Source organism: Cnephaeus nilssonii (assembly GCF_951640355.1).
Source record: "Cnephaeus nilssonii genome assembly, chromosome: 5".
Classification (NCBI taxonomy): Eukaryota; Metazoa; Chordata; class Mammalia; order Chiroptera; family Vespertilionidae; genus Cnephaeus; species Cnephaeus nilssonii.
The window spans coordinates 19,879,702-19,946,569 of NC_137076.1; the positions used below are offsets into that span (position 1 = coordinate 19,879,702).

A 66,868-nucleotide genomic window follows, 5' to 3' on the forward strand; every position below is an offset into this window, starting at 1 on the left:
CAGGAGGCGCCTGCTCGCTCCATGGCCTTGTAGGGCAGACCCTGGTCCCGCACCGGCCTCTTGCTCAGGGAGCTCCCCGAGGTGGAATCCGATGCCTGGGAGGGGAGAGGGGACCTAGGCATGCCCGCCGTGGAGCCCAGCGGTGCCATCCCTCTCCTGCCCTGCAGCCTTGGGACTGGAGTTACGTCCTCTCCATGTACCTGCCTCATGGACATCCCAGGAGCCCTGGCCAGACCTGAAGGGTCATCTGGGGTTCCTGGCCCCTGGGGGCGCTGGTCCAGCTGTCCAGGCTGTGTGGCCTGGGGCACGAGGCAGTGGAGGCTGCCTTTTATAGCTCGGGAGGAGTAAGTGCCCCTCCTGCATGTAACTCTCCAGCTGGGGGCTTCTGAGGACCCGAGTGGGGGCAGGGCTCCCCGATACCACCTGGCCCCCAGAGCTGGGAGACTTGGGGTCATTTATGGAGCATCTACTACATGCCAGGCCCTGGGCAGGTTCTGAAGACACAGGGTGGACATAACTCAGGCCAGTGGGGAGAGACGCCCAATGCCTGCAAACCATTATGACCTTCATAGGGATTGGGGCGAACTGCTGCCTGAGCTTGGGCTCCCCCAGAAGCCGACCCCGAGACAAGAATTCCGGGGCAAGTAATTTATTTGGGAGGTAGCCCAAGGAGACACGGATGGGGGTCGGGGGTCGGGGGGCATGAGGGAGACAGAGAAGGGAAGGCGCCAGTAACTGCAGTAATGAAACCAGCTGTTACCAGTCTGGACAACTGGGGCGCAGTGCCGCCGGGACCTCTGGGAGGCAGCAGAGAGCACCCTCTTCGGAGCCGGCAGAGCTGAAGGGTGTGGGAGCTGGGCTATTTATCCACCAATCCCCATCCTCGTTCCTTAAAGGCTGCTCCCTGGTTGGGTGGCCGAAGGGGAGGTTGCTGATTCGCTAGCACTTCTGGCCAGCCTTGGCTCGGGCCACGCCAGCTTCAGCAGCTGGCGAAAGACCAGCACTCCAAAACATGCAGCTGCTGGAAGAAGGAATCCCTGGGTAGGAGTGCGGTGGGGTGGGGAGAGTGGGAGAGCGTCCAATAAAAATGGTAATGGAGCCTGGCCGGTATTGCTCAGCGGTTAGAGCCTTGGCCCACGCACCGAAGGGCCACGGGTTTGATTCCCCATCAAGGGCATGTACCTGGGTTGAAGGTTTGATTCCAGATCCGGTTGGGGTGTGTGCAGGAGGCAACCAATAGATATGTCTCCTCTCTCTCTCTCTCTCTCTCTCTCTCTCTCTCTCAATCTCTCCCCCACCCTCCCTTCCACTCTCTAAAAATCAATGGGAAAAATTACCCTTGGATGAGGATTAATAACAACAAAACAGTTAATGGAAAATCTAACAGGGAGACCTGATGAGCCTTGGGGGGAAGTCAGGGAGGTCTTCCCTGAGGAGGGAGCCATTGCGGTGAGGTCCGGAGGAGAACTGAAAGGTGAGATGGGGCGGTGGACATGGGTGTTGCATATTCGAAGACCACAGGTGGGAGGGCTGGGTGTACCTTGGATGAGAGGACAGAGGACAGTATGGGGGTGCCCCCCCACATGTCTCTCCTGGAGTTTGAGGCATGCAGAGAGACGGTGGGGCCAGAGTGCATGCACTGAGCTGGAGGAAAAGAGCCAAGATGTTCTCAGCTTGCACCTACGAAGTCTTGCTCATTGAAGAATAATATGACGATGATAATCAAAATGGCACTGGCTAAGGATGGCCCGGAGTGTGTGCTGGACAGGTCACTTGGGGCGAGTGTGGGTGGGGGTGGCTCACTCCCCCTTCACCCAGACCTTGTGCAGTAAGCACTTAGAGGTCCCCAGCTGGGAAGCTGCTCGCCAAGGTCACACAGCTGGCGCGTGGCAAAGGCAGGGTTTGAACCTGAGTCTGTTTGATGCCTTTGAACCTGAAACCCAGCTCCGGCGCTGCAGTCCCGTTTCTTGAGTCAGTGAGGGGAGCAGGGAGCAGAGAGCCCTGGTGCCCTTCCCGAGTTCTCCGAGGCAGATTCCAAGGGAGCTGCGTGGGTTACACAGCTTGCCCACAAATGCAGGAGAGCAGGCATGACCACAAGCTTTGCAGCATCGTCATGATAATTAATAATAATTATAGTTAACACTGACAGGGCCCTCCATCTGCCCGTGCTGTTCGAAGTGCCTGGCATATATAAGCCCATATATTAATTTTCACAATAACCCTATGGTTACTGGGGCTATTGTTCTTTAAAAAAAAAATATATATATATATATATATATATATATATATATATATATATATATATATATTGATTGATTGATTTCAGAGAGGAAGGGAGAGGGAGAGAGAGATAGAAACATCAATGATGAGAGAGAATCATTGATCGGCTGCCTCCTGCATGCCCTTGACCAGAATCGAACTCGGGACCCTTCAGTCCACAGGGTGATGTTCTATCCACTGAGCAAAATCAGCTAGGGCCTAGCTGCTAGGGCATATTGTTCTCATTTTACAGGAGAAACTGAAGCAGAGAAGTCAAGGTCACACAGTTAAAAGTGGCAGAACCAGGACTTGAACCCAGGCGGTCTGACTCCACAATCTACACACTGAACCACTACACTGTACCCCGAACAGCCTCATATGCTTGACTTCCAGCCCAAATGACCCTCACAGATGCCTGCCACAGCCCATTGAATGCCAGTGCTACCACTATTGGGAGACACTTCTTCCTGAGTTTCTGGTATCTACACTAATAAAAGAGAAACATGCAAATTACCATCACTCCGCTATGCTACCAGCCAAACAGAGTGAGTATGCAAATTAACCTGAAACCATGGCGGCAGCCCGCTCAGGGCCTGTGGGGGTTAGAGAAGTTGGGCACCAGCGCCTGAGGCTGGCTGCAGCCCGGGAGACGAAGAAGCCGCCTGCCCCGTGATCCCAGGCCACAGCCAGCCAGAGAAGTCGCCCACACTCCATCCCAGGGAAGACAGAGAAGCCGCCCGCCTGCGGTTCAGGCGCCAGCACCTGTGGCTGGCTATAGCCTGGTAGATGGAGAAGCTGCCTACCCCGCAGTCCCGGGCACCAGCACCTGTGGCTGGCTGTGGCCCAGGAGACAGAGAAGCCGCCCACCCCGCAGTCCTGGGCACCAGCACTTGCGGCTGCAGCCCAGGCGAAGCCACCTGCCCACCATCCCCTGTGGCTGCAGCCCGCCTGGGCGCCTATGGCTGACCAGAGGAGGGATGCCCGGATCCCGGGTGCCTGTGGTCGGCTGGAGGAGGGAATCCTGGGTCCCAGATGCGGGGCAGAGGCACAGGTGGTTAGGGGCAATCAAGCCAGAAGGGGAGCAGTTAGGGGCAATCAGGCAAGCAGGCGAGCAGTTCTAGATTGTGAGAGGGATGTCCGACTGCTGGTTATCCCCTGAGGGGTCCCAGATTGGAGAGGGTGCAGGCCAGGCTGAGGGACACCCTTTCCCCCCCTCCCACCCCCTGTGCATGAATTTTGTGCACCGGGCCACTAGTTTTCATATAACTCACAAGCAGGGGCGTGGGCAGCTTTTTGTTCTGCTGTATTTTCAAGGATGTTTGGATAGCAAACAGCCTTAGAAGGCAGAGAGTTTCTTCCTGTGGAGCAGAGGGCAGGTTTGTTTGCTGTCCATATAATAAAGATGAATGCCTCTGAGATAAAGGAAGAGTGGGTTTGTTTGCAGTCTACTTGAAAAGACTGGGGTTTCCGCCTGACTGGGTGTGGCTCAGTGGTTGAGCATCAACCCATGAACCAGGAGGTCATGGTTCAATTCCCAGTCAGGGCACATGCCCAGGTTGTGGGTTTGATCCCCAGTAGGGGGTGTGCAGGAGGCAGATGATCAATGATTCTCTCTCATCATTGATGTTTCTATCTCTCCTTCTCCCTTCCTCTCTGAAATCAATCTCTATATATAAAAGGCTAATAGGCAAAGTGTCCCCTCTGGAGTTCGACTGGGTGAACGGGAGTTCGATTGCTTGCTATGATGTGCGCTGACCACCAGGGGGCGGTGCAGAACATGATAGGCGACCAGCGGCAGCGGTGGGGCGCTGAGAGAGCTAGGGAAGGAGGATGCGGGGAAGGTGGGGAGGTGGGGAACCCGATTGGCCCTGATTACCAGCCAGGCCTAGGGACCCTACCCATGCGCAAATTTCATGCACCAGGCCTCTAGTAAAATATATATTTAGCAAAAGAAAAGATTGGGGATTCTAAGCTTGGAGCTTCTCAGCTGTGATGCAAACCCAGTGTCCATCCAATGCCAATCTGGGTTCACCTGCATTGTCCCCGTGGGACTTGGGAGGAGCAGGCAAACCCAAGGTTCATGCTGCCTGCCCTGCTGGGAGTGATTATGTCTTTGGTCTCTGACCCCGGAGTGTTGCATTTTCCGCCAGCATCAGTGAAACCATGACGGGTTAAATTGACAGTTTGAAAGTAGGGAAACTTCCAGACCCCTTATAGTTCTTGGTACCCACTTGCTCTCTCTGTGATGCCACCTATTACTGAGGTGTCGCTCTTGGGATTCTGGATTCAGCCTGTTTAGGATCCACCTCAGCTGCTGCCTTTCTGACCTGGTGCAGGTTTGGGTGGTGAAGAGATACACTGCTGCCTGAGGAACACATCATGGCTGGGAGGAAGCGCTCTGGAAACCAGACCCCAGGATTCAAGCCCCACTTTGGGGTAAGGTTCAGATTAAGCTCTTATAACAAAAAAATACCTAAAATGAAAAGGCTCAAAAGTCATAGGATTTTGCAAACAGACCTCATTATTTGTTTAGCAATACACTTCCTTGAAAAAGCTTAGCAGGCTTCTGATCTAGGTGCTTCTAGGTGGTTTCCTTGCTATGAACCACACCCAGTGCTCTTTCCTAGCCTGCGTTCTTGTGTCCATTTCATTTGCAGCATTTGCTTCCTTAAACGACCTAGCTCTTTGCCACTCTCAGTGAAAGGGCATTTGAAACAGTAGCCTTGGGCAAGAGGTAATATTTCTATGTATACTCTTTTGAGGGACAGGAAGCTGTGGGCTCTTTCCGTCTTGTGATGTTTCTGAGTCTGAAACATGGCCAATTCTTGTCCAAGATCATCACATTCTTGCAATTCTTTGCGATGAATGGCAAGGAGCAGCCAATGCACAGTGACATGCTAGCTCTTTCCAATCACTTTTAGAAACACAGGCTCCATAGACATCGGATCTACCTCTCAGGTTATCACAGTGATGGTATTACCAAGTGTTATTCTTTGGCAGAACAACGGTCACCAGCCTTCCAGCCTGCAATATACACTGAGTGGCCTGATTATTATGATCTCTGAGTGCATAATAATCTGGCCACTCAGTGTATCTACCTAATAAAAGAGTAACATGCTAATTGACTGTACCTTTGTGATGTCCACCAGCCAATCAGGAGTGAGTATGCAAATTAACACAACAAAGATGACAGGTTAATTTGCATACCTGGGCACCGAGCGGCTGGGGGCAGAGTGGGTCGCAGGCGTTCTGCACCACCCCAGCCGATCCAGGCCTCTGGGCAGCGTGGGAAGGCGGAAAGGTGGCTCCGGGCCAGAGTGAAGGCGGTGCCAGCAGCCAGGGGAAGGAAGGCCCATTCTTGCACAAATCTTCGTGCATTGAGCCTCTAGTGTGTGTGTGTATGTGTGTGTGTGTGTGTGTACACATACACATACTAGAGGCCCAGTGCATGAATTCGTGCATGGATGGGGTCCGGCCAGCCTGGCCAGGGGGAGGGGACATGGGCAGTTGGCCGGCCTGCCTGCTGGTCGAACTCCTGGTTGAGGGGACAATTTGCATATTAGCCTTTTATTATATAGGATATACACTGAGTGGCCAGATTATTATGTGTTCAGACATCATAATAATCTGGCCACCCAGTGTATGTGTCCTTACCACCAGACCACCAACTGATTTTTCATTTTTGTGATGACTCCAATTTCCGTGCTAGGATTAATAGCTTACTTGCTGTAGTAGTTTTCTAGGGCTTCTGTAACAAACGACCACAAACGGCTCGGCTTAAATAATGAACATTATTCTCTCACAATGCTGGGGACCAGAAATCTGAAATCAAGGTGCTGGCTCGTTGGCTCTTTCTGAGACTGTTGGTTCCAACTGAGGCAAGGATTTTGTTTGTTTCCTGCTCTACCCCCAACCCGTAAAAGCGTGCCTATGCTGTAACAGATGCTCACTAAGTAGCTGTTGAAGGATGAAGTAGTAAAGAAATAAACCGAGATGATATGAAGGAAATATCTAAGATTGGGATCGGACAGGGAAATTCAGGACAGACGGGCTCTGTGTGGACACTCAGGTGGGCATCCCAACGCGTGGTCACTAAATAAAAACTGGCTTCCTGCTGACGAGGCCCCCAAGGTGCCTTTCATGTCGCTGTTGCGTTGGCTGCAGATGAGGGGTTCAGCCTGGGCGTGACCACAGTGTACATCACTGCAGCGGCCGTGTCCTTCTGGGCCATGTGGGAGAACACGGGGCTGAAATAAACCCCAATGAGCACCCCCTAGAGCAGAGACACCACAGAGATGAGAGCCACCAGTGGAGAAAGCCTTCTGCTTGCCTCTCGTGGGCGGGACCCTCAGGACGGCAGCAAAGTTGAATGTGTAGGAGACCGATATGCCCACCAAGGGGGTGATGATGATGATGGGCAGGGCGCCCGTGGTGTACACCATTACATTATGGGGGACGTGTCGGAGCAGGCCAGCTTCAGAAAAGGGCCAGGTAGCAGAAGAAGTGGGGTGGGAGAGTGGGGGAGAGGGAGCAGGGGACCCGGTTGTGGGTGCAGAATGACAGGTGGGTTAGTAATACCACGTGGGTCAGGACATTTCCGGAGGCTGTGGTCCAGGATGCCACCGCCAGGAGCCACGGGGCTGTGGTGTTCCAGATGTGGCGGAGTGCAGCGGGTGGCGGATGGCCACGTGGCGGCTGTAGGCCACGGCAGCCAGCGGGAAGCGGTCAATGCCAGCAAACCAGATGAAGAACATTTGGGTCAGGCAGCCACAGGAAGGGATCCCTTCGTGTCCTGACACGTGGTCGGCCAGCACATTGGGGATGATGGCGGAAGTGAAGCCTGTCCACACGGCCGGGTAGGCCAGGAAGAAGTACCTGGGCGTGTGGAGCCGGCGTCAGTGGCGATGGCCGGGACGATGAGTAGGTTCCCCAGCCCCGGAACAAGGTACAGGCTCAGGGACAGTATAAGCTGCAGCTGCTGCGGCTTGGGGTCTTCGGAGGGGCCGGGGAGAAGGAACTCAGAGACCCAGGTGAGGTTTGCCCTTCCACCTGGGTCTCTGGAGCAATGAGAGCGGAAATGAGGAGCTGTCCGTGGTCCTGGCCAAGGCCAGCCCCTCCATTGCACCCTGGACTTCATCCCATCATTAGTTCAGACATTCATCAATTCTCCCCACTTTCCCCTGCAACAGGACCCCCCCCCCCGCATCTGCTGCATTATTTCCATCAGTGAACACACCACTCTGCTCACAGCCCGCCTGCAGGATGTCACCGGCAGCTTGGTGCATGGCTCCCGGATGCACTGACCATGTCTCACCTCAGCTGCCTGTCTCTCCATGTCCACAGGAACGGGCTAAGCTCGCACATGGGGTAACAAGGAAGTGCTGGGAGTTGACAGCCCCAGGAGTGACCTTTGGACAGCGAGGACCTGGGAGTATTGGGTGAAGTCCTGGCAGTATTGGGTGAAGTCCTAGCTTCATCACCTCTGAGTGAGGCAGTTCTGGGGTGTGTTCTACAATCTCTCAGAGACCCCTAGAAGGATCACCCCTCGACTGACCAGAGCAGGAACCTGCTCATTCACACCTTTCTTTCCCCAATGCTCATTGGGTCTCAGGAGAACCTAAACTAAGACACAGGATTCCAGAATTTCTTCCATCTGTGAAAGAATACCTTCTTCATACCTCATGCTCCTCTAGCCACTCCCCCTTGCTTTTCTCCATGGGACCCCAACACTCCTCAAAACATTGCCTGCCCTTGCTCTCTCTCTCTCTCTCTCTCTCTCTCTCTCTCTCTCTCAAATCAATGAAAAATATCCTCGGGTGAGGATTAAAACAGCAGCAGCAACAACAACAGCATTGCCTGTCCTTGCCTGTCAAGAGCAACCATGACCTTCTATTGTTAACCCAAGGCTACTGTACAGACAGTATGCACCGGTACAATTGTTCCATTGCTAAAATCCGGGGATATTTAGCACCGTCTAGAAAATACCCTTATATTCCTCCCAAAGAATAGTAGAATTACTGTAAACTCAACATTTCGAGCTAATTGTTGTTGAATGTTGCAATGAATTTTGATACACTGGTGACATCTGAGAAACATTTGCAAAACTTTGCCAATTTGACTGTTGTCACTGCGAGCAGCGTGGTTGTAGGTGTATGAATTGCTCTGGCTTACAGGAGACATACCAGTTTATCATTACCCTCAAATTTCCAGGTTGGTTCTAGTTTCAAACAGCTAAGATTTACTTTGGTTTTTATTCTTGGTGCATTGTAATTTTTTGTGTAAGTAGCAAATGTGCCATGGTCTCATGATTATAAACTGAAAAGCATAGGATAAGACATTGAAAGAAAGCACCCAGAAAGTCAACAAAGCTTGAGCAAGCTTTGTAATGTTCCTATTAAAGTATCAGGAACAACATTCTGCTGTACCTGTGGGAGGAGAGAGAAGAAATGATGTTTAGAGTGAGTTGCAGCCCTGGAACCTCCAAAACTTGCAGAAGTCAGAGCAGCCTGGAGCGCTTTTGCTACTGTGTAAGACTCTTCATAAAATATAACAATTAATTTATATTTGGGGCATAAAAAAATAAGAAAAAACCCCACAAAAATATGGGTAGTTTATGGTAACAGGATATAAACATTGGATGCAAATGCTGTTCGTTAAAGTTGGAAAGGCTGATGCTTAAATATTTCACCTGGACGGCAACCATGTTTTGTTTATTTTAGCTCCAATAAAGAAAATTTGTAATAGTCAATAAGGAAAAAGGAAAAGGACGTCGTTATTCAGTACCACACCAAAAAGCATTTGGATAATAAAAACGTTCCAGAAAAAAATTTGTCTTATGTCAAAGAATATTTGTAAAGCAGATGAAAAAGCATTTAGAAAGTAATGTAAGACCTTTAAAACACTACAACGTATGGCTAAAAGTAATTGAGACTTTTCAGATAGGAAATCATAGAACTTCAAAAAACGTAATATTGATATGGGCAGGACATTGCCATGCAGACTCACAGATCTGCTCGATGCGAAACTGACAAGACGACACCGTTCTGCGGAAAACTGCCCAAGTCAGCAAAATTTCAAACGTGATCAATGAAGCTTCCAACACTGTCACTAAAATTGTTTCTGTAATTTATTTTGAAGGTGAAATTCAAGACTTCGAAGGTAGTTTAAGGTTTGCTGTTAATCATACGAGGCTGTGATCTGTTTCAGAACAACATCTGAAATAAAATCTGAAAAAAAGTAAAAAAAAAAAACACAACAACAACGAATTACATTTATTGGATCTAAACCATGATCAAACGATGCTTGTGATGTTCTGGTGGTGGTTTAGAAATGTCATTTCAATGAAAAATATTTACATAAAGACTTTCTTGGACATTGTACAGATATAACTTAATTCAGAGTTTCAGGCAAAATTTGCAAAACATTCTGATGTTTTAATTTGGTATTACTTAACTCTCTTTGTTAGGTTATCTTCACCTGATTAAAAGAAATATATAATTAAAATGAAACATTTTAAACATTTTTCTCAAAACTTTATACGCACCATTATGCATTCAATAAACAGGGTACCGAAGGGATATCTTTACCCCCTTGTTTACTAGTATTGCAGCATTATTCACAATAGCCAAGACATAGAAACAACCTAGGCTACCATCAGTGGATGAATGGATCAAGAAAATGTGACTTAGCCCGGACGGTGTGGCTCAGTGGTTGAGCATTGACCTATATGAATCAGGAGGTCATGGTTTGATTCCTGGTTGGGGCACATGCCTGGGGTTTCGGTCTCTGTCCCCAGTAGGAGGCATGCAGGAAGCAGCCGATCAATGATTCGCTCTCATCATTGATGTTTCTATTTGTCTTTCCCTCTCCCTTCCTCTCTGGGGAAAAAAAAAAAAAAAAAAAAAAAAAAAAAAATATATATATATATATATATATATATATATACACACACATATATATATATACACACACACATATATATGTATATATATGTATATATATATACATATATATATATTAAAAAGAAAAATACGATATATACACTAGTACACCATGGAATATCATTCAGCCACGAAAAAGAAGGAAATCCTGCCATTTGTAACAACATGGGTGGACCTTGAGGGCCTGATGCTAAGAGAGGTAAGTCAGACAGAGGAAGACAAGCACTGCATGGTATCATGTACACGTGGAATATTTTTTTAAAAAGTAAAAAAAAAAAAAAATCAGAATCTTGCAAAGTCTAGTTTTCTGCTCAGTCTCCACGCTCACATCACTGCCCCCAGCCACACAGGCCTCTTGGTCCTAGACTGGGCCTGCCTCTGGGCCTTTGCACCTGGTGGCTCATCTGCCTCTAATGCTCTTCCCTTGGGACTTCTCTTCACTTTTCAAGACCCACCTCAACATTTGCCCTCTCCTGTAGCTCGGGCCACAGTGGCCACTCAATTCTCTGTCCCCATGTGACTGTGCTCTCTGGGCCCGGAGCAGAGCCTTCTCCCTGGTCCCGCTGCCTGCTGCCCTGTTGCTCTCCTCCCTTGCCCAGGAAGTCTGCACACCCTGTCTCACCCCCTTGTTGGTTCGTTGACCACTTACGGAGCATCTTCAGTGATGCGTTGCCCAAGCTGAGGACAGGAAATCCGCCACAGTGACAGAGACAGGGCCCCTCTCCTGGCCCAGACATCCCACCACAGAGCCCTTCTCTTGGAGGCGCATGGTGAGGCACGTTCGAGGACGTTTGGAAAGAGCAGTATCACACTAGGGTGCACCCGTCAGATGTGATGCTCCCACTCTGTGGGCGTCTCTAGTCATAGAAATGGAGGAAATGTGGAACAGCTCACACCAAACTGGGTGAATCTTAAAAGCATTGTGCTGGGCAGAAGAAAAACAATCATTGAAGGAGGTACACAGAATAATGCCACTTATGTACACTTCAAAAACATGCAACACAATTTCGTATGTTGTTCGTGGAGACATCCCATGCAGAAAGGTGGGAAATGTGCATGAGAGTGATAAACACTTGATGTAGGGTGTTGATTATCTCAGAGGGAGGAAAGGGAGAGAGAGAAAAAGAGGGAGAGAGAGGAGGAGGGAGGACGGGAGATAGAGAGAGAAGAGAAAATGAGAGTAGGGAGATATGCATGGATGTTTAACCCTTTTTTTGTTTGTTTGTTAATCCTCACCCGAGGGTATTTTTCCCATTGATTTTTAGAGAGAGAGAGGGGAAGAGACACACAGAGAGAAACATTGATGTGAGAGGGACATATTGATAGGTTGTCTCCTGCACTCATCCCAACTGGGGCCGGGGATAGAGCCTGCAACTGAGGTACATGCCCCTGACCGGAACTGAACCTGCGACTCTTCAGTCCATAGGCCGATGCTCTAACAATTGAGCCAAACTGACTCGGGTGGATGTTTAGTACATTTTAAGCTGGGTCAATACAAGTTGTATTCCAGCTTAATTATGATCTGTGCACCACACACACACACACACACACACACACACACACGCACACACACACACATCATGGTCCCCATCTACCTTCACGGAACTCACTAGGAGAGGACCAGGTGGATGGGCAAGTAAATCATGGATTCCACACTCATTCTCTGGTCAAGGTCACTGTGTCCTTGGAGTCTCAGCCCGAAGGTCTAGACACACCTCTTGGGTGTCCCACCATGTCCTACCTTTGCTGAAATTGCCCAGCCCCACAGACCCCGTGTCTAACCCAGTTCAGCGTTTACCTCAATCCTGTCCTTCATCCGTACGCGAACTTAGCGCTGGCGCTGCTGACCACCCAGCCACCTAGGCCAGAGACGCGGGCAGCAGTCAGGCCTTCGCCCCACTCACTGCATCCTGGCCTCTATCTTCTCTCTGACCCCTCCTCTCCTTCCCAGCACCCCACCTCACTCTCAGCGTGGCGTCACAGACTTCCTACCTGTCCTTTCCCTGGTCTCTTTGGGCTCCGCTTGCTCTTCTAGTTCAGCCTTCACAGTGGCCACCACCCGGTGAAATGACCTGCCTCTCCTGCTCTGGCTCCCCACCCCCGCTGCTCACAGCGAACGTTTCTTCTGTGCTTCTGTGCTCGTGCCACCGTGACAGGGAGTTTGACATGCTTCGTTACTTAACCTTCTACGGTAGGCACTCTTACTTCCATTTATAGGGTGAAGAGGCGAGAACAATCAACTACCCAGAATCTCACAGTCTCTCTTGTTCCGAAGCTCTTAACCTTTTGCACTCGGATGTCGAGATTAAATTACTCTTTGAATGTATCAATAATTTGAAATATAAAAAAAATCCAAATACATAAGTTTGTATGAAAAGAAACTCCAGTTTTTTATTCTACTGCCACGCTTTGTAAAATCTGGGGTATTTAAAAAATTAAATCCCGAGTAGAATAAAGGAATCGAGAAAAAAGCAAGCGAGTGCAAAGGGTTAAAACTCTTTGATGAAAGACCCAGATCTAGAACCTCTTAGCAGGGCTGACACACACAGGGCATTTCCCATTTTATCTTGGTTTCATTATAAAGACAAATGAACCGCGGCCCAGGGAGGCAAAACTGCTCCCCTGCAGTCACACAGCAAGCTTGCTGATGTCTTTCCCTGCCTCCCTCTGTGCCCACTCACCTGTGGGAGGTGTCCCTTCTGGCTGTGGAGCTGTCTGGCAGGATGTGGGCCAGCTCTTGCTGGGAGAACGCCCTGGGCCATGGAGGAGGTCTGGGGCCCGCGCAGGAGCGAGCACATGGACCTGGCAGAGCCCAGCTGACCCTCCATCCTTGCGACTCGGGTTCAGTCCCTTGTGTCTTGTTAGGGCCTCTGCTACTTGTCCACTCCACGCTCTGTCCCGCTGGGCCTGCGTCTTTGGGGAGGAGGTGACCGCAGCTTGTTCTGGGCTCTTCCCTCTACTCCTGAGCCCGAGGGGTGGGGGCTCCAGGTCTCTTTGGGGGGACCCCCATGTGGGGCTTGGGCCCAGTGGAATTCCCCCAGCTCTGCTGGTCCTGCCAGCCACTGGGATATGTCCATGGCTCCTCACTGCTGGAGCAACGGCCTCCTAACACTCATTTTTAAAATTGAGGTGAGATTCACACACCATCAATGAACCACTTTCAAGTAAGCAATTTAGTGGCATTTAGCACATTTAAATGATGTGCAACCGCTCCCCTGCAGTCACACAGCAACCATCACCTCTATCTAGTTCCAGAACAGTTTCATCACCCCAAAATAAAACTGTCCCCATTATCAGTCACTCCCCATTTCCCCTCTCCCCCCACCTCTGGCAGCTACCAGTCTGCTTTCTTTCTCTGTGGATTTGCCTGTTCTGGGCATTTCACGTAAATGGAGTCATTCACAGTGTGTAACCGTTTGTGTCTGACTTCTTTCTCTCAATGTAGGGTTTTCAAGATTCATCCACATTGTAGCCTGTGTCAGAGCTTCATTCCTTCCCATGGTGAATATTAATTTTGTTTATTCATTCAGCCTTTGATGGACTTGGGTGGCCATGAATAGTGCTGCTATGAACAAATTTCTGCTCTGGACAAGTTTCTATTTGAGTCCCTGTTTTTAGTTCTTTTGGGTCTATCTCTCGGAGCAGAATTGCTGGGTCATGTAGCAATCCTATGTTTAGCTTTTTGAGGAACCACCAAGCTGTTTCCCACAGTGGCTGCACCGTTTTGTATTCCCACCAGCAGGACACAAGGGTTTCAATTTCTCCACATCCTCATCAACACTTGTTATTGTTTATCTTTTTCTATTATAGCCACCCTAGTGGGTGTGAAGAGGCATCTCACTGTGTGTGTTTTTCACATTTTAAAATTGTGTTTTTACCCTCTTAACCATTTCTAAGTGGACAGTTCAGTGGCATTTCGTACACTCACATTGCTGTGCAGCCTCACCTCCACCCATCGGCAGAACGCCTTTCATCCTGTGGAACTGGAGCTCTGTCCCCGTTGAACCCGAGCTCCCGTTATCCCTCCCCTCGCCCCGGCAGCCTCATTTCACTTGCTGTCTTTGTGATTTTGACTACTCTACGTACCTGATAGAAGTGCAATCACACGGTGCTTGTCCTTTGTGACTGGCTTATTTCACTCAGCGTAATGTCCTCAAGCTTCGTCCATGTGGTAGCATGTGTCAGAATTTCCTTCCTTTTTAAGGCTGAATAATATTTCATCGTACATGTACATCACATCTTGCTTACCCATTCGTAACTTTTGGGTTGCTTCCATGGCTTAGCTATTGTAAATAATGCTGTTAGGAACAAATGCCTCTTGAAGACCCAGTTTTCAATACTTTTGGGGATCTATCCAGAAATGAAAGGTCATTCTATTTTTTAAAATCCTCACCCAATGACACGTTTTTATTGATTTTAGATAGATAGATAGATAGATAGATAGATAGATAGATAGATAGATAGAGATGTGAGAGAGAAACATCAACCGGTTGCCTCCTGTACGCACAGGCCAGGGATCAAACCATAACCTACATGCACTGAGTGGCCAGATTATTATGATCTCTGAACGCATAATAATCTGGCCACTCAGTGTATATCCTATATAATAAAAAGCTAATATGCAAATTGTCCCCTCGACCAGGAGTTCGACCAGCAGGCAGGCCGGGCAACCGCCCATGTCCCCACCCCTTGGCCAGGCTGGCCAGACCCCACCCATGCACGAATTCATGCACAGGGCCTCTAATACACACACACACACACACACACACACACACACACACACACACACACACTGAGTGGCCAGATTATTATGCGTTCAGAGATCATAATAATCTGGCCACTCAGTGTATGCGCCCTGACTGGGGAATCAAACCCACAACCTTCTTGGTGTATAGGATGATGCTCCAACCAACTGAGCAGCTTGGCTGGGGATGTTATAGGCTCATTTTTGATGATGGGTTGAGAAAAAAAATGGATAATACAATCAGTGAATCTACTTGTTGGCACATGGAAACTGCATCACACACATCAAAATAGGCTGGAAGCTAAAGAGTCAACCTAGCAAAACAGAAAATGTTAGTGAAGTACACGTTCTTTTTATTTTTTAAAATCTGTTTAATTTTGAAATAATTTTAGACCCACAAAGAAGTTGCAAACACAGTACAGAGAAGTCCCATGTGTCCTTCACTCAGCCTCCCCCAATAAAAACATCTTACAATTATGTAATTACATATAAGATATATAATTATGTATTATATAACATATCCATATGTAATTATATATTTTATATTTATATATAACGATCATATATAATTATGTATTTATAGTATAATTATAAAAACCAGCACAGTGACTCTGGTACAACACTGTTAACTGGAGACCTTTTTTGGAGTTTGCCAACTTTTCTATGTACTCAATTGCTTTGAAACGCTCTATGAAATTTTGTTACTTGTGTAGATTCACGTAACCGGCACCACAGTCAGAAAACAGAACTGTTCCATCACCCAAAGACACTCCCTTCTGCTGCCCCTTTGTAGTCATCCCCCTTCCCTAACCCTTGGTGACCTTAATCTGGTCAACATAACCCCCGTGATTTTGTCATTTCGAGAGTGTTACATAAATCATGTTCTATGGTGTACTACCTTTTGAGATTGGCTTCGTCAACTCAGAACAACACTCTTGAGAACCACTCAGGTTGTCTGTGTCAATAGTTCATTCCTTTTCACTGCTGAGGATTGTTCCATTGTGTGGGGGGACCACCATTTCTTTAGACATTTTGTAGTTGAAGGAATTTAAGTTGTTTCTAGGTTTTGGCTGGGAACATGTTTCCATCTCTCCAGGGTGAATACCCAGGAGTGAGACTGCTGGTACATATGAAGTGTAAGCTTAACTTATAAGAAACTGTCACGTTGTTTTCCAGAGTGGCCACACCATTTTGCAGCCCGACCACTAACGTGTGAGAGTCCTGCTCGCTCGCGCTGCACCCTTGACAGCACTTGGCATTGGCAGTGTTTTATTTTAGTCATCCCAATAGGTGTGTCATGATACCGCACCACGGCTTTCAGTTGCATTTTCCTAATGGCTAATGAGGTCAAACATCTTTTAAAAATATATATTTTATTGATTTTTTACCGGGAGGAAGGGAGAGGGATAGAGAGTTAGAAACATCGATGAGAGAGAAACACCGATCAGCTGCCTCCTGCACACCCCCTGCTGGGTATGTGCCCGCAACCAAGGTACAGGCCCTTGACCAGAATCAAACCTGGGACCCTTGAGTCTGCTGGCCGACGCTCTGTCCACTGAGCCAAACTGGTTAGGGCATGATGTCAAACATCTTTCCATTTGCTTCTTCATCATCTGTATATACTTTTTGGCGAGGTGTTCAAATGTTCAAGTCTTTTGTCCATTCTCTAATTATTATTACTTGAAAAGTTTTTGGAAGATGAAAATGAACTTGAACATAAGTGCTTCAGTTTTCTCCCTACATAAAGTGCCACTATATGGCATGATTCCATATGATTCTATATGTGCGTGTGCGTGTGCGTGTGCATGTGTGTAAGCACCCTTCTCATTGCAGTCTGTGAATGGCGCCCTCCTGAGGTTAGTGCAGTGCACAGCCTGCTCCCCTGTTTTCCTAGCAGCCAGTCTGATTCTCATTGGAACAACTTGCCTGCCCTCCCTGCCCTACTTCCACAGCAGCTGATGCCGCGCTGTTCTCCTGCCGTGGGATGTAGCCCAACCTCACCTGCTTGGCATCAGGGTATTTACAACATGGCTTCAGCTGACCTTGCCAGTCCCTGTATAGGTGGTTCCCACACTCTCTGTGTCCTAAAACCATGCTTTCTCAAGCCCCGGGACCTTCGTATACGCAGTCCCTCTGCTAGGAGTGCTCCCATCCCTCCAGACTAACGATTCCTCACACTCTGTTCTCCAGGCCAAGTGCCAGACTCTTCTTTTCTCTGAGACATTTTCCCGCTTCTGCTCACCAGCCCTGGGACCTGCACTTTGGCCCATCCCTAAACATTTGGGCTGGGAGTGTCTGTGTCCAGCTCTGGGCTCCACCCCGACTGGCACTTCCCAGGGCAGAGCCTTGAATGGAGGTTTCTCTGCCTTCCCGGCACTGCTCAGCCTGGGGCTGGGCACAGAGGGTGGCAGGAGGACAGGCATTGTTGTTGAAACAATAAGCATGAGTTTCCAAGAGGACCGCGTGAGCCAGTATTCACATTTTTGTAATGGCATCATGTGAATTTTTCATTAGGTGGAGAGACTACAAGAACAGGTCTACATGCTCATTTATCTGTTTGTTTGGTAATTCATTCATTCATTCATTCATTCCATTGTTATTGAATGACTACAATGTGCCAAGCCCTGGTCCGGGTGAAGAAAGCATTCGCCCCTCACCCAGCTCACAGTTGAGTGAAGAAGAAAGACAGAAATCCAGATTTGCACAAATCATACATGTGTGGGTATAATGTGACATGGGCTATGAAGCATGTGATGCTAAGAGACAGGGTAATGGGGGCCCAATCTGTGGTCAGAGAAAAGCCGAAGAGGCGACAATGGGATGAGACATGGAAAATGAATGGGAGTTTAGTTGGCCAAAGTGGGAAGGGGCATGATTCAGGCCAAAGAAACAGTATTTGTGAAGGCAGGAGGCTAGGTGGGGCACCCCTGGGCACCTGCACTCTTGGGCATCCTGCCCTGCCTCATAGCAAACACACTAAAAAGCACCCACATTTTATCTATTTCTTCCTCTGCATAAAAAAAAATAGAAAGAACGCTGAAACCGGTTTGGCTCGGTGGATAGAGCCTCGGCCTGCGGACTGAAAGGTCCCAGGTTCGATTCCGGTCAAGGGCATGTACCTTGGTTGCGGGCACATCCCCAGTAGGGGTTGTGCAAGAGGCAGCTGATCGATGTTTCTCTATCATCGATGTTTCTAACTCTCTATCCCTCTCCCTTCCTCTCTGTAAAAAATCAATAAAATATATATTTTTAAAAAGTAGAAAGAATGGCTATACCCTTTCTTTTGAATTTATTTAGGCACCATGAAAAACTCATTTACTTATTGTGCATCTACAGGAAGTATTGCAAATGGAGAACACCTAATCCACAGATAACTTTTCAACGTAATGACATTTCAGGTAAATGTTAAAGCCAACAATGAATAAAGTTGACATCAGGTTAGCTTAAGAAGAGATTTCATTGAAACGTTTGATTTTGATTTATCAGCCTTGTTTCTGTATTTTCAAACATCAGACTGTGGTTTTAAATTTTTTTCCTGTTCTCGAACAATTTCAGAGACGATTTACCGAAAAACCTACGGGTGTGGTGATTTACCAGCGCCTTGCAGCATCCTAACTGGGGAACTCACCCTGTGAGGATGAGGTCAAACGCAACTCGGGGCTGCCGAAGAATCAACGTAAGCCACTGATGGCCTCCCAACTCCTCCTCCTCTTCTCTCATCGTTGTCCCATCGCCACTAAACTCAAATTCCAATTAGAAGGAAGTGTCCTTCTCCCTCCACACAGCATCCCTTTCCCACACTTCTCCGACTTTGCACCCAGAGTTCCCTCTCCGTTCTTTTATTTATTTTGCCATTACTCCTATTCTGTAGAGGAAGACTTTGAGGCACAGAGAGGTCAAATTGCTCAGATATTTTTGGTTCCAAAGCCCACTCTATTAGACATCACGATATTGGAGCCAGCATAGCTTACACAGATGAAGACTTTCTGGTCCCATTTATACAATATGAAGACTAGTCAGGGCTCCGAGAGGCAAAGTCTCTTGCCCAAGGTCACACAGCAGGTTCGGTTGACTCCAGAACGCCTGCACCTTCTTTCTGCTTCCACCTGTTTACCTTCCCCCCCCCCCCCCCCGCCCTGCCGCCTCATGTATCTGGCAGGCACACTAAGTCTAGGGTGGCCCATATAGTTCTGTTTTCTGGATCTGGAGATATCTGTTGCATGGTGAGCTGGGTGGGCATGGAGAACGGAGTCTGGGGCTCTGAGTGATAGGCAGGTAGGCCTGCAGTCCCTCAGAAATGAACTTTAGTGCTCATATCCCAATCCCTGTGCCCTGGGTGAGCCCTGAGCGCCTTGTCAGAGATCCAGATGCCAAGTAAGTGTGTGCCCTCGATGGAACCACTGCCAATTGTGGCCTCTTGAGGAAAGCAAGCAGCACTCATCAGTTCTTTCTTTTTCCTTTTCCTCCATTTCTGCTGTTCCTGGGGTGGTGAGAGACCCTGATCTCTGAGGCCCTTATCCTGGGGAGAACTTTCCCCAAGAGCCCTAGAAATAGCAGAAATCCTAGCTGCGAAATAGGCCTCTCTGGAGAATCTTGGGACCCACCTATTTGATTTTGAAACGCTGGCGCCCCCTAGTGATTGGTTTAGAATACACAGCACGGAAGAGTCAGATGAACGTGAATGGGATTGAGGAATAAATTAATCTACAGCATTTATATTTATATCTTCGTGATGAATTTAGCTTTTTATCATTATGAAATGTTCTTCTTTATCTCTAACTAATGGCCTGGTGCACGAAATTCATGCATGGGGGTGGAGGGGTGTCCCTCAGCCTGGTCTGCACCCTCTCCAATCTGGGACCCCTCAGTGGATGTCCAACTGACAGCAGTTGCACATCCCTCTCACAATCCAGGACCACTGGCTCCTAACCGCTCGCCTGCCTGCCTGCCTGATTGCCCTTAACCGCTTCTGCCTGCCAGTCTGATTGATGCCTAACTGCTCCCCTGCTGGCCTGATTGCCCCCAACTGCCCTCCCCTGCTGGCCTGATCACCCCCAAGGCTTTTATTAGTATAGATATGACCCTTCACAGAAAATTTCACTAACCCTGCTTTACAATAAGGACTTGACGATTGAATCATTGGGGCCAGACACCAAGATTTCCTTTCTTTGAATAGTGGAGGGAATAACTATCTTGTCTTTAAGTTGCCCTGAACATCAAATGAGATAATGACTTAGAAAAGTATAAAAGCACCATATAAAGACAACTGTCTTTTTCATGTACTGAAAAGACAATAAAGTGGTAAAATGAAAAACACTATTTTTATTCTCCCCCTTCCTTCCTTTACAGCTTTTATTTAAACTTGGAAATTTATAAAAATTTCACTCCTATTTTTATTTCTTTACATTCAATATTATTTTGTATTAGTTTCAGGTTTTATACCAGTTACAGAATAGTGGTTAGACAATCATATACTTTACAAAGTGTTCCCCGATATCTCCAGTACCGACCTGGCATCGTACCATCATTACAACACTGTTGACAATATTCCTTATTTAAGTGACAATAGGTTTACAGGTTCCTTCCAATCTTTCTTTTGTAGTGCTCGTCTTTCCTTTTCTTTCTCACTTCTTCCCTCATTTTCTTTATATAGTATCTCAGTTGGCCTTCAAAGCTCAGCTAAGGCACTGGGACACACTCAATCCATTTTACAGACCAGGAAACTGAGGCCAATTCCAGTTGGCTGCGGAACTTGACTCAGCACACAGGGAGCCCTCAGAGCCATGCTCTCTGCCCTTCCTAAGGGGCAGCCGCAGGGCAAACAGAACAAACCTTCCCGTCAGGCTTCTGAGCCTCCTTCTCAAGCACCTCTTCATCATGGACACTCCACACTCTTTCCTCTTCCCTGCTCCCGCCCCCATTCTTTACTGCCCCCCCCCTTCTCTGGAGCAGGTGGTAGGCTTCGCACTCACCGTGCAGGCCTGCATTGCCATGGGGCAGGGCGGCGCGGGCTTGCTTTTGGGCCAAGGTGGGAGCAGGAGTCGCCGCCTCTGAAGTGCGAAGGCTGCCTGGAGCTTCTCTGAATCGGTCAGTCCGGTACCCTGCAGTGTGGCACCCCTCCACTGAGGTGGCGCCGCCCCTCAACCCCTGCCTCAGGGCTGTGGGTCTGCACCCCTCTGCCTGGGCGTCCTTCTATGCATCTTGTTCCCTGCCGGGCCGACCCGCGTCTTGGGGCCACTGCAGAACCTCGCTCTCCACAGGTGAGGCAGATCTTCGCCCGCCAGCCCCCTGCCCCTGCCCAAGCTCCCTGTGGTGCACTCGCCTCACCAGGTTTTTGCCTTTGATCTGTGACAGCACACTCCTAGCAAGCCTGGAACCCAGAGGGGCACAGAGTCAGTTCTTTGCCCAGAATGTTAGAGGTTGCAGTTGCATTTGCAGATGTCGCCCAGAGCCTGCTGGTGAAGGCAGCTCCTGTGTGGAGTGTCCTCATTAGAGGGACGGTGTGGCACCGCTCTGCGCCCCTTGGGCTGCCCACCTCCTGGCCAGCCGCTTTCCCAAAGCCGCTGCGATCGCCCGGGAGCCGTCCCTCAGGCGGCCCCGCAGTCTGCCTCACGCCTCTGCTAGGTCTCCACCCTCACCGGGGTCACCTCCTTTCTTCCACATTCAGCCTTCATCCACCCCTCTCTCCTGCAGTTCTTGTGCTCCAGGCCCGAAAGAAAAGGTTCAAGGCCAAGAAGGACAAAGCCCAAAGGAAGTGACGTTAGGGAGTCCCGGCCTAATTTGCATATTCCTCTTATTATATAGGATAATTACCCTTACTTTTGAGTGTGCTTTGTGTGATGTTAATACAGAGTAGTCCCCTTTATCCGCAGTTTCCTTTTCTGTGGTTTTAGTTACCTTCAGTTAACCACGCTCAGAAAATAGTAAATGGAAATTTTCAGAAAAACAATTCATGAATTTAAAATTATGCACCATCCAGAGCAGCTTGGGTGATGAAATCTCGCACCGTCCGGCTCCATCCCTCTCAAGATGTGAATCATCCCTCTGTCCAGTGCATCTACCCTGTATACACTACACCTTCTTTTAAGATGAATATTTCATGATTTGCTCTCCATACTTTTACAAAAAGTCCACAGTCAAGGAAACTTGAATGTCCATGAAACCTATAAAAAGATGTGTATCCTCACTAGAAATCAGGGATATATTAAAAGTAATACAACCAAGAAATATAATTTTCCTCCAGGACACTGGCAAAAATGTGAACTTTTAGCATTCAAAATGTTGATGACATATTTGGGGAAGCGAACACTCTCATCCATGGGTGGCGATTTTTGCTGCGACTATCTATATATATATATAAAAGCCTAGACAACTGTTACGACCAAATGACCGGAACGACTAGTCGACCAGTCACTATGATGCGCACTGACCACCAGGAGGCAGACACTCGACTCAGGAACTGCCCCCTGGTGGTCAGTGCGCTCCCACAGTTCCTCCCCCTGACTGGTCCTTCCCCGCAGCCGGCCAGCTCTGATCTGCTCCATCAGAGCTGGCCAACTTCCTGTGGTCCCTCCCCTCTGTCCCTCCCTCTGGCTGGCAGGCCCTGATCAGCCCAGCCCTGATTGGCCTGGCCCTGATCAGGATTGAGCGAGATGGCCCCGATTGGCCCTGATTGCTCACCAGGCCTAGGGACCCCACCTGTGCACGAATTTGTGCACCGGGCCTCTAGTCTATTAAAATAAAATAAAAAGTGTGCACTTTGTGATGAAGCATTTCTTCGTTTAGAGATTTCAATTGTGCATGAGAAAGAAGAAGAAGTGAGGGGAAGAGTTGAGAGACCCAGTATTTCTGACAAGGTCAGTGATGTCGATGAAGGACGAGGAAGAGCCAGAACCAGGCTCCTCATTTCCCCCACTGAACATGACGTAAAGCCTTTCACTCTTCCTGCAATGTCCATGAAATGTCTAAGAAGTAAAACCAATCAGCCCTTCCTCTTGTTCATGTTCCCTTCACTGCATCCAACACAATGGAATATTTCCAAAAAGTATTTTAAGTTTGGGGAGGAATATACACATCTCCAGTTTATTTTTTAATTTCAAGTCTATTTCTTCTAACTTCAGGGAAGTTATCCTGGATTTGGGAAAAGCAGGGGGAGAAGCCCACAGGAAGGGCGATAGAGGTCCTTTGGCTTAACCTTGCTGGTTTGGGAAACTGCATAAAACATCCCCTCCACACCCCACTCACTTGCTCAATCCTTAGAGCAGCAAGACCTGGGTGAGGGCTTCCCGTTTTTCCTTGACCTTCACCTCTCCACCGATGGCGGCCCACCTGGAGGCAGGAGAATTCTTGCCACAATGATGTAGCGCCTCGCCTTGATTTATTTCACTTCTTGTAGAGTCCTCCAGAGTCACAGCTGGAAGCATTGTGAAACATGGACTCGGGCAGCCTCGGTTTGAATCCCAGCTCCCCAATTTCCTAACTGGGGGACCTTGGGCATGTTACCTAAACTCCCAGTGCTTCAGTTTCTCTGTGTGTAAATAAGACAATGATAGTATGTATTCATAGTGTTGTTGGGGTATATGCTGTGATAGCAGAACAATCCTGGTGGCTTTACAAATTAAAGCTCATTTATCACCCACATACATTCTAATATAGGCCATCCCTGATATAGTACAGTATTGTGATGATTTTATACTGTAGTAAAGTTAAAATAATCTTTAAAAATTTTAAAATACATTTTTATTGCCCTAGCTGGCTTGGCTCAGTGGATAGAGCGTCATCCTGCGGACTGAAGGGTCCCAGGTTCGATTCTGGTCAAGGGCACATGCCTGGGTTGCGGGCTTGATCCCCAGTAGGGGGCGTGTGTGGGGCAGCCAATTAATGATTCTCTCTCATCATTGATGTTTCTATCTCTCTTTCCCTCTCCCTTCCTCTCTGGAATCAATAAAGATAAATTTTTAAAAAATAAAAAATATTTTTATTGATTTCAGAGAAGAAAAGAGATGGATAGTAATCATGGTAATCATGAAAGAGAATCATTGATTGGCTTGCCTCCTGCACACCCCCTACTGGGGATGGAGCCTGCAACCCAAGCATGTGCCCTGACTAGGAATTAAACCGGGACCTCCTGGATTATAGGTTGACGCTCAACCACTGAGCCACGCCGGCTGGGCAATATTTAAAAATTTTTAAATCACATTTATTGGGATGACATTGGTTAATAAAATTATATAGGTTTCAAGTGTATAATGCTATAATACATCATCTGTAGATTGTATTGTGTGTTCATTACCCAAAGTCAAGTCTCCTCCCAAAATCACTTATTCTGCCTTTACCCTCTTATATCTCCCCCCACACCTTTTCCCTCTGGTAATCACCATACTATTGTCTGTGTCTAGGGGGTGGTTTTGGTTTTTTTGTTTTGTTTTTTTGCTTAATTCCTTCACCTTTTCCACCCAGCCCCCCAACCCCACTCCCCTTTGACAGTTGTCAATTGCTCTCTGTATCTATGAGTCTGCTTCTATTTCATTTGCTTGTTTATTTTGTTCATTAGAATCCACATTAAGGGAAATCATGTGGTATTTGTCTTAAGTTATGATATTACACTGTAGGATAGTATACTACAGGTAGCATTCCTGATGCCTATGTTGTCTGGTACCAGCCAACTTTGAAAATAAGGCTTGAGTGTGGGCTTAATGGCACAGTTAAAATGTTTAAAAGGTCCCACTCAACAACCCCTTTCTTCAGCACACACAACACCCCACTCATAGTTGGCACCTGCCATTCAAAATTTTTAAGCTCTCGCTGGTTTGGCTCAGTGGATAGAGCATCGGCCTGCGAACTGAAGGGTCTCGGGTTTGATTTTGGTCAAAGGCATGTACCTAGGTTGCAGGCTTCATCTCCAGTTGGGGCGCATGCAGGAGGCAACCAATCGATGTGTCTCACTCGAATCAGTGTTTTCCTCTCTCTGTCTCTCTCCTTCCCTTCCTCTCTCTCTAAAACTCAAGGAGAAATATCCTCAGGTGTGGATTAACAAAAAACACAAACAAAATGCTGAGGATGCCATGCCAACTCAGCCTTTGTCTGCATAGACATGGCTCTTACTCCAATGATACAGTAGATAAACATCTCTGCAAAGAGAGGACCAGGAATATACCATCCCCTGGGAATCCTTAACTGAGTAATCTTAGTTCTTGTTCCCCTTGGTGGAATAAGAAGCTTAAAAATGGCAGCATCCAATCTTACATCGCCCTGACGTTCATCCAAGAGTGAGCTTCACTATCTTGCATCTCTGCTCTATAATAACTGAGACAGCAAAAGTCACCACGTATGCTTGCCCTGGCCGGTGTGGATCAGTTAGTTGGGCATCGTCCTGTGCACCAAAAGGTTGATGGTTCAATTCCCAGTCAGGGCACATGCCCTGGTTGCAGACTCAATCTCCAGTAGGGGGCGGGGGGTGTGCAGGAGGCAAGCGATCGATGTTCCACTCTCACATTGATGTTTCTCTCTCTCTCTCTCTTCCTCTGTCTCAATAAACCAATGAAAAAAATACTTTTCAAAGAAGTAACATGTGCTTGGGTTGCCCAACCAGGGTCCTCTTGGGGACAGTCTTCCACTTCTGTAAAACCTAAACACGACTCAGACAAAGACCCTGCTAAGAACCAACACAGGCAGGACTGTCCGAGCATCCCTGTCAGAGCACCAGCACCTGAATCCCCTTTCTTGCTTGGATTTTAAGGGTTGGATCTTAGACCCTTCACTCACTGTGCAGAAAAGTACATTAATAGGTGGCCAAAATATCCACGAGCTGGAGTCCATATCTGATGCTGGGCTGTCATTCTTATAGTAAATATTTCCTTCTGTGTAAAACTAAATAACCCAACTCCTCCTCTTGTCTAAGTGATTGAGATCATTACGTTCATTTTCTACAAATCCACAAGAGAAAAAAGTGAGTCTGGAGGAGGAACGGGGCTGGCCACAGTAAGCCTTGCACCACATGGACTGCAAGTGAAAAAAAGATCTTAGATGTAAGGGAGGGTCCCTTGGACACTTTAGCACCCCCCACGAGGTCTTCTGTTTGATCTGAAACAAGTTCTGCCAAGGACCTTGACCAAAGCCACCCGAACTTCTTGGTTCCTCAGGCTATAGATGAGGGGGTTGAGTGTGGGGGTGACGAGACTGTAGAAGAGAGAGACCACGTTGTCCTGCTGTGGGCTGTGGTACGATCCTGGCACCATGTACATAAACACAGCTGCCCCATAAAAAAGCCCCACCACAATGATGTGCGAGGAGCAGGTGGTGAAGGCCTTGTGTCTGGCCTCAGCTGAGCGCATGCGGAGAACAGCCCCCAACACGTGGCTGTAAGAGGTGGCAATGAGGGACAGGGGCAGCAGCAAGATCAGCACCCCCGAGATGGACAGCACCAACTCATACACAGAGGTGTCGGCACAAGAGAGCTTCAGCAGAGCGGGCAGCTCACAGAAGAAGTGGTCCACAGCGCGTGAGGCACAGTAAGGGAATTGCAGGGTGATGGAGGTCTGGATGGAGGCCACCAGCACACCTGACACCCAGGAGGTGCCCACCATGAGCAGACAGACCTGACGTCTCATGAGCATAGGATAATGCAGTGGGTGGCACACGGCAACATAGCGGTCATAAGACATAAGGGATAGCAGAACACCCTCAGAGACACCCAGCAGCATCAGGAAGAACATCTGAGCTGCACAGCCTCCAAAGGAGATGGAACCTTCTCCCTGGCAGAAGTCAGCTGCCATCTTGGGGATGGTGACCAGTGGAAAGCCAACATCCAACAGGGAGAGTTGGCTGAGCAGAAAGTACATGGGTGTGTGGAGCCTGGAGTTTGTGTGGATCAGGAAGATGAGGATGGCATTGCCCAGAAGGCCGATGGTGAATATGATGGCCACAAGGGAGAACAGGACCAGATGCGGCCCTGAGTGGCTGAAGAGCCCCGTGAGAGTGAAGTCTGAGGTCACTGATAGATTTGATTCCCCCATCCCCTGGGAGGAATCATTCATCTGCAGAAAGAACTGGATATTTGGCAAGAAGTCTCAGTGGGGGTAGTTTCACCTTCCAAACCAGCTGTAATTGTTTGATAGTGGCTGCTGGAGTCTCCTGAGAAGGATGATGAGTACATTCAGTGTCAGTAGGAAAAAAAAAAACACACCATGATTGATTAATTATGTCTGATATAATCAGGAGATTGAGAATAGCAAAATGATTCCCTGCTCTTGCCATTTCTTTGTAAAAGTCTTGCCTTCACCCGCCAGGCAAGTATTACTCACCAATACTTGTAGCTAAACTGTCTGTTCTCGAGCGAGAGAGTACGAATCAGCCCCACTGGAATACACCCCATTCCAGATACCCTGGGGACAAAGCAGAGGTAGGATTCTGAAGAGACTAGAACAGTCGTCGGCAAACTCATTAGTCAACAGAGCCGCGGTTTGCCAACCACTGGACTAGAATATGAAGGAGGGAGATCTTGTCCAAATGACAGGGGGTGATGAGAATGTCCAAACTATAAGGAAATTCTCATTTCCAAATTCATTGGGAGGGCTGCTAGAGGCAAAGACCAACAGTAATTAGCATAATAAATGCGAGAAGTCCTCAGAAGGCTGACTACTTTGATATTCAGCAGGCCTGAAGATCTGCATATTATTACCTGCTGCTGGCTGAACAGCTGAAGGCAATTCCCCTAACCTGATAATCCTTTATTGTTTACCAAACATCACCATTGATGTCTGTTTGCTTTGCTAAAGGGCAAAATGTATATTCTAGTGCAGTGGTCGCAAACTGCAGCTCCTGAGCCACATGCGGCTTGGCTGCGAGCTGCGGTTTGCTGCTCTGTTGACTAATGAGTTTGCTGACCACTGTTCTAGTGAATAAAAAGCCATGGGTCTGGAGATTCAGTGAGCTTCTCCACTAGAGGGAAGTGATCCACCTGGTTTCCCCCCATACCTTCCAAATTTATATTTCTTGTCTAGTGTATCCATTTATGCGTGGCCCCTTCTCCAGATTCCTGAATCCTTGCTGTGAAAGGTTGTGGCAGGGGCCAATGTCTGGAAGGAGTCATTGGTGAGATGACATTTAGAATATGGACCCAAGGCTTCTGCACTGTAAAGGGACATATGCGTGACGGAGGTTGGAACCAAATGGTCTGGAGTGGTGAGTGAAAAGTTGTCTGGAATATCAGACATCATTCTGAGGCTAAATTTCGTAGTGTAGGAGTGGAGAATATTGGGCTCTGTGTATTAAGTACCCAACAAAAATCTGCTGAATGAATGCAGTAGACAAGAAAGATGAAGGATCAGGAGAGCCTGCCCCCCACCCACTTGACCTTACCTTCGATGTCACTTTGCAGGGAAATGCAGGTCATCCTGGAATATTGTTCAGACACATCACCTCCAACACTGAGAATGTCTGGGCCAAAGTGGCCTCTGTTGCCATCATCAATGGGAAAGAACAGAGATGTGTATAGAGAAGTATAGTGGAGCCAGCACTTTAAGACCAGGAGGGTTCAACCTTGCATATATCCTTGCAGAGGTCTGCTTCACCAGATGTCCAAAGGCGGTGAGCTGCTCAGAGACCAAGAAGGGCCAGTATTGGGTAGGTGTCTACTCAAGACCCTTGGTGCCCACATCATTGATTATACTTACCTTAGATAGCTTTCCTCTTTTCTGACTTGATTCCTTCTAATCATGAAACTCGGTCAAGGTTTTTTCCCTTGCCCAACTGCTGACTGTCCCCTTCTCTCCAACTCGCTCTCTGTTTTGCCCATGTCAATGCCACACTAAAGTTGGCACTTAAGCCCTTCTCAAATTACTGCCTAGTCTAATCTTCCATCACACAAAGGCACTTTATTATCCTGTCCCCAGCTATTTGTTCATTCATTCATTTAATGAAAATTAATTCGCTCCTCCTAAGTGCCAATCACTGAAGGAGTCATAAACTACACAGTGGTGAAAAAGATGGACAAGTCCCTGCTCTCATGAGAGACATAAAAACAAAGACAAGTAATCCATGTACTTTTAAATAAAAATAATATAAAAATATAAACAGAGTGATCCTTTAGTAAGTAATTTACTAGAGAAAACATCTTTGGACAATGTGGTTGAGAGCAACTGCTCTGAACAGGAGAGAGCTGCCCTCAAAATCTAACTGTTATAAGGAGAGGAAAGACCCAACTATCTGTTTCTACCTGTGGGTGGAAACCAGACAGGCCCATTATGGACCTGACTAACAAGAAATATCCCTAAATTGAATGGAGAGCTTCATGAGGTGGTGTCTGTCTTACTCAATACATGATGAATGAATTGGAGATACAAAGACCTCTTAGCACTGCCCTCAGAGAACTTAGAGTTTGACAGGAGGTGCAAGCAGGTAAGCAAATCACTTTAGGACAGTATGAAAAAGAATGCAACAAAGACATATATATTGTGCTGGAGGTTCCCAGGGGTCTATGCCCAACTCTGCTTGTAGGGTGTCCGAAAATGCTTTGCAGAAGAGCAGACCTTTGCACTGGTTTTTGACAGTTGGGTAGGGTTATTTTCTAGGGAGATAGAGAAAGGTAGATCATTTCAAGGAGAAGGAATGAGGTGCGTGTGGGTTGCACGTCATATAATTAAGAGAATACACTGTGGGCTTAGAACAAAATTTGAATACCACCTCAGCTTCATCATGGCTTTGTGACTTTGTGACCTTGGGCAAGTTACTTAACCTTTCTGGAACTCAGTTTCCCCATCTGTCTATGGGGAGCAATGAGACCTTTGTAGGAATAGCCATTAGTACTAAATGAGACAATGAAAGCTCTGGCTGGTAGCTCAGTCGGTTAGAATATTGTCCCAATACACCAAGGTTGCAGGTTTGACCCTGGTCAGGGTACATGCAAGAAGCAACAAATGAATGCATAAATAAGTGCAAACAACAAATTGACGTTTCCCTCTCTCTCCCTTCCTCTAAAATCAATCAATTAATAAACATTTTTTAAATGACACAGTGAATTAAAAAGCTTAGCACATGGTAATTTCTTGACTTAAGTTCACAACTATTATTCACATTGTAGAGGAAATATAAACATTAAAAAAGATCAATTGGCTGGGTGACTTCTGAAACCCCTTCATATGGTAGGACAATGTACGCCTGGTGCTTAGCTCAGTGTCTGGAATATAATAAGACTGTTCAATGCACATTATATATTTTTTGTTGACGTTATTCACCATTATAACCCTTGTCCAGTTGCCTGGCAAAAATTTATCAGTTCAAGTTCATTCTCAGTAATGTTCTTCTGAAAGGACAAGCCCCCTGTTATTCGTTGAACTCAGTGGGTCTCAACTAGAGGTGATTTTGTCTTCTCCCCAACCCAGGAGACGTTGTGGGTTGTCACAGTTGGAGGTGTTACTGGCATTCAGTGAGCAGAGGCCAGGGATGCAACCTACAATGTACAAGTCAGCCCCCACCACTAAGAGTTCGCTAGCCCCGATTTCAATAGTGCCGAGGTTGAGAAATCTTTTAACTGAAATCAGACACCTTTCTCTGACCTTAACTGGAACCTCTGGGAGGTCTCTTGAGTTCATTGACGTGGCCGTACAGCTTCATGTCCTATACGTGCCTAGAGATTAATCTGTGAAGTTGAATTTCCAGGGACATTTAAAAGGAAATATAATGCCCTGGCTGGTTTGGCTCAGGGGATAGAGCATCGGCCTGCGGACTGAAGGGTCCCAGGTTCGATTCCGGTCAAGGGCATGTACCTTGGTTGCGGGCACATCCCCAGCGGGGGGTGTGCAGGAGGCAGCTGATCGATGTTTCTCTCTCATCGATGTTTCTAACTCTCCATTCCTCTCCCTTCCTCTCTGTAAAAAAATCAATAAAATATATTTAAAAAAATAAAAGGAAATATAAATAAAACTAGTCTCAACCTAAATCCCTGGACAATTGCATTGTCTCCATGTCTATGTACAGAGAAGGGTTTGTTCTTTAATCAGATCCTTTCAGGCCAATTCATAGCTCATCAGTCCCACTGGACTTGGTCAAAGGATTTTCAAGTGGACACTGTGCTTGTTTCTTTTTACCCATCTCTCCACCCAACCCCCACTTAAAGGAAAGAAAAGGGAGCTGATTTCTATTAAGTATTTACTATGTACCGGGCACCAAGCTACTAGTAAGATCAAAGAATGGCTGATGGGTTTCAGTAGACAGGTTTCTCACACTTGGTACTATTGACACTTTGGGTGAGATAGTTTGAAGTATTCTACAGGCTTTTTTCCCCACTTGATTCTTACCAGTAGGTGTTATTATCTGTCTGTATAAAAGATGGAGCAGAGATTCAAAGAAGTGTAGTAACTCCCCAAACTGGATTAATGAATAATGTTGTCCCCAGTTTTACATCCACTTGGTACCTGTGTCTGTGACCTTATTTGGAAAGAGAGTCTTTGCAGATGTACTTAGTTAAGGATCTTGAACTGAAATAATTCTGGGTTTAGGGTGTTCCCTAAATTCAATGACTAGTGTCCTTATGAGAAGAAGAGAGGACACATATAGAAACAGAGAAGATGGTCATGTGAAGACAGAGGTAGAGATTGAAGTCACCCACCTACAAGCCAGGGACACCAAGGATGTCAAGAGCCACCAGATTCTAGGAGAGAGGCATTGGACAGATTCTCCCTCAGAGCCTCCAGGAGAAATTGATTTCATGAACACCTTGATTTTGGACTTCTGGCCTTCAGAACAGTGAGAGAATAGATTTCTATTTTTCTATTCCAGCTTGTGGCACTTTGTTACAGCGGCCACAGGAAACTCATACATTAACCCAAGTTCACCCAGCAAATAAGTGGTAGGATCGATTTTTAAACAAATGCTCATATAACTTCAGAGTTCCCTGCATTTCCTTTCAAACCTTACAGAGAAACATCGATCAGACCATTAAACCTCAGAGGGAAGGTAGGGGAGGGTGGGGGTAAGGGGGAGAGATCAACCAAAGGACTTGTATGCATGCATATAAGCCTAACCAATGGACACAGACAACAGGGGGAGTGAGGGCATCGGGGGGGGGGGGGGGGTAGGGGGGTAATAGGGGAATAAAGACACATATGTAACACCGTAATCAATAAAGAAATAATAATAAAAAAGGTAATGGGTTATTCAGTTCCCGCTTCCCCAAGCAAACCCTTGGCTTTCCTGCCCCAATTATCTTCTGTTTACTTCCTCGATTTGATTATTGTCTTATTGCCTGGTCTGGGGCAGAAGCCACCTCACCAGCTCTGGGGTCCAGGGTTCTCTGGGATGTCCCTGCCATGGCACCCCCCCCCCCCCCCCCCCCCCCCCGGTCACTCACCCAGCTCCGCCCTGGTGGTCATCGCTGCTGATTGGTCAATGGCCATTCAGCCTCCGCCTTGAAAAATACTATGGAGGTCAACTCTGGTTTACCTCAAAGAAGTGACGATTGGTCTGGAAGATGATATGAACTCAATGCCTCGGACTCTGGTACTTCAGATCTCTACTTCTGAGGACTATGTGGCATCTCCCCAATGTCTTACCCATAGAAGGCCCCCTTCCTTCCCTCACACACTCCATGCTGTGTTCCCCTAACCTCACCTTCCCTTCCTGAATTGCCCGGCGGTCCCTTTGGCAATGATGAACCCACAGGCCAGCGCATTCCCTGCCCTGGCTTTGGGGATCCCTGTAAGCAGCTTTCTCAGTAGGATTGCGACCCCCTGGTCATGGTTTGCCTTGGGCTTTGCACACATTCTCCCTTCAGGATATTTTTAGGGAAAAGACGGTTCCCTCCACTAAACCCAGCTTCCCCACGCAGGTAGGCAGGACTGGACCGAGAAAAGTCTTGGCTTAGAGTTTGTTATTTCCTTGTCCTAAACCAGCTCCTTCACACCTTAGGCTGAAGCACTCCTCCAGCCATTCTTCTTGGTTGACTTTTAAAATCTTACCTTTTCGCGTTTTTCTCATTGCTGCTTGCATTTCAGTCTGCTCTCCTTTGCTGAGAATGGGAGATGCAAGAAGAGGCACTGGAGTTAGCTGGCTTCCTGTTGCTAATAAAACCTTCCCAGCGTCTCACCTATGAGGCAGCATGAATGAGCCCCTTCTCCATCAGACATAGGAAGTCCACAAACATGTTTTGACTTCTTTTAAATTCAGAAGAAAAAAAGATGACTCTATCCAACATGGAGTCCAAGTGTCTTTGTACCAACAACAAGCTGTAAAATATAATTTTTAATGTTATTTTTTTTATGGAGGAAGAAGTTTACAGAAGCAAAAGTGCCTCTGGCCCATCAAAGGTACATGGCAGCCCTGCCTTCCCCTCGCTTGACTAGTTTGGTAACCAAATAACGAGGGACTTGAGAGCCCTGTTCACAAAACACTTTGCTTTCATTGTCTATCTGACCCCGACTCCCAACCACACAGCACACCAGCCACACAGCGAGTGCTTCATAAGCATTTTCTGAATGAATAAAATCTGCCAGGAAAATACTTAGTGTGATGCTGTGTTTAAGTTGATAAAGGGATTGACTGGCAGAGTTGGGAACCCATCTGACCGGTTCCAAGTCACGTGTTCTCTCTCCTCTGATGGTTCAACAGAGGCTTGGAGCTTTCTGATCTGGCTCTCCAAGCTAGCCTGGTTTTATCTGGAGACCTGCAGGGTATCCGTGTTTTAAATTGACCCTGGAAGGGAGCTGAAGGCATCTCCGGGCTGTGCCGGGGAGCATTTCCTAAGTCCAATCTCTCAGCAATGATCAAGAGCTACAGGTCTTCCCAGCTCAGCAGCTTCTATGCAAGTTCAAGTACGGACTTGAAAATAGATGACCTCCCCTGGCATGCTCAGCCTCATGGCAGTGCTATCGCCTGAGGTAAAACAAGTGGTCGAATGCCCACCTGCAAGCTGGAAAAGATTAAGATCAATGTACCATTCCTCTCCCTCCAAACGCATATAGTCCAACAGTGTAATTATAAAAATTACTTATAAAGCTATCAGTCCCTGGGGTTTTCTTGCCCACAAGCAGTGGGGTTCCAGAGTCTCACCTTCATTTGCCAGGGTCTGAGAGAACCCCTCTTAGCCCCAACACACACTTCCATTCTTATCCGGGGACATCTTCCTGATTAAACCTCCCTGGAATCCAGCACCTTCGGTGAATGGATCTTGCCTGGGTCTGTGGAGTAATGACAAAAAAAAAAAAAAAAAAAAAAAAAAAAAAAAAAAAAAATTGTCTGAAGATAGAGGCTCTGGGGATAGTGTTACATCAGAAAGCTTCTTCTTTTTTTCTTTTTTTTTTTTTTTCTTGCCAGAGAGAAAATTAATAACCATGGGAGCTAGGGCCCTTGTGATTGGAATTACCCCAGGAGACCCAGTTTTCAACTCTCAGTAACAGGAACGTGGGAAGCACTGTGGTGGATAATTGAACTTTCCAGAGAATCTAAAGTCAAAACAATTGGCAGGTAATTCAAATTCCTTCCTTCTCCTCTTATGGGAAAAGGGAGTGTGAAATCTTTTGTTCATCCAACGATGTGTTTTACTGATTTTTTTTGAGAGAGAGAAGGAAGGAGAGAGGGAGAGAGAGAGAGAGGGAGAGAGAGAGAGAGAGAGAGAGAGAGAGAGAGAGAGAGAGAGAGAGAGAGAGAGAAACATCAATCGGTTGTCTCCTGTACTCACCCCCTCACCCCCACAGGGATCGAATCCACAGGCAACCTTTTGGTGACGTTCCAACCAACTGAGCCACAACGGCCAGGGCAGATCCTTTTATTTAATGGCTTTTAAAATCTGCACGGATAGGTGAACCATATTGTCTTTTCTTAAAAACATGCTACCTGGTTTTAGAATCAAGATTGCATTGACCCAGTGATTTTCAACCTTTTTTCATTTATGGCACACATACACTAATTACTAAAATTTTGCGGCACACCAAAAAAAAAGTATATTGTATTTTTGCTGATCTGACCCCCCCCCCCCCACCCAAAAAAAAAAAGCTATAATTTTATTTCATTCACATCAGATGGCTATTGTTGTGTTGGCTGTTGTCATTTTTAAATTTGACAATCTAAGGGAAAAGCGGTCAGTGCCCCTGACTACATAGATATTGCATTTTTTACAAATAATTTTTAAAACATATTTTATTGATTTTTACAGAGAGGAAGGGATAGGGATAGAGAGTTAGAAACATCGATCAGCTGCCTCCTATACGCCCCCTACTGGGGATCGAGCCCACAACCAAGGTACATGCCCTTGACCAGAATCGAACCCAGGACCATTCAGTCCGCAGGCCAACGCTCTATCCACTGAGCCAAACCGGTTAGGGTGGCATTGCATATTTTAAAAATTCTTATGGCACATGGGTTGAAAGTCACTGCATTAACCTGATGAAAGGAGCTGAGCCGCTCGCACCAGCTGATGGAACCGACTGATCAGGACCAGCGCTGGGCACCGGCAGCAGGTGTGAGCAGTGGCTCCAGCTCCAGCGCTGGCAGCAGGTGTGAGCACGGGGCGGGACTGAGGCAAGTGGGAGCAAAGAATTTTCAGTAACCACCAGAGGCTCGCCCCAATGACAGAGACCGGCACCCTGCCTTGGTCTTGCGCCCCCCTCACCTGCTCCACCATCCCGCCGTGGCCGACACCCACCATGTTTTGAGCACGCCCCCTGGTGGTCAGTGCACATCATAGCGACCAGTTGTTCGGTTGTTCTGATTGTTCCACTGTTCGGTCTTTTTTTGGTTAGAATTTGCATGTTAGCCTTTTATCATACAGGATAGATAACTAATTATTCACTCATACCATAATCAAAGTTTTCTCTATTGCCTTACATGTATTTTATATCTGGTTTTTCTAAATCAGCACCCAATCTAGTACCCTATATTGCACCTAGTTGTTATGTCCCTTGAATTTATCTCCATTCTTTTCATGACCCTACTATTGAGACCAGACCAATTGTTCTGTGGAATGTCCTACCTTCTGCACTTGTCTGATTGCTTGCTCGTGGCATCCTTTAGCTTATTTCTCCTTACAATGATCATTCATTTCAATGATCAGCTTTGACCAATGAGCACATTTTATTCTTGTTCCTCCATCCTTTTAACATTAACCATTACCCAGTAAAAGTTTCATTCCACAGTGGCAGAGACATCTTAGGCTGGCTTTCATGACTCAACCATTTTCCCAGGAACCCTGGTTCTTTTTAGTGGCTTATGGTAATAGAGACATTATGATTAGTATTTCCTTAAATTATATTTTATTTGTTTTCAAGATTGCTGCCTTTGTTTTCATTTGATACATATGTGTCTGGCAAATATTTGTCCACCCAATTATTTTCTTTTGTTTATTTTTTATTTTTATTTAAAAATTTTTAATTACAGTTGACATGTATTATTATATTAGTTTCAGGTGTGCATCCCAGTGATTAGACATTACATAACTTACTAAGTGACATTCCTAATAAGTTTCTCACCCATATGACACCATACGTAGCTATTAGAATATTATTGACTATATTCCCTATGCTGTACTTAACATCCCCATGACTATTCTGTAACAACCAATTTGTATTTCTTAATCCCTTCTCCTTTTTCACTCATCCTCCCATCTGGAAACTGTCAAAATTTTCCCTGTATCTATGAGCCTGTTTCTGTTCTGATTATTCATTTTGTTTTTTCAGATTCAATTGTTGACAGATATGTATTCATTGACATTTTTTGTTCATATTTTTTAATCTTTTTTTCTTCTTCTTAAAGAAGACCCTTTAACATTTCATATAAACCTGGTTTGGTGGTGATGAACTCCTTTAGCTTTTTCTTATCTGGGAAGCTCTTTATCTGTCCTTCCATTCTAAATGATCATTTTGCTGGGTAGAGTAATCTTGGTTATAGGTCCTTGCTTTTCATCACTTTAAATATTTCTTGCCAATCTCTTCTGCAAAGTTTCTATTGAGAAATCATCTGACAGTCTTATAGAAGCTCCCTTGTAGATAACTAACTGCTTTTTTTTTTTTTTTGCTGCTTTTAAGATTCTCTCTTTGTCTTTGACTTTCGGCATTTTAATTATGAGATGTCTTGGTGTTCATCTTTTAATTTATTTATTTTTGTTAATCCTCACCTGACAATATTTTTCCCATTGCTTTTCAGAGAGAGTGGTAGAGAAGGTTAGGAGGGAGAGAGAGAAATAGAAAGAGAGAGAGAGAGAGAGAGAGAGAGAGAGAGAGAGAGAGAGAGAGAAATCGATGTGAGAGAGACACATTGATCGGTTGCCTCCTGCACATGTCCCAACCAGGGCCAGGGATCAAACTGCAACCCAGGACGTGCCCTTGACTGGGAATCAAAACTGTGACCCTTCGGTGCATGGGTTGACACTCTAACCACCGAGCAACACAGGCCAGGACTCTTTGGGTTCATCTTGTTTGGAAATCTCTGTGCTTCCTGGACTTGTATGTCTATTTCCTTCACCAAGTTAGGGAAGTCTTCTGTCATTATTTTTCAAATAGGTTTTCAATTTCTTGCTCTCTCTTGTTTCTGGCACTCTCATGATGTGAATGTTGGAATGCTTGAAGTGGTTCCAGAGGCTCCTTACACTATCCTTATTTATTTGGATTATTTTTTCTTTTTGCTGTTCTGATGGGATGTTTTCTGTTTCCTTATCTTCCCAATTTTTTATTTGATCCTCTGCTTCATCTATTCCACTGTTGATTCCCCATAAATATATTCTTCATTTCAATTAATGTAGTCTTCATTCTGATTGGTTCCTTTTTACATTTTCTAGTTCTGCTTTTATGTTTTCTATCTCTTTGTTGAAGTTCTCACATCTTCCCCTACGTTCATTGAGCATCCTTATAACCCATGTTCTGAACTCTGCACCTAGCAGATTGCTTGTTTCCATCTTGTTTAGTTCTTTTCCTGGAGTTTTGTTCTGTTCTTTCATTTGGGACATGTGTCTTTGTCTCCTCATGTTGGCAGCCTCCCTGTGTTTGTTTCTGTGTATTAAGTAGAACTGCTATGACTTGCAGGCGTGGTAGAGTGGTCTTTTGTAGTAGGTGTTCTGCAGGGTCCAGTGGCACAGCCTCCCTGATCACCCAAGCTGGGCACTCAAGGTGCACCCCCTGTGTGGGCTGTGTACACCCACCTCTTGCAGTTGAGCCTTGATCGCTGTTGGCATGTCAATGGAAGAGATTTACCTCCAAGCCGATTAGCAAAAAGGACTGGCTGTGGCCGCTGACCTCTGACCACTATGGAGGATCAGCTGTGCAGGGGCCCACCCCACAGAGCAGGACTTACTTCCGTGGGGCTCTGGTGCCCGCTGAGTTTGCCCCTTGAGTGTATCACTTGAGGAGGTGGTGGTGCTTTGACATGATATGAAGCTGTCCACTGGGTGTGCTGGCTCTGGAGCCTCAGGGAGGTGCAGCCTGTGTTCTGCTTGGGGCCTCCTGGCATGAGCTACAAAGAAATCTGCAGATGGCTACTACTTGTGCTGGGCTTGGAGTTGCCCAGGTGAGGCCAAGCTGTAAACCAAGGCCGTCTGCTGCTAGTGAGAGGTGAGGCTTGCTTAGACCAGATGCTGCTTGTTTGAGGGATTTTAGGAGAATCTGAAGCATGAGCCAAGACAGGCCATTTGTATGGAAAAGCTACTGGAAATAACGTGGGTAGGCTTGAAAGTTGGGTGGGGCGGGCCTCAGGGAATCACCAGGGCAAAGAGTGTGAGCCCAATCGATAGAGTCTCAAATATGGCACCTGCCTGCCGGCTCTGTGGGAGGAGGGCCCAGAAAAGGAGCCATGGCTTCTGTCAGCACTTCTGTGTGGGATAAAGTTGTCCCCCCAGATCTTGCCCTGATACCAGACTCTGCATATGTCTCTGGTGACTTTTGAGCGGCTACCCCAGAGCTGGAGCACAGAGGGAGTGAGTCTGAGCATAGGCCCTTTAAGAGGAACTTCCTGGGACTCCAGCAAACCTCCTTCTCACTCAGCCTCAATCCCCACTGGTTTTTACAACCAGAAGCTATGGGGACTTCTTTTCCTGGCACTGGAACCTGGACTGGGGGGCCTGGTATGGAGCTAAGATCCTTCACTTCTCAGGGGGGACCTGCACAGCTGATTTTTATCTGCCACATGTGGGTGTGGGACCTGCCTGTTCTGCATCTCCACCCCTCCTACCTGTGTGTGTGTGTGTGTGTGTGTGTGTGTGTGTGTGTGTATATATATATATATATATATATATATATATATATATATATATATTTTATTGATTTTTTACAGAGAGGAAGGGAGAGGGATAGATGGTTAGAAACATCAGTGAGAGAGAAATATTGATCAGCTGCCTCCTGCACACCTCCTACTGGGGATGTGCCCGCAACCCAGGTACATGCCCTTGACCAGAATCAACCCTGGCACCTTTCAGTCGGCAGGCCGACACTCTATCCACTGAGCCAAACCGGTTAGGGCCCTCCTACCACTCTTGATGTGGGTTTTTTTTTCTTTATATCCTTAGTTGTAGGATTTCCACTCAACCAGATTTCAGGCAACTCTGAATGATGGTTGTTCTGTAGTTTAGTTGTCATTTTGATGTGGGAGGAGGCGAGTATCATATTTACCTGCGCTGCCATCTTGACCAGACACCCAATTATTTTCAAACTTTCAGTTCCTTTGTCATAGTAAATTCAAAATATGGAGCAAGATGGCAGAAATGAGTACAGTTAAAACAGTATGGAATAAGTGTGAATGGGTTTTAAAACATCAATGAAAAGATAAAGACTCTCAGAGTTAAAATAAAAAATAAACCGCAAGATTCAACTATATGCATGTTTTCTAGAGCAGGCACACTAGTCAAGGGAATACAACCTTGACCATTGATGTCTTTAACTGTTACAACCTGGATCTTTTCTGTATTTGTCAATGTTAATAAAAGCCAGCAAGCAAAGAGTATTATAATTTAATCCATCTTACTGATGAAGATTATGAGAGCCAGAAAATTTAAGCACATTTTTCAATTATATAGAGCTCTCCCCCGCCCCCGCCCCCCCCGAGTTAATAACTGTTTATTAGGATTCAAGGTTCTGAACAAGGTAGGAAGCAGTGGCAAGAGGGGTTAGGTAGGGGGATGAGGAGAGACTACCAGGCTTGGCTAGCTGGGCCACTGCTACAAGTCAAATGGGAACCCTGGCCGGGAAGGGCTCTGAAGAAGGGGGGCTTGGGGTCAGTGAATGGTGTATCGGACGTAGGGGACCTTGACATCCTCACCCACTCTCATCGTTGCAGCACAGCTCAAGCACCAGTGCCCGAACATGGCGGCCCAGCTTTCGCTTCAACTCACGGCTTAAGATCGCTGTCATTGGTTGATCCAACCATTCCTTGAGCTTGGCGGCTGGCATGAAGAAGGAGCAGAGCATAGACACGCCCTGGGACAGCCTGGTGATCTCCAATTTATGCTCTGTCTTGAAGTAGTCAAGGACCTGTTTGAGAGTCATCTCCTCAGCATTAGGCCGCAGCCTCTGTACCTCAAAGCGATCCCACAACGTCCATTCCCAGGTATAGTACTGGTGACAGGGTGCGGGAAGGGGTTCAGAGAAGGCGAAGAAAGGCAGGGCCTAGTTGAGGAAACCATTCTTGTAGGAGTCAAGTCTTCGGTGCCCCTGAACCACCTTGTATAGCTCCAGGCACACAAGGCCAACCACAGCCACGGTGGCTGTGGCGACGGCTGGGATGTTCCCTGCAATCAGCTGGCTCTTGTGCTGACCGGCAGCAGGAATGTCATAGCTCTCTGCCCGGAGGTTGGATGCAGCCACAATGAAATCAATATGGAAGTTGGTGTCATCATCCTTCTCAAATTGAGTGGGGCTTTTCTGGACTAGGCAGTGTGGCCTTGAGCTCCTCTAGACAGCTTTCATCAACAGAGGCACTGGCGCTCTGCAGTGGATCTTGACGCCAGACTGGGGGTGGGGGTGGGGGGCGGGGGTGAACTTGGGGACCTGAACAGACTGTAAGAGTGCGGCCACAGCAGCTCGGTCCTGAGAGCCTGCCAGCCCATAGATGTGGGCAAACAGGTTAGCGCCAGACTGTGGACAGCAAATGTGAGTGGGTGTGGACATTGTTTGGGTCCAGACCAGAAGGGAGCTCCTGAGCTCGTGAGCTGGTCAGGAGGGAAGCTGTGCAGCAGCTGCCGGTGATGTTAGAATACGGGCTGTGCCAGAGGTGGCAGCCCCGCTCACAGTCGGCCGTGTCTGTGGCAGCTGCAGCAACAGGCTGCGCTGCAAGGCCTCCAGCACCTCCAAGGGTTGGGTGCCCGCCAGCTGCAGGGTCCGCTCCACAAACTTGGGGTCTGTGATATATAGAGCTCTTAAACTGCCATTTAATCTATGTTAGAGCCTATGTTTTTATTGATTTTAGAGAGAAGAAGAAGAAGAAGAAGAAGAAGAAGAGGAGGAGGAGGAGGAGGAGGAGGAGGAGGAGGAGGAGGAGGAGGAGAAGGAGAAGGGAGAAGGAGAAGGAGAAGGAGAAGGAGAAGGAGAAGGAGAAGGAGAAGGAGAAGGAGAAGGAGAAGGAGAAGGAGAAGGAGAAGGAGAAGGAGAAGGAGAAGGAGAAGGAGAAGGAGAAGGAGAAGGAGAAGGAGAGATACATCGATTTGCTGTCTCCTGCATGCTCCCCACTGAGGACTGAGCCTGCAGCCGGGGCATGTGCCCTGACCCAAAATCAAACCAGCGACCTCTTGGTGCATGGGACAGTGCTCAACCAACTGAGCCACACTGGCCAGGGCTAGAAACTATGTTTATTTAAAATATACAGTATATTTTTATTGATTTCATATAGGAAGGGAGAAGAAGAGAAGAAACATCAATGATAAGAGAGAATCATTGATTGGCTGCCCCCTACTAGGAATCAAGCCCTCAATCTAGTCATGTGCCCTGACTGGGTTGATGTTCAACCAACGGAGCCACACCGGCCAGGGCTACCCAAAATTTTTTAAGCCCCTTCTTGCTTAGTCTCAAGTAATTATAGTCTCTGGTTTATGACCCTGTGTAATGAATTCATTTCATCATCTGTGCTTTAGAATGTGTTACCTGTCTGTGGGCAGGTGGGGAGCATCACATTGATGTCTCTGGGCACGAATGCACACACACCTTCTTGAACAGACAAGCAAGGGAAGACTTTCCCCTTCACCCTCAAATATAAAAATAAAAAAAGAGAAACATAAAGATAATAATAAATACCACCAAGCACTGGACATTCTCTGTGTATCAATTACTGTGTCCAGTGTTTTTTAATTATTATATTTTTAATTATAACAAATGTACAAAAGAAAATAAACTGTCTCCCAGAGTATGGTTTACTACTGGGTGTCCCCCCCCCCCCCCCAATGTATACACACTTTAACAGCTGATAGCTCAAGTTTGAAAATGAAATTTTTTTAAATAAACATTAAATTCTATATAATTATAAGTATTCACAGTGTGTGTGTACATTTTTTTCCGGACACTTCCTTTGGGAGGGATAGACTCTAAGGGAAGATTTCTATGTTGAGCTGAGTCGAGTGAAGACTGTTGGAATGTGAAGTGGAGAGGAGGGTGCTGGTAGGAATGGAGTCCTTTAAATGGATCTGAACGTTGAATTGGATAAAAAAGAATATGGGGCAAAATCTGGGAAAGAGAGGAATAAAGAAAAAAAGGGTGGTAACAGGACAATTTGCACATGAGGAAGGAGAAAAGAAAGGAAGAGGAGGAAGAGAGGGAGGAAGGGAGGGAGGGAGGGAGAGAGGGAGGGAGGGAGGAAGGGAGGGAGAGAGGGAGGGAGGGAGGGAGGGAGGGAGAGAGGGAGGGAGGGAGAGAGGGAGGGAGGGAGGGAGGGAGGGAGAGAGGGAGGAAGGGAGGGAGGGAGGAGAAGAGGGGAAGAGAGACTGAGAGAAAAAGGAAGAAAAGAGAGAAAGGGAAGAAGGATCAGGGCCTGGGTAAGAACATAAAGCTTGTTAAAAGGGTGTTGCTATCTGCCTTCTTATGGAAATCCTTTCCCCTTTTTCCCATATACCTTTAGCAAGACATCAATTCTCATTACTGTGCTTAAGTTGTATCTTTTGGGAGATGTGTTGAATGGCAGAGTGCTAACTCAAGACGGTACAAATGGGTGCCCTCAGTATGCAGATGAGAAAATTGGGTGGAGGTCACACAGCATGGGAATGAAGGGAGATACGTGGACTTTAGGTCTGTCTGATTCCCTTGCTGGTGTTTGGGAATACCATAGGACTGAGGATCCAGGAAGGGGGCCCTCTGCAGGATGTAAATTGTTAACTCAAAGGTGAACCCAGATATTTAAGTTGGAAGCGGAAGATGTTTTATAATAATAAACCTAAGAATGGCTGTCACATAGGAGTGCCTGCAGTTTGCCAAATACTGCGGTAAGGATTTCGTATGCATTAGCTCCACTAAGTATCACAATTAATTAGTTACCCACATTGAGACATCACCCACATCTCTTATAGTCAACGTTTTTGAGATGAGGAAAATGAGCTTCTGATAGATGAAGCTGCTTGTCCAAGGCTGCACAGTTGTGAATTGGGGAAGCAGGAATCGACTACAATCTGGAATAGTCTGGAGTTGGTGATCAGAAATCTCTCTCTCCGGTTCCTACAGAGGGAGGTTTGGTCTTGATCAGGAGGGAAGGCTCTCCTAGGAAGGAATAGACACACTTAAGGAAAAGGGTGCAGGTGCAGCCTTAGGTACACACAGCCAGAAAGAAACACTGATTCCAGGGAATCAATGAGAAACCCTGGAAGTTTGGCAAACTGGCTACAGCAGTTTGGGGTTTGATTTCATTATTTTACTCATTATTGTGATAAATAATTTCCACCCCCTAAATCAGGGGTCCTCAAACTTTTTAAACAGGGGGCCAGTTCACTGTCCCTCAGACCGTTGGAGGGCCGGACTATAGTTTAAAAAAACAACCCATGAACAAATTCCTATGCACACTGCACATATCTTATTTTGAAGTAAGAAAACAAAACGGCAAAAACACCCGCATGAGGCCCACGGGCCGTAGTTTGAGGACGCCTGCCCTAAATGATGTCCATGTTGAGAGCCTGTGCATATATTTCCTTTGCAGATGCGATCCAGTTAAGGGTCCTAAGACGGGGTGGGGGTGGGGGCTGGGTGAGGGAAATATCCTGAATCGTCCAGGTGAGCCCGATATGACCACAGCGGTCTTTATGAAAGGGAAGCAAGAGACGGAGAGAAGGAGATATAACGACGGGAGGAAGGAATTAGAGTGATTCAAGAGCGGGACCGTGAGCCAAAGGGTGCAGGCTGCCTCAAGAGCAGTGGTTCCCAACATGGGCACACGCCTCACAGGGGGGCAATTTAATTTTTAAGGGGGCAATTCGAGAATGAGTTATTAACAGTGAATTTTTTGCATTTCTTTTGGTTCTAGGGGCTTCATGTACAGTATATAAATATCTATTGTGACATATTTATGCATTTCAGTTCTCTATTATATCTTTCGAAACTTTATTTGCTATTTTTTCATATCACTTCATATTACTATTGGTTTTGTTTTGTTTTGTTTTGTTTTGTTTTGTTTTGTTTAACAATTTCTTAGTGAGTTCTTCCTCAGTACTTCAACTGTCCTTTTGTTCTTTTCTTTTTCTCTTTCATGGATGCCATGTTCTTTGGAAGCTTGTTTAGACCAAGCATTTTAGGCTTCCTCCAGGTGAATAGGAGTTCACTTTTTGAATAATAAGAATTATATGTTACGTGGTGGTGGGGGGGGGGGCATCAGGATTTTAGAGATGCTTAGGTGGGGGATGGCCAAAAAAAGTTGGGAACCACCGCTCTAGAAGCTGGAAGAGGCAGGAGACAGATGCTTTCCTGAGTCCTCCAGACGGAAGGGACACCTGGATGCAAGCTTAGGGAGACAGTTTCAGACTTACGGCCTCCACAAACAGAATAAACGTGTGTTGTTTTAAGCCAATAAATTGTTATGATTTGTCACGGCAGCCCTAGAAAACAAATACATTAATTGGCACACGAAATGGCATCCTGTTATTCAACATTATGTTGGCTTTGTTAACCAAATTTGTTTCAAGCCAGGTTCCTAGGCCATTCTTTTTGTAGAGGAGATTAAAGGAATGTTGAGATGGCTCAGGAGGAATGTTGAGTATCCTTGGAACTCCGTCAACAAAGGAAAGCATCTCAATAGCAGGGCTGCAAGATGGGCTCATTGGCAGGCAGTCCTTTGGTGTTCGCGGTGAGGATAAGTATTTACCGTGGCGTTGTTAGGGTACCCACCACAGGGTCTGGCATGCTGTCTGCGCTCAACCAACTGTAGCGGGATAGGAACCGAGGGACACCAGGATTCTTCTGCTGGCTGTAGACGGTGTAAGCTCGGCAGAGGTGCTACAAGTCCTCTGTGACAGTGGTCTCTGCGTTATAACAAAGATACATGAATGTGGACTTTGAACATATTCCAAGTTGAGAAAGCTGAACTGCAGGGGCTGACCTGGTGGAAATACTTACACAAAGAAAAAAATCACCAGTGATGGGTAGATCTGGAACTCATCTCCTGTTAGATGAAAATGTGACTCTGTGTGTGTGTGTGTGTGTGTGTGTGTGTGTGTGTGTGTGTGTGTGAATCCTCACCCAAGGATATTTTTCCATTGATTTTTGGGGAGAGTAGAAGAGAGAAGGGAAGAGAGAGAGAAACACCTCCATTGGTTGTCTCCTGCACTGGCCCTGACCAGGGCCCGGACTGGGGAGAAGCCTGCAACCAAGGTACATGCCCTTGACTGGAATCAAACCCAGGACCCTTCAGTCTGCAGGCTGGCGCTCTATCCACTGAGCCAAACTGGCCAGGGCATGAAAATGTGACATTTTTACAAGGCTTCTTTTTCTTTTGGGTTTGTGAATTACCATTCCCCAGAGAAACAGAACCAATAGGATGTATATGTATACATATATATCCATATATAAATAGCCTATATAATAAAAGCCTAATATGCTAAGTGTCTGTCCATTTGCTTGACCATTGGACTAGTCGCTATGACACGCTCTGACTGGTAGGTTGGTTAGCTTGCTGATGGGGACTGGGCAAGACCAGCCGGACGCACCCTGGAGCCCTCCCGTAGTCCCTCTCGTGGTCCCTCCCTGGTCCCAATCGTGCACCGGTGGGGGCCCTCGGCCTGGCCTGCATCCTCTAGCAATCTGGGACCCCTGAGGGGATGTCCTCAGGCCAGGCCAAGGGACCCATCGGTGCATGAATTCGTGCACTGGGCCTCTAGTAAATAATAAGATATATGTAATTATATTACTTATCATATAATAGATTATGTTATAATTATATATTTAATATAATTATTATAATTATTAACATAATATATAAAAGTAACAGTATGTATTAATATAATTATGTTAATATAATAATATATGATTATTATAGTACTAGAGGCCCTGTGCACAAAAATTCATGCACTCGGGGTAGGGAGGTCCCTCAGCCCAGCCTGCACCCTCTCACAGTCTAGGAGCCCTTGGGGGATGTCCACCTGACAGCTTAGGCCCACTCCCCAGGGAAATGGGCCTAAGCTGGCAGTCAGACATCCCTCTGTCAGCCCGGGAGCCCTCGGGGGATGTTGGACATCCTTAGTGCTGCCTAGGAGGCGGGAGAGGCTCCCACCACCCACCGCCGCAGCACTCGCGCCCTCAGCCCAGCTTGTGGCTGAGCTGCACTCCCCCTGTGGGAGTGCACTGACCACCAGGGGGCAGACGCTCAATGCAGGAGCTGCCCCTGGTGGTCAGTGTGCATCATAGCCAACAGTCATTCCACCGTTAGGGTCAATTTGCATATTACCCTTTTATTATATAGGATAAGTATTATGTAATATACTACATAATGATATAGAACATAAGATCATAATATATACATTATCATATATACAGATATAAAGAGATTTGTTATAGGGAATTGTGTCATGGAATTATGAGGCTGACAATTCCTAAGATCTTCAGCTGGGAAGCCGGAGAGCCAGGAGAGCTGATGGAGTGAGTTCCTGTGTGGAAGCCGGCAGCCTCTGGACCAAGAAGGGCTGATGTTTCAGCTTGAGTTCTAAGGCAGGAAATAACTGATGTCTCGGCTCAAGGCAGCCAGGCAGGCAGAATTCCCTCTTATTCAATGAAGGGCTATAGCCCCTTGGGTCTATGCAGGTCTTCAGGTGACTGGATGAGGCCCACCCATACTAGGGAGGGCAATCCACTTTGCTAGCCTATCGATTTAAATGTTAAACTCATCCAAAACACCCTCACAGGAACCCCCAGAGCAGTGATCGACCAAATATCGGTGTACCTCATGGCCCTGTCAAGTTGACACACCAAATTTTTAAATATATATTTTTATTGATTTCAGAGAGGGAGAGAGAGAAAAAACATCAATGATGAGAGAGAATCATTGATCGACTGCCTCCTGCACGCCCCCCACTGGGGATCAAGCCCGAAACCCAGGCATGTGCCCTTGACCAGAATCGAACCTGGGACCCTTCAATCTGCAGGCTGAGGCTCTATCCACTGAGCAAAACCAGCTAGGGCATTGGTGGCTTTTTTATGATGCTATTATAAATGGTATTGACACAAAACATTTTCATTTTTCGTTTATTACTAGTACACCCACATGGTTTTGTATATTAGTTTTACATTCTCTGACCATGCTAAATTCATTTATGATTTCAATTGTGTTTTGTCAATTACTTAGGAATTTTCTATGTAGACAACTGTGTCATCTATGAATAAACACTATCATGACTCCTCCCTCAAACAAGCTATGAATTTAATAATTCTTTAGCCTTTTTACTCTTCCTTCCATACTATTGTTATCCAATATTTTTTAAAATATATTTTTATTGCTCTGCCAGTATAGCTCAGTGGTTGAGCATTGACCTATGAACCAGGAGGTCATGGTTTGATTCCCAGTCAGGGCACATGCCCAGACTGTGGGCTCGATCCTTGGTAGGGGTGTGCAGAAGGCAGCCGATTGATGATTCTCTCTCATCGTTAATGTTTCTATCTCTCTCTCTCCCTCTCCCTTCCTCTCTGAAATCAATAAAAACATATTTTTAAAAGATATGTTTTTATTGGTTTCAGAGAGAGGGAGAGAGGGAGAAACATCCATCAGTTGCCCCCAATCCTCCCACCCCCGTACTGGGGATCGAGCCTATAACCCAGGCATGTGCTCTGACCAGGAATTGAACCGGCGACTTCTTGGTGCACGGGACAACATTCAACCAACTGAGCCACACTGGCTGGGCTGTGGTCCAATATTTTAATTCTGTTTTATATAGCCTACAGTTAGACTCCATTACTTTTATTTCTCTCCTCCATTGTGTCTGACCTGTATTGCTGGACTGTTTATAGAACCATGGGGATCTGGACAATTCTGAAAGTGTTGACGTGTCACCGTGTCTAGCATTTGGGGTGGGAAGAGGCAGCAATAGAAGATGTTCATTCTGAGGATCAGACATCTTCAGCTTCCCAGTATCCGTTCCTGACATCCACTGAGGGGAGGAACCACCCTGGGAGAGATCATCCTGGAATCCAGTCCCATTTCCCCAAAATGCCTTTACCCGGGACAGCCCAGCTTGACTTTCCCGGCTTGGAATGGGGGAGGATTGATGACCAGAGCTCCTGGGAGTAGGGGGTGTCTAAACTGAGACCTGAAGGAAGAACAGGACTGCCCGGCCACCTTGGGTCAGTGGTTGAGTGTCAACCTATGAATCAGGAGGTCTCGGTTCGATTCCTGGTCAGGAGGCGGCCAGTCAATGATTCTCTTTCATCATTGATGTTTCTATCTCTCTCTTCCTCTTCCTTCCTCACTGAAATTAATAAAAATATATTATTATTTTTTTTAAAAAAAAAGGAAGAACAGAAATGAGCCAGGTGGAAATTAATGGTGTGAGGAAGGGGTTCCGTCCGGGCAGAGAGAATAGTATGTACAAAGCCCAGAGTGATGAGATCCTTGTCTGTCCAGGAGAAATCATAGACATGGGGATGGAGGAAGGGAAGTAAGGTCAGATGTGGGCTGGGATCACCACTCAGGTGGGGAGTTCAGATTTGATTCTAGTCTCACGGAGAAACCACTGGAGGGTTTTAGGCAGGGGAGGGACATGATCTCACTATTTCTCTAACAGCTCTGCAGAGTGCAGACTTGAAGGGGTGGGGTTGGAAGATCGAAGACCAGCTGTGTCGGCATCGAGGCAAGAGATAGGGGTGTAATAGCCCGGACCAGAGTGGGAGTGGTGAAGGTGACATAAGAGGCCAGAGTTGAGTCTTAGTTAAGCAATGAAATCCAGATGGTGTTGGAATAGCTGTGGAGAGGAGTGGGGGTGGTGGAGATCCTGGCCGAGATGGTATGGCAGAGGGAAGGTTGGCATTCACTAAGATGGGAAGGTTGGCATTTGCTAAGATGGGAAGGGAGCAGGCAAAGCAGGCAGGAGGAGGGGGACTCTAAGACACAGCCCAAGGAGAAAGTGTCCTCCCAGGCCCTGCTTCAGTATCCCCGCTAGGAAGATGGTCCACTTCCTTCTGTGATCCCCCTGTGGTCTAGTTCTGACCACAAGGAGGTGGGTGTCTGTACCCAGCTCTGCCTCTCCCAAGACGGGGGGCTCCTTCAGTGCTAGGCTCTGGCAGCGTTCTCTTTGGGTTCTCAGATCCATACCAAGTTCCTTAGCCAGGGCTCAGTGAAGATGTGACGGATGGATGACGGAAGGAGGGAAGGAGGAGGAGGAAAGAAGGAGGGAGGAAGGAAGAAAGGGAGGGAGGGAGCGAGGGAGGGAGGGAGGAAGGAAGGAAGGAAGGAAGGAAGGAAGGAAGGAAGGAAGGAAGGAAGGAAGGCTGGCTTCTGGGAGACACCTGTGGGAACCCACCCCTGGGATGTCACCCGCAGAGATAAAACTCTCTCCCCACCCACTGCTGCGCCGCCCCCCCCCCCCCCCCCCGCAAGGCCAGGCTCCTGGCAGGCGTCCCCCAGAGAACAAGGCAAGCAGTGCTTCTGTTTCCAGGGCCCTTTTCCAGGAACAGGTGACAAGGGCTGCAGGAGCTGGAAGGGGAGGGAGAGGGCATTCAGACTACGGAGAACGGAGAGGAGCAGAGGAAGGACCTGGCTGAGGGATGGACGTGGGGAGTGAGGTAGGGTGGAGAGGGGAGTCTGCAGCCCCAGCATCTAGCCCCAGGCTGGGTGAGCCAGTCTGGGCTCCTGTCCCACACAGCGTCCCACACGGAGCCCATCTGCGGCTGCCTCCCTCCCCCATAGCAGCCATGCTCACCGGGTCCAGTCCCAGGCAGGGAGTGGTCTTTGGGCCAGACGGAGAGGGAGAGGGCGGTTTTGAGCCAGAGGGTCACATTGGGTGTGTCACATGCATGTGTGCTCATGTGTGCATCGCCTGTGCGTGCTGCTGAAGGCACTGAGTGTGTCCGTGTCCGTGTCCGTGTCCGTGTCTGTGTAGTTGAGTGTGTCTGGATTTGTTTCTTTTCACTACTGTAGCCAAGTGCTTACAAACCAGTGGCTTAAAAGACCAGACATTTATCCCCTCACAGTTCTGGAGACTGAAAGTGCAAAACCAAGGTGTCGGCCGGGCCGTGCTCCCCTTGAAGGTGCTGGGGGTGGGGGTTGGGGGGATCCTTCCTTGTTGCTTGCAGCTCCTGGTGGCCCTTGGCGTTCCTTGGTTTGTGGCTGCATCACTCCAGTCTGCCTCCATCTTCCCATGGCATTCCCTCTGTGTCCCCTGCTGTTCCTATGACGACACCAGCCATTGGATTAAGGGTTTACCCTGATCCAGTGTGATCTCATCTCTATCCTTACGTTATTCCATCGGCAAAGACCCTGCTTCCAAGGAAGGCCACATGTTGAGGTTCCAAAACCTATGCACCTGAGCCGGTGCTCAGCTCTGTCCACTTCTGTGAGTGCAGGACTTACATTTTGGGCGGCGGGGGGGGGGGGGGGGGGAGGGATTTAATTCAACCCACCACAGTACGCGTGCTGTGTGTCCCTGGCTTATCCCAGTCCCAGACTAGCTGCAGGCAGCTGGGCAGCGCTCAGGGGATACAGGCAGGGCGAGTGTCTGCTCCTGGCTCCGTGTTTTCTGGGCGCCACTGTCACTGTGTATTTCAGAACCGATGAACTGAGCCGGCGCTCCGCTCTGTCCACTGCTGTGAGCCCAGGCTTGGGCTATGGCCAGACGCACACGCAGAGGGCGCTGAGTGGGTGGAGTCGTGTCCCCTTGAGGAGGAAGGGCACAGGGACAGGATTTGGGAGCCTGGCTTGGGGCCCTGGCTGGGAGCCCGGAGCTGGGATGAGGGCGCCGGCCCTTCTCCTCCCTGAAGTCCAGACTGTGCAGGTGACTTGGAGCGCCCTCCTGAGCGTCCTGCAGAGGGGTTGTCCTGGGAAGAGTGGCACAGGAAAGCTCCAAAGGGGGACAGGAAGCCGGGAGAGCCCTTTTTGTGTACATATTTGTAACATTTGGATATTTAGGAGCTGGTACCCTGGAGCCCGTTTGTAGCCAGAAGAGAGCAGGAGGTGGGCTGACCCAGGGATCAAGGACTGGGGGCCAAAGGGCATCCACAGTCAGAGGAAAGATTAGCCTGGAACTGGGGCTGAAACCCTGCACTGTCACGGCGCCAATACGTGTCACCTGATGGGGAAGGATGAGTGACAGCCAGCCCAGCAGTGACCATAAAAGAGGACAGCAATGGCGGTAGCATGTCCTGAGAACATCCTCTGTGATGAGCACTCGGTGTCCAGGTCCCACAGAGAACCTGCGAGGGCCGTTCTCTGGTGGTCCCAGCACTTGGTCGGGGCCGGGCTTTGAACCCTGGGTCTGCATGACTCACCACCTGTGTGTGTCTCAGAGAACAGAATAGATTCTAGAAGCAGGAGGAGGAGGAGGAGAGGAAGGACAATGGGCAGGCACTGCTCCAGGAGACAGGGCTGGGGCCACGGCACCGAGAGGCATGAGGGACCTCATCTTGACACTCGAGCCAAATTGTCCGTTTTCCAAGTAGGATTCGGGGTCCTCCAAGCCTTGGCTGGTAGTGGCTCTGAGGGGCCAATCTTCTAGGGGGAACTGGAAGGGGACTGTGTAATATTGGGGCGTGAACCTTGTCTGAGGGTATTTGAGAACTTGTTATCAAATATATATATGGTACATATGATTGATATATGTATGTATCACTGATTGGAAATATATATATATATATATATATATATATATATATATATATATATATATATATATATATATGCTGTATATTCCCCATTTTTGTTGGACTTAAGCTTAGGAGCTTTGAGTAAATCATGATTTTCACAACGATCCTGTTCTATTTATTCCCATTTATCACTATGTCCCACTCCTTTCCCCGCCCCCAACAGGCAGCGTTTTTAATTTGTTTCATGTGCGTCCTTCTGCTTGTGTGAATTCTTATAAAATGTGTGTTGCTGCACAGACATGTTCTGACAGTGGTGCGTTATACGGTGCTGGAGGTCTCCTATTTTTCCTAACTTTTAACCCAGTGCTATGTTTGTAGGAACCATCCATATTGCTATGTCAGTCTTGTTTCCCCCCCCAAATGTTGTTTAGGGCTCACGGCCCACCTCCACCAGGTTTTAATTCTCTTCTCCCACAGACAGTGGGGCCTCCCAGACTGTCCCCCACTCTCTTGCCAACACAGACGATGCTGAGATGAACGTTCCGGACCGTGTCCCCTCACTGACCTGTGAGTTTCATTCAGAGGGAGACTCAGGAGCAGTGTTTGCGGGACTGAGGGTACGTGCTCCCTTCCTTTGGCCACGAGCCCCCAGGTACCTGCTAGAATGACCGAAGTTCACTCATCTTCACATCTGGGCCAACACACAGCAGCATCCAGCTTTCTCATGCTGGCTCCTCCACCAGGCGTAAAGGGTGCCACGCTGCTGCTTTAAATCGCACTCCTCTAACTGCCCATGAGCAACGGCAGGTCTTCGTTTCCTGCTTGCCTATAGCGTTTCCTCTTCTGCACACTGCCTGTGCCTGCCCCTTCCCACTTCCTACTGGAATCCCAGCCTTTTTTCTCATCGGTTTGCAGACATTCCTTATAGTGCTAGATATGAATCTCCTGTCAGTGTTTATTGAGGTGTACATCATACACAAAAGCCTGCACATATTTAATGTATACATTTTGATGAGTTTGGACATATGCCTACACCTGTGATGCCGTCACCACAATCAAGGTCATACCCTCACCTCCAACAGGTTTCTTTTATATATATATATTTAAAATTGATTTTTTACAGAGAGGAAGGCAGAGGGATAGAGAGTTAGAAACATCAATGAGGAGAAATATCGATCAGCTGCCTCCTGCATACCTCCTACTGGGGATGTGCCCACAACCAAGGTACATGCCCTGGACCGGAATGGAACCTGGGACCTTTCAGTCCGCAGGCCGATGCTCTATCCACTGAGCCAAACCGGTCAGGGCACCAACAGGTTTCTTGCGTCTCTTTACTTTTCTGTGTGTGAGAACACTGAACCGAAGGCCTGTCCTCTTAACAAGTTGTGTTAATTGAAATAGGTTTGACATATATCCATGCAAATTTAAAGTGTACGTGTTAATTTGATACATTTACTTATTGTAATATGATTGCCATTGTCGCGATAGCACCTTTATGACATCACATGATTATCATTTCTTTTATGTGGTGGGAATAAGTAAAATCTAGTCTCTTATCAAATTTGATGATTGTAATACAACATTGTTGTCTGTATTCCTAACACGTTTTTAAGTGCACATCATCTTATTGTTAACGACAGGCTCCGCGGTGTACAGCAGATCTCTAGGACTTACTCAATGTCGCAAATATCTTCTTGCCCTCTGTCATCTGTTAACTTTGTCCATGATGCTGATATGATTTATAATTTTGATGTAATGAAATTAACCATTTTTATTTATGATTTGTGTTTCTTATTCATTTAAAAAAAACTCATTTCTTGTTCCTAGATCACAAAGATTCCACTATACTTTCTTTTATCTTTCAATTGGGTTATTAATCCAGCTTGGTCCTCTCTTTGTACAGGGTAGTAATTGAAGCCCAGTTTTTGTTTTTATCTACATAGAGAGATACTCTCCTCTACAGCATCTCCTGAGCAATTTGTCATTTTCTGATTTATCTGTGGTGTGAACCTAACCATATCTGAGCGGCTCCATATCTGAAGTCTCCATTCCGAACCACTGGTCTGTGTGTCTCCCGTTGCAATAATCCTCCATTGCTTTATTTCCAAGACGTTTGTAGAATTCTCAGAAGGCAATTTCCCCACCTCCTTTCACTCTCCACGTCAAGGTTGACTTAGTTATTCATGGATCATTATCTTTTCATAGAAATTTTAGAATATGTTTATTATTTTTCTCAAAAAATCCAACTGAATTTTTTTAGAATATTACATTGAATGTATAGATTAAATTTGGGGGAGAATTAACACTTTTATGATATTGTCTTTCACCCATTTATTTATATTATCTACTGTGTTTTCTATTAATTAGAGATTTAACTGTTCTCTGTGGAGGTCTTGTGTGTGCTTATTTAAATTAATTGTACATACTTGATAGATTTGGTGCTACTTTGGATGGTAACTTGTTTTTCTAAACTATTTTTTTCTTTAATTTTAAGCTTACAAAAAGTTGCAAAATAACACAGGAAATTTTTGTGCTCCCCTCATTCAAATTCCTGAAATGCCAGCATCTTACAGAACCCCTGTGCAAGGATCAGAACCAGGAAATTGACGCTGGCGTAACACTACATAGCAAACTACAGATCTTACTAGAATTTCCCCAGTTTTCCCACTGATGTCCTTGTTCTATTCCAGGGCACAACCCATTTCATTTCATCATTTCAACTTTTCATTATCATTCAGTTCTTATTATTTCTTAATTTTCTGTGTAGCCCAAAAATTAGTGAGTGATATGTTACTATGCTACTGTCAAAGGTTCAACCTAATATTTGTGCTCCAATATACGGGAACTTTCAGGTACCCTCTTCATATTAATTTCCAAATATATTGCAGTGTGGTCAGGTAACCTGGGTCTTTGTAATATTGGCACTTGGAAATTTACCTAGACTTCCTTTATGCCTCACACAAGGTCCTTTTTGGTGACAATTCCATGTTCTTACTGTGTTGTTGTTTTTTGTCTGTCTGTGTGTGTGTGTGTGTGTGTGTGTGTTTGGTTTAATGAATAGGAGCAAGTGCATATTTTTGTGTTTGTATATGTTAAATATACATATGTAGGTGTATGTATATATTAGATATTTTATTAATATATTTACACATAGCTCAGGTATTAAATAAAATGACAGGATTAAGTTCAAAACAATAGTAATGACCAAAAAGATAAATGCATTAAATGCACCAGTGAAAAGAGACATACAATCATAGGTGGCTAAATTTTTTATTTTTTTTATTGATTTCAGAGAGGAAAGGAGAGATAGAAACATCAATGATGACAGAGAATCATTGATCAGCTTCCTTCTGCACACTCCCCACTGGGGATTGAGCCCACAACCCAGGCATGTGCCCTTGACCAGAATCAAACCCGGGACCCTTCAGTCCACAGGCCGATGCTCTATCCACTGCACCAAACCAGTTAGGGTGGTTGCTACATTTTAAGAGAATCCAATTCTGACTATGTATGCCTGCCCTCAATCTTAACTTCCCACTGTTCATTCCAGGCACTGTGGACGGCCCCTTATGTGTTTGTCTTATGTAATCCTCATAACAACCTTGTCAGGTAGGGGTTATTATGACCAACTTCCTTTAAGGGAGGAGAAAACTAAGGATCTAATAGATTAAGGAATCAACCCAGTGTTGTTGAAGCACTGTTTTAAAAAAACTTCTCAAAAATTTTTTAATTCATATAGATAACATGCAGAGTTTTTGTATGAAAAGAAAAAAGCCAGCACCTGATACTTACTCAGCCTTGCCGACAGCAGTTCAGGCAGATTTGAGCGCAGTGATCCCAGAATTTGCATTATCTTTTCAAAGGCGAACTCCAGCCAGCACCAGATTTTTCCAACCCAAAAACTATATTAAAGATCCTACCAAATGGTGCAGCTACTATGGGAAACAGGATAGAGGTTACTCAAAAATTAAAAACTAGAACTGCCTTATGACCCAGTGATTCCACTTCTGGGTACATATCCAAAGAAACCCGGACGAAGCCGGGGCTGCGAGGGCCGGGCCCCTTGCAGGAATTTCGTGCATTGGGCCTCTACTATTAGAATAACTGTGTGGTGCCAGGTGGGTACTGGAAATATCAGGGGGAACACTTTGTAAAGTATACGATTATCTAACCACTATGCTCTACACCTGAAACTAACACAAAATAATGTTGAATGTAAACAGTAATTTAAAAAACAATTGAGCCCTGGCTGGTTTGGCACAGTGGATAGAGCATCGGCCTGTGAACTGAAGGGTCCCGGGTTCAATTCCGGTCAAGGAAGGGCACAGGCCTGGGTTGCGGGCTCGATCTCCAGTAGGGGGCATGCAGGAGGCAGACAGTCAATGATTCCCTCTCATCATTGATGTTTCCATCTCTCCCTCTCCATTCCTCCCTGAAATCAATAAAAATATATTTAAAAAAAAACAATTGGAAAAAAACATCCCATCGCCCTGGTCAGGTGGCACCTCAGTTGGTTTGAGCATTGTCCCATACACCAAAGGCTGCAGGCTCATTCCCAATCAGGGCACATACCTAGGTTGCGTGTTCAACCCTCGGTCCGGGCACGTACAGGAAGCAACCAATCTATGTTTCTCTCTCTCTCCCTTTTTCTTCCTCTCTTGAAAAATATCCTTGGGTGAGAATTTTTTTAAATCCCATAATAATAATAATTTTTTAAAAGACTGAAGTGTTGGTTTTTTTTTTGTTTGTTTGTTTTTTTTGCTTTCTTTTTAAATTTCCGTTCCAATTTAGAAAAATGACGAGGGGCAGTGACAACTTCTAAAGTGGGGTCTCTGTGGCTGCAGAACCAGCTCAAACGGGTCCTAACCTGTTTCTAACCACCAGTAACACGTTTGAACCCTCAACTGCTCACCCCACAGAACCGAAGGGCCAGAACATGACCAGAACCTAAGTGCTGGCATCCTTTAAGAGGTGAAGAGTCCATTGTCCTTGAAGATCTTGTGCTGAAACCCCTTAAATCTTGCCCCACAACCTGGATCGAGTAGACTGATTTGAGCCTGGCCTCCTGTCTCCGTGATGGCTGAACTCACAAGTAAAAGCTCTTTCTTTTCTCAAAGCCAGTGCCGTCGTATTGGCTTCTATGCACATCAGGTAGTGACCTCTTGTTCAGTAACAGCTCCATCCAGGTGGACCTGAATAGAGACCCTGAGTCCCTAACAATGGGATTTAAAAATAGTAGTAGTAATAATAAAATTGTTATTTATTTATTGAATTCCTACTATGTGCTATCACCTGTGCTAAGCATTTGAAATGCATGATCTTATTGAAACCTCAAGCGGCTCTGTGAAGCACCGGCCATTATTATGAATGTTATTTTGCAGATAAAGTAACCAGGTGGAGGAGCCCCTCAGGGAAGTCCTCCCAGGTAGAACTCACTAGAGACCCTCCCCACCAAGTTCTTCCGTCTCTCCCACACCAGGTATGGCCGCCATGCTGGGGCTAAACCACACCTTTGTGTCTGAATTCATCCTCATCGGCTTCTCCACCTTCCCCCACCTTCAGCTGATGTTCTTCCTGCTGTTCCTGCTGATGTACCTGTTCACGCTGCTGGGGAACCTGCTCATCATGACCACCATCTGGAGCGAGCGCAGCCTCCACACGCCCATGTACCTCTTCCTGTGCGCCCTCTCCACCTCCGAGATCCTCTACACCTTCGCCATCGTCCCGCGCATGCTGGCCGACCTGCTCTCCACCCACCGCTCCATCGCCTTCGTGGCCTGTGCCAGCCAGATGTTCTTCTCCTTCACGTTTGGCTTCACCCACTCCTTCCTGCTCACGGTCATGGGCTATGACCGCTACGTGGCCATCTGCCACCCCCTGCGCTACAACGTGCTCATGAGTCCCCGTGGCTGTGCCTGCCTGGTGGCCTGGTCCTGGGCTGGTGGCTCGGTCATGGGGTTGGTGGTGACAACGGCAATTTTCCACCTCACTTTCTGTGGGCCCAACCAGGTCCACCATTTCTTCTGCCACGTGCCACCTCTTGTGAAGTTGGCCTGTGGGGGCAACGTCTCCACGGTGGCCCTGGGCGTGGGCCTGGTGTGCATCACGGCCCTGCTGGGCTGCTGCCTCCTCATCCTCCTCTCCTACGCCTTCATCATAGCCACCATCCTGAGGATCCCCTCCGCTGAGGGCCGGCACAAGGCCTTCTCCACGTGCGCGTCCCACCTCACTGTGGTGGTCGTGCATTATGGCTTCGCCTCTGTCGTCTACCTCAAGTCCAAGGGTCCCCAGTCTCTGGAAGGAGACACCCTGATGGGCGTCACCTACACAGTGCTCACGCCCTTCCTCAGCCCCATTATCTTCAGCCTCAGGAACAAGGAGCTGAAGAGCGCCATGAAGAGGACCTTCCTCAGCGGGATCGTTCTCCAGGGCTCCCCAAGGGGCTGGTTTCATGGCAGGGAATGTGGCGGGTGAAGACCCTTCAGTCTCCCGTCTGTAAGACGTATATACTTATGCTTCATCGGTGATGATTCCTATATGTGAACTCCCCCTACCTCCACCCTTAGCAAGTAAATTCAAGATGCACTCCCCCCTCCCCAATCTGGTTGACCTCATTCCTCTTTGATTCACTGGGGTAATGCCCTCCCCAGTATTGACCTTGTGTGTCAACTTCTTCCTGTTTCCTGTGCCTGGCAGTGACATGGAGGAGAGGATGCCTACACCACCATTTTGGGGTATATACCTGCCCCTCAGTGGAATTAATGAGTCATATGGTAACTCTATGTTTAATCATTTGAGACACTGCTAGACTGTTTTCCAAAGTGGCTGCACCATTTCACATCCCCACCAGCAGTGTAAAAGGATTCCAATTTCTCCACATTCTCACCAACACTAACTTATCCTTTTTATTGTAGCTATTCTAGTAGTGACTTATTGTGGTGTTGATTTGCATTTCCTGATGTCTAATGATCGGTATGGTCTTAAATGCTTAACACATATCAGTTCTTCTATTTCACAAGGGAGGCCAAATTAGTTCCATTTTGAAAATGAGAACACTGAGATATAAAGAGATTAAGTCTGGCCCTAACTGGTTTGGCTCAGTGGATAGAGCGTTGGCCTGCGGACTCAAGGGTCCCAGGTTCGATTCCGGTCAAGGGCATGTACCTTGGTTGTGGGCACATACCCAGTAGGGAGTGTGCAGGAGGCAGCTGATCGATGTTTCTAACTCTCTATCCCTCTCCCTTCTTCTCTGTAAAAAAATCAATAAAATGTATTTTTTTTTAAAAAAAGAGAGAGAGATAGATTAACTCTGCCTGGTCGGCATGGCTCAGTGGTTAAGGGTCAACCTATGAACCAGGAGATCATGGTTCAATTCCCGGGCAGGTCACATGCCCGGGGTTGTGGGCTCGATCCCCAGTGGGGGGCATGCAGGAGTTAGCCGATCAATGATTCTCTCTCATCATTGATGTTTCTATCTCTCTCTTCCTCTCTGAAATAAATAAAAATATTTTTTTTCCAAAAAAGAGAGATTAAGTCTGTTAGCTAAATGTCTTGTCCCCTAAATGGTCAGAGCTGGGGCTCAGAAGCATAAACCGGGAGGCCCATCTTTTCCAAGAAGGAATAAAGACCTAGGTTGGAAAGAGAAGACCAATTTTAGCTGACACCAATGAAAGGAGCCCAAAGCGATAAATACGCTGTTCTCAGGTGGTTAGGAAGGAACAGCCAGCATGAGAGCACTGAGGAGACATGTCGTAAGCTCGACAAAACTGGCTGTAGGGTCTCAGGCTGTAGATGCACTGATATGGAAGTGTCGTGTTCAAACAGGAAGCTGTTTGCCCTGAAGAAAAGTGTGACTCCTTTTAAAGCCAGGTTCCTGGGTTATATTTTGAAGATCTAATTAGAAGTATCTGGGAACATTCTTTGCCTCCCCTATAAATTGTGAAGGAGTCCCAGATGATAAGACTGTCTCTCTTGAGTTGTCACGTATGAGGGATGTTTAAGTGGCCAGCAAGCTGAAAGATCACCCCTTCGCCGATAGCCGTAGGCCACAGTACAAACTGCAGTGTGGTTGACGTAGCACTTCATCTCCAACTCTATCCCCCAGCCCCTCTCCAGCCCCCCCCGCCCCCCCCCCCCCCAGCTCCCTGGCTGTTCCTGCAATAAACCAAACGCACTCTGACCTTAGGAGCTTGGCACAAGCTGCTGCTTCGACCCAGAGCAACCTTTCCTTCCTCCAACACGTCCCGAGGTCTGACCTTATATGGCACCTCCTCAGGAAAGCCTTCCCTGGTTTCCCGTGCTCTTTAGCTAATCACAGATCTGGAAACATCTTGAAATATACCGGTTGTCCTGGACAACAGGTAAGAATGCATACTGTATGAATTTGAAAGAACTGACGGCAAAGGCGGCATCTGGATTATTTCTGATGGTGGTTCCCCGTAGTCATCAGAGAAAAACAACGTGTTCTCGTTTGGTTGACCAATGTCAATGCCTTCTGAAGTTTAAATAAACGTTATTTTTACTCCTTTAGTTTGTATCAGTTGTTTTGTAAATGGAAAAACAACCTAAAAGGTTGAATTTAGTGAATATGTGTGGTTTCTGTAAGTGGCAGATTCTGGGCCCCACGGAGTGAGGCAGGGCTGTGAAAAGTGCTGTATTGTATCCTGTCTTTATTTCAAATGTTGATATGTTATTCATCAGGAAAATTTTGCATTCACTTTTATTTTTAAAAATATTTCATTACATGTGACTTATCTTGATCCCTACATTTTTTTGATGGCCCCTTAAATTTGGTAGTCAAGGTGAATGCCTCATTGCCTGACCCCAGATTCCTCCAGACACCCACCCCCCTCAAAAGTCCTTGCATTTCTTTTCTCTCAAAGGACCAATAATTGAAGCCATCCTTAACTTACCTCGTGATGGAAAATAGGAATAAATGCCAAAAGGTCGGTGCAAACAGCCAGGGTTTGGGGGTTACTGACCCTCCACACCACAGCCCAACCCCTCTGCCCACTAGTGTCCGCCAGGACCTCCCCAACCCCCAGAGACCCTATCCTCCTTCCCCTCCATTATTTAGCTTCCACTTTCTGAAGTCCCCCCCCCCCCCCGCCCCCAGCTGTTTGTCATTCTTGCCTAATGGTCCCCTCTGTGCCACATTCTTTGGTTTCCCCAAGGCAGGGCCAGAGCCCAGAGAGGTGATTAAAGGACCTGGAGAGCAGAGCGTGGCTGTTGATGGGGAGATCTCCAGGCTTCAGGGGCCCCACCTGTGCTAATTATAGACCCCTCTCCCCCAGTGTTCCGGTGTGAATTGTTGGAGGCAAGGGCCAGCTTGAGAGATGCAGTTGCCGCCTTCACCTCTCCCGTTCTGCTCTTCCGAAATGTTGACCCTACCCCCTTGCTTGTGGATGAAAGTCCGGTCCCCTCCTCAAGGATGTTTCACCCCCGCCCTCCTCTGTCCCCAGACCAGCTGCCTCTGTTCAACAGCCAGAGGGACCTCTGTGAAGGGAAAATATAAAAGGTCACCCCTCTGCTTATAGCCTTCGGATACAGTACAACCCCTAGTGTGGTCCCTTCGTGCTTCATCTCCGACTCTATGCCCCAGCCCTCTCAGCTCTCCAGCCCCAGTGGTTCCCTGGCTGTTCCTGCAATAAACCAGGCACGCGTGGACCTCAGGAACTTTGCACCTGCTGCTGCTTCTACCTGGAGCCCCTGCTCCTACGCATCTTTAGGTCCGACCTTAGATAGCACCTGCTCAGGAAAGCCTTCCCTGATTTCCCCATGCTGTGTCACCATCTCTACTATCAGCCCTAGTAGCAACTCCTTTCTTTTCTTCACAGCTTTTATCACAATTTATCATATATTCATTAGTGTGATTAGTGGTTTAATATCCACATCTTCCCCTCTCAAATGCAACCACTGAGGTCAGTGGTCATGTGTAATTAGTTCAACATGGTATCCCGCCAGTGGTGTCTATAAAAGTGCCTGGTGCAAAGTAGGTGCTCCATAAATGTTTCCTGAGTGAATACGGTGTCATTTTTGAACCGTTGATATTTGGGGCTGGCTCCTTCTTTGTGGTACAGTCTGTTCTGTGCACTCTAAGATGTTGAGCAACATCTCTGGCCTTGACCCACTAGATATTATAGCACATTTCTCTCTCCTGCAGTTCGAACAGAAACAAAATCGTCTTCAGGAACTTCCAAGTGTGCTCTGGGCAGGGGGAGCACTGGTGAGAACCCCTGGAATATAGGAATGAAGGAAGGCCTGGCCGGTGCACCCCAAGCTACAGCAGTCATGCCTTTTCATGTGTCCCCATCTCGAGAGCACTGATATTTGTGTGTATCGTTCCACCCAGCACCATGGAAACTTTCAAAGACAGGGACTAGCAGCAAGCCCATCCCTGTATCCCAGAACTGGCACAGGATTTGAGACACAGAGGCCCACAAATATTAAATCGATCGAGAAAAGCTGGCACTGATCGAGTGCTCACTGTGTGCCAGCCACTGTCAATTGCCCTGCAGAGAGGATGCTATTTAACTCTCAGAACTGTCCTAAGAAGTGGAGACACGCCCTAACCGGTTAGGCTCAGTGGATAGAGCGTCGGCCTGTGGACTGAAGGGTCCCAGGTTCAATTCCGGTCAAGGGCATGTACCTTGGTTGCAGGCACATCCCCAGTGGGGAGTGTGCAGGAGGCAGCTGATTGATGTTTCTAACTCTCTATCCCTCTCCCTTCCTCTCTGTAAAAAAAATCAATAAAATATATTTAAAAAATAAAAGAAGTGGAGACAATATTATGTAACCCATTTTCATGATGGGAAACTGAAGCTGAAAGATGAATGTGATTTTACCAAGGCCACTTTGCTTCATCACTTAACCACTTCCTATCCCTATCTGCAATTCAGAGCATCTCTCTCTGTCTCTTGAAAAAATTTATCTTTATTGTTGAATGTATTACAGATGTCCCCTTCCTTCCCCAATTGACCCTCCCTCCCCTTTATTCCCCTCCCATCCCCCAGAGCATTTCTCTATCTTTTGAGAGAGCAAGGTCTCCTTTGCATCTGCTGTGGCCATGGTGTTGAGTCCTAGGACCATAGACAGCAGGCTATTCCTGGAGCAGGAGGTTCTAGGAGGAGGGAGACAGGTGAGGAAGCTCAGGCGAAGGAGCGCTTCTCGCTGTGGCGCCCCCTGCGGGACCACAGCCCTCTTCATGAGGTCCCACTTCTGTTGCAAGGATACAAGATGAAAACATCCAAGTAGGTGGGTCCAATTGGTCATTTCCTCAACTCACTCCTCTCCCGCCGGTCCTAAGCTCACCAAGCAAAACGTGAAATTATAATATTACCCTATCTACGGCTTCAACAGCCTGGGGATTAAAAGTGCTTGGGATACTGGAGTGTTTAATTTGAAGAGGGACAGCGGACCCACAAACTCCGCTGCAGGAAGACACTGTGTGAAGTACTGGAATCAGAAAAGATTTACATTGGAAACCTGGCCCTACAAAGTGGGATCTTGGATGAGTCACGTAACGGTTTTGAGCTTCAGGTTTTCCTCTCTCAAATTAAGTGGATGTGAGTTTGTCTGTCCTGATCCTCCATTGGGAGGCCGTAATGAGACCCCGTACGTGCAGCGTTAACGAGAAACATGCTGTATATTCTACAGAGGAAGATGCTTGGGGCTCCCCAGTTTTCACTGAAATTGTTTTCCAAATCCTCCCACTTCATGTTAACACGGGATGTTTTCACTGCTTCACGTTCTAGAGAAAGAATTCAACTTTAGGACAAATGATGAATAGTTGACTTTTCAACTTAAACAGGAATGCACATATTTCCTTTTTTCTAACTGTGGCTAATTTGACCAATTTATTGCTTGGGCATTTAAATTATATTTTGTTATGTACAACAGTATCACCATAAACTTGTGTCTATTACGTATTACTATAAATTGTTATTTTAAAATAAATGTATAAACTTATATTAAGAAACAACTTAAGTTTTCAAGGAAACCTTATTTTTTTAATTGATATTATAGTTGGCATATAACATCGTATAAGTTTAAGGTATGCAATGTGTGGATTTGATACATTTATATATTGCAATATGATTATCACTATAGCATAAACTAACACCTTTATCACCTCACTGTTAGGGTCGACGAAGGAAGAACGCACGAGGCCAACGTGGTGAGGGACTATAAATTTATTAGGTCATCTGGAGACCAGATGGGCTGAGCCCCAAAATAACGCCAGCATCCAGGGACAGGGAGTCAGAGATTTTAAAGGACTCTAGGCAGGCTTTTTCTGGGAGGAGAATTCTCTGGACAGTCCAGATCCTGGGAAGATCCAAAGGGGAGGGGAGAGATAATGGTCTTAGCAAGTGGAATGCAGTCTAAGCAAAAGGAATGTGGTCTAAGCAAAAGGAATGTGGTCTAAGCAAAAGGGAATGTCTGTTGTGAAGTGGCCTAAAGGTCAGCTCCCAGGGGAGGGGTATCGACTCAATTGTTTGACCAAACCAAACAGTCACATAATTATAATTTCTTTTTTTGTGGTGGGAACAATTAAGGTCTAGTCTCTTAGCAACTTTGAAGTTCATAATATAGTATTGCTAATAATCACTATATTGTGCATTAGACCTCCAGGACTTACTCACATGCTGGTTACAAATGTGTACCCTTAAACATCTCCCCATTTCCCACATCCGTCAGCCCCAGGTAACCACCATTTTACTCTGTTTTTTACAAGTAAGGCTTTTTTATGTTCCACATATAAATGATATCATACGTGTATGTGTCATTCTCTTGAATACACACATTTTCAACAAATTATAAATACTGTGTAGTACAGTCGATCTGAAATTCCCCCTCATACCCGTGGGTAGGTCGCATTACACCGGTGTGACCATGGGTACACCTTTATCCCGGGCTCTGCACTCATTATGTGGCTCAACAAAGAGTACCCTCCCCATCCCCCACCCCCGCTGGCCCTGAACTACATCACCCTCTAACACAGCAGGCGATTTCTCATGGTGGAGCTTGGCCCCTTGAACTAAGTGTAGAGACTTTTCTGTCTCTCTGCAGCTGCTCAAGCTTCACACTTAACATGCAGAGGTTTTCTTGACTTTTCCGGTAAGTCTGCTTATTACTGTTTCTAACGGCTACTGCACGGGTCTGTGCAATGCAGAAATTTAGGGTGCTTTGGTCTCTGCTGCTAGAATCTGGCTTAAACTTTTGTAGTCTTACCATACCAATGTTGTAGCCACCTGTTGCTTCCTAGTGGAGGGTGGGGGTCTGACAGACTCCATTTTTCCTTGCCATATAGGTTGATGGTCATGGGAGTAATTAGACCACCCTGGCTTCTGGCAGACAAAGAACAGATTCCAGGTTCAATGCTACCTGACAAAGCATCCTGCAACCGATTGAAATCATTGAATCTGCTTTTCTCTGTTCTCATCTCATACATACTTCTACCCTGAATACATCCTTGATGCTATGTAACCATTTGAATGTTGCCTGCAAGGGTCTTTGCAAAGCTTAAAGCATCAGACAAATATCGGTTATTACGTGTATACGGGGTGCCATTTCTGATGTAGCATAGGTAACCCAACTCACCTGTTCCGAGGAATTCCTCCCAAGTTGTCACATTTTTTTCTGGTTAGAACTTAGGGAAGAAGGTCCTCTTCATGGCGCTCTTCAGCTCCTTGTTCCTGAGGCTGAAGATAATGGGGCTGAGGAAGGGCGTGAGCACTGTGTAGGTGACGCCCATCAGGGTGTCTCCTTCCAGAGACTGGGGACCCTTGGACTTGAGGTAGACCACAGAGGCGAAGCCATAGTGCACGACCACCACAGTGAGGTGGGACGCGCACGTGGAGAAGGCCTTGTGCCGGCCCTCAGCGGAGGGGATCCTCAGGATGGTGGCTATGATGGAGGCGTAGGAGAGGAGGATGAGGAGGCAGCAGCCCAGCAGGGCTGTGATGCACACCAGGCCCACGCCCAGGGCCACGCCTGGCACATTATTTCCGCAGGCCAACTTCAACAGTGGAGGCACATGACAAGCAAAATGGTGGACCTGGTTGGGCCCACAGAAAGTGAGGTGGAAAATTGCCGTTGTCACCACCAACCCCATGACGGAGCCACCAGCCCAGGACCAGGCCACCAGGCAGGCACAGCCACGGGGACTCATGAGCACGTTGTAGCGCAGGGGGTGGCAGATGGCCACGTAGCGGTCATAGCCCATGACCGTGAGCAGGAAGGAGTGGGTGAAGCCAAACGTGAAGGAGAAGAACATCTGGCTGGCACAGGCCACGAAGGCGATGGAGCGGTGGGTGGAGAGCAGGTCGGCCAGCATGCGCGGGACGATGGCGAAGGTGTAGAGGATCTCGGAGGTGGAGAGGGCGCACAGGAAGAGGTACATGGGCGTGTGGAGGCTGCGCTCACTCCAGATGGTGGTCATGATGAGCAGGTTCCCCAGCAGCGTGAACAGGTACATCAGCAGGAACAGCAGGAAGAACATCAGCTGAAGGTGGGGGAAGGTGGAGAAGCCGATGAGGATGAATTCAGACACTGCTGAGAGGTTGGCTCTGGGCATGGAGGCTGTGCCTGAGGGGAGGTGTGACAGGGAGAGGTCAGCTCCTGGATGGAGAAAGGTCATTATCTTCAGGGGCTGCTCTGATCAATGACAGTGGCATTGAATGGGTCCTCTGTGCAGCCTAGGATTCAATCCTCTACTCATCCTAGTGAGGAAGGTGCTGTCTTTATGACCACCACTTTAGGTATCTAGAGCA

The 66,868-nt window shown here is 47.0% G+C and overlaps 3 protein-coding genes and 1 pseudogene across 4 annotated transcripts; 1 reads left to right on the top strand and 3 right to left on the bottom strand.

Moving 5' to 3' along the window:
- Nucleotides 1–6,351: 6,351 nt before the first annotated feature.
- LOC307100372 (olfactory receptor 1f45-like) lies at nucleotides 6,352–18,663 on the bottom strand (annotated as a pseudogene). The gene is made up of 2 exons: nucleotides 18,572–18,663; nucleotides 6,352–7,316 (listed from the first exon to the last, which is right to left on the bottom strand). The product of its transcript is annotated as an olfactory receptor 1f45-like (transcript).
- Nucleotides 18,664–25,994: 7,331 nt separating this feature from the next.
- Nucleotides 25,995–26,957, bottom strand: LOC307100373 (olfactory receptor 2Z1-like; the record flags this gene model as incomplete). Its single annotated transcript, XM_079772747.1, has 1 exon — nucleotides 25,995–26,957. One exon carries the CDS (start codon nucleotides 26,955–26,957, stop codon nucleotides 25,995–25,997), a length of 963 nt encoding a protein of 320 aa, XP_079628873.1.
- A 30,621-nt stretch (nucleotides 26,958–57,578) lies between these two features.
- On the top strand, nucleotides 57,579–58,571 carry LOC307099281 (olfactory receptor 10H2-like; the record flags this gene model as incomplete). Its single annotated transcript, XM_079770629.1, has 1 exon — nucleotides 57,579–58,571. One exon carries the CDS (start codon nucleotides 57,579–57,581, stop codon nucleotides 58,569–58,571), a length of 993 nt encoding a protein of 330 aa, XP_079626755.1.
- Nucleotides 58,572–65,739: 7,168 nt separating this feature from the next.
- LOC307099280 (olfactory receptor 10H1-like) lies at nucleotides 65,740–66,735 on the bottom strand (the record flags this gene model as incomplete). The annotated part of the gene is made up of 1 exon (XM_079770628.1): nucleotides 65,740–66,735. One exon carries the CDS (start codon nucleotides 66,733–66,735, stop codon nucleotides 65,740–65,742), a length of 996 nt encoding a protein of 331 aa, XP_079626754.1.
- Between the last annotated feature and the right edge of the window lie 133 nt (nucleotides 66,736–66,868).